A 72,089-nucleotide genomic window follows, 5' to 3' on the forward strand; every position below is an offset into this window, starting at 1 on the left:
TAATACATATGCACCAAACAAATATAATACCTAGAAATTTATGTAAAATAAAGAAAAATAATTAAAGCATAGCAGTAAAAGTCAACAAAACACCAAAGAAAACAGTGGAAAGATGAGACAACAAAGGAATAGAAGAATAACAGAAAACAACTAATAAAATGGCAATAGTGATTTATTTCCTATCAATAATTACTTTAAATATAAATAGATTAAACTCAATCAAAAGAAATAGATTGGCTGAGTGGATTGTTTTAGAAGAACAATTTATATGCTAACTACAAGAAACTCATTTTATATGAAGGACACAAATAGACTGAAAGTAAAGGACAGACGATAACCAAAAGAAAATATTAGCCAAAGGTGAACAAGTTTGGCTATGTTTATATCAGGCAAAGTAGACTTTAAATAAATGTATTTAAACAAGACACAAAGACAGACATTTTATAACGACCAAAAAAATCAATTTTTCATGAGAATATGTCTTATAAATATATATACACCTAGAATCAGAACACTCAAATATATAAAACAAACATTGTCAGTACTGGAGGGAGAAATAGCTTACATTAATAGTAGGAGTGGGGTGTGGTGGCACTTACCTGTAATCCCAGTATTTGGGAAGCTGAGGCAGGAGAAGCATTGTGAGTTTGAGGCTAGCCTGAGCTACACAGTGAGTTCAAGGCCAGCCTGAATTCTATAGCATGACACTTTCTCAAACAACAACAACAACAGCAGCAGCAGCAGCCACAAAATAGTACAAAACTTCAATACCCTGATTTCAGTAATTGACAGAACATCTGGACAGATCACTAGAGAAAGAAGACTTAAATAGTATTATACACCAAGTAGATCAACAGACAAATACAGAACATTCCACAACACAATAGCAGATGTGCATCCTTTTCGAATGCATATCGATTTTTTTCCAGGATAGATTGTGTTAGGTTATAAAACAGATCTTAACAAAATGAAAAGCTCCTTAAATCGTACAAAGTATCTTTTATCACTTAAAAGAATTAAGCTACATATTAATGGAAAGAAAAATGGAAAATTCACAAACATGTAGACATTAAACAATACACTCTTGAACAAACTTTAGATCAAAGAGGAAATCAAAACAAAAATTAGAGAACACTTTAAGATAAATGACAAAGAGAGTACAACATACCAAAACTTATGAGATACAGCAAAACCAGCACAATGAGGAAAGTTGATAGCATTAATGACATTATTAAGGAAAGATCTTAAATAAATGAACAAATTTTACACCTCAAGAAACTAAAAAGGAACAGCCTAAGCCCAAATTTAGCAGAAAGAATTAAATAACAAAAATTAGAGCAGAAACAAAATAGAAAATAAAAAAACCATGGGAAAAATTCTGCGAATGTAAGAATTGCTTTTGAAAATGAAACAAACTGAATAAAGACAAACTGAAGACTATGAAAAAGGAGAAATGGTTCAAATAAATAAAATCAATACAAAAGAAGAGATATTACAACTGATAACTGATAGCACAGAAATAAAAATGATTATCAGAGAATGTTATCAATAACAATAAGCAGACAAATTCGATAAACTGGAAAAATAGGTAAACATTTAAAACCCTGCAAACTAGCAAGACTTAATAATGAAAAAGTAGAAAATATTAAAAATGAATAAGGAGATTGAATCAGTAGTCAAAAAAATCTCTCAACAAAGAAAATCCCAGGTTTTAATAACTGTATAGAAGAATTCTACCAAATATTAAAAGAAGAATTAATGCCTATATTTCTCAGACTCCTTCAAAAATTAAAGAGCAGTCATGTCCAAATTCACTTTATGAGGTCAGAATTGCTCTCATACCAAAGCTAGACAAGTATCATCTTAATTCCCCCACAGTCTTTTATGTGGCAGAAGAAAAAACTTGTTTTCTGCAAAGATAGAAATTTAACTGCCATGCTATATATTTCTCCTATTTGATCTATGGAACCATTTAACTTGTTTTCCCTTTCAGCAGTCCAAATTACAGGATACTTAATACAAACTGGAGAATAAAGCCTCCACACCTACACATGTTCTATTTTCTGTGTTAGAAGACGGGGTAGGGGTACAAATTCCCAGTGGTGAATGTCATCATATTGTATGCCTAAAATGTACCAATAAACTTAATGAATTTAAAAAAAGATGAAATAAGTCTACCCTAGTATATATCTTTCTGATAAAATTTTTCTGTGAATGTCAAAGATAGTTAACCAAGGATACTAGTCTGAAATTTTCAAACAATCTTCCTTAGCTATGTAACTTCAGTCAGCTTGTGGTCGGCAGGCAGGAGTTTGACCAACTATATAGCCACTCCTTCAAATGAATTACAAGTTTTCCACATGTAATGTCTGTTTCATCACTTCCCTTAATAACAAATGCCATATTTTAGATGCTGTTATTACAAGTTAGCACTTCCAGATGTCAAGTATTCTGGTACTCTGGATCAGTTAGGAATACTAATGGTTTGGCTTAAGCAAAGTGAAAATTTATTTATTGGGTAAACAAAGTCATTGAAGACAGACAGTTATGGAAAGGCCAGTTAAGGTGGATCCGCAAAATCATTAGAGAAATAAACAACTAAAGTTCTTCAGGCTTATGGATTACTCATCTTTGAAGTTTAAGATCAAGACTAGAACATCAATTGTGGTGTGTGAGTACCAAGAAATGAATGCCATTCTAATGGGGAGATCACAAAGGCCAGTAATGAAACCCAGAGGCACCAGACCTAAATAGCACCTCGGTGCAAGTTCTTTGGCTATGGGTACACCTGAAATTGATATAAACAAGTATTCAAAACCTTACTGCATTTTTATGATAATGGCATGGCCAAAGAGTCCTGAATTGGCCTGCAAAAGCCTTTGACTGCTAATACACCCACAGTCCTATGCTTCTGAATTTTCATTACCAAAAAGTGATATGGATGGTCCCCAAGAAGGACATGTATATTCTAAAGCTAACTTGAGATATACCCTTGAAGGTTGTGTATAAGGACCAGCCAGGGTCTGGGTCCTTGAATAACACTGAACAATAGGGTGAACACATTCCTCTTACAGCCCAGCACCAAGAATATTCTCAAACCAAATAATATTCTCCACATCCAGATCAAGAAATACACATAATTTATAAACAACAGGGTTAGTTTGGTCATTCCTATGGACCAACGATTGCTGGGGTTTCTACTTCTCTGTTTTCAGAGAGGAAGGTTTCAGTGCCATCACCATGTTCTTTATTTCATAATGTGCTGAGACTATCTTTAAATACACAAGTTGCCAGATTACAAGAAGCAGCCAAGAGGACCAACTTCTTCAATTGTGAATCTTGGATTGAGACCTACAGGTGGTAAACAGTTGAAACTTTGTGCTTCTTTGGAGATTGGTGTGAATATATTTTTTGCATCAAAACTCTGCCCCCAAATATTTACAGAGTCATAGTAGTGAGTGATGGCAGAGAATTCTTTCTGTTCTCCCTTACTCTTTTAATAATAATGCCTCAGATTGCTGGCTGAACTTTCATTGCCCTTTATCAGTTGCTTTTAAATATAAATGCACATTTAAATTCTAGTCAATGCTGTGTGAGAGAAGCTATTTGTAAAAACTTTCAGAGATTGCTGACATGTAACCTTTGTTCCCCTAAAAAACATTCCTTCTACTTTTTGGTACTCAAGGCCCAAATTATGGTTGGAGTCCTGGCCTTTGTCTTTCATCTTGGAGAATAGGATCTTATTATTCTAAGAAAGATGGACTTATGAGTTAGAAAAACCAAGAGTGCCTATGGACTCTATGAATCTCCTTCAGTAGCCTGAGGGTGCCTACTTCATTTACACAAAAGAAACGTAGATCTCTAAATTGTTTCAGTCATTGTAATATTGAGTCATCTTTTTCCTTGCTGTCAATTTGATTCTAATTCACACAACTTTCAGGAAGCCCCTACATTTTACAGGAGGTGTTTGTTGGGAATGGAGGAAAGAGAAAAAGTTAGGCTATGTAATAATTCAATTTGTACCTGAGTCTCATATTTTAAAAAATTAAATCCAGAAACTTCAAAGCAGAAACATACAAAACATATCTTCTTTTATGCAACAAAATTGTCTGAAATGGACTCAGTGCTCTGGGGCATGGTAGGCCAGTTGCTTCACAGAAGAATGCCATGACATGGCAAGTTAGGAGAGCTTACTCGAGAGCAGTGTTCCTTCAGCCTGTGGGGCCTTGGGGTGGACTGGAAGTCATTTTCTCCAGATGGTGCCTTCTGTTTCAAAGGCACATTTTGAAGCCTCAGCAACTGATCAAAAGGACTACTGAATATTGTTCTCTGTGTGTGATAACTTCAGTGGGGTTTAGAGTTGCAGGAGGTGGCTCTGTTGACTTCTGAAGTTGGTCTTACAAGCAGTGTTCCTTCTGGGGCTTGCTCTGTCTCTCTTTTTAATTGCTACCTCCTTCCTCTCTCCTTCCTTACTGCCCCTCAACAAATACACACACACACACACACACACACACACACACACACACACACACACACAGGAGTTCTCTCCCAACTTGAATTTCTAGCCTTCTGGCTCCAGGTTGACAATAATACCTACCTTTGGCAATAAAAGATCAGAAATTCTCACAAACCCAGCTCCGCCTGATCCCTGGGAAAAGATGGAAAAGTATTAAAAATGAATGCTTGTTTGCTAAATATTTAAAGGTGGAAAACACCAAAAGCATGAAAACAGATAACATGAGTATTCCTAGGGAAGGTATCTAAATTATCTAGAATTTAACCAATTTCAGATTAATCTGAACCCTGGTGTTTTTGATGAGCCCTTCAAGACAGGGGGTGGTTAATTTTTGTATCACTGATCTACTATCTTTGGATTATTTTTAAAACTTTTCTGAGTTTTCTTTTCATCCCTACTCAAACTCCTGTTATTTAATTCCATTGTTCATGACTTTAATGGGAAAAGTAATCAGGATGGAATTCAACTGAGAAAATGCAGAATTTTCTATTTTTCACATATCTAGTGTAAAATCTGTCAAGAGATCTTTCCAAGACATTTTCAAGCATTACCTCCTTTGGTCAAACCTCCTCACTTTTGCCATGGTGATTTTAAAAAATCAAGACAACTTACTCGAAATCCCTCCACTGTTCCAAGGGGTAAATAAGCACCATCAAAGCCTAAACTACACCGACATTTGCATGCACACCTTTTCCAAGGAAATTTGAGATCCAAACACATTGAATGTCTTACTTCTCCAAAAATATTACAAGCTCTTTCACGTCTCCTTTCTGTAAAGTATATAGAATGATTAAAGCTTGGAAAAGGTAGAGTCCAGACTCAAATTCAAGAAAGGACTATAGATCATATGTACTTTTCTACTGGGTTATCTGTTATGTTAAATTAATATAGATTTATAGTTGTTTAAATACAGGTGTGTAGGCTGTCATTTTTGGGTTTGCGAACAATGCTTCAATGAACATCAATGCTAATTATTTAATACCTACATGATTATTTCCTTGGAATAAATACCTATTCTTGGGACTAACCAATCTAAAAGTGTTACCTTTAGAAGCAAACTTTCTGGTGGGTAATTTTGTATATTCTTCAATCATTTTAAATCTAACAGTAGAATATAGAATTGCATGATTTTGATTTGTATTTTTTGAATACTTGTAAATTAACTTTTTATTCCCATGTGATTTACCTATTTATATCTTTTACCCATTTTTCTCTAGTATTATAGCTGCCTCTTGACCACTGACTAGAAAATTCTTTACATATTAAGAATATTTATTTTATACCTCAAATAAACTTCACTGTTATGCAGGTACCAGCTCGTGGCATGTCTTTTAATTTTTTAAGGGTTTAATTCTAAATCTCACCCTTGAATAAACTAAGAACTATCCAGACTTAGTGACTGTCAACAGCCAGCATGCTTATAATCACCTTGCTTCTTATTTAATAGCTAAGCCCATCTCATGGTCTTTAGAAAGCTTATGTAGTAATCCCATTGGGAAATGATGTTGGCTGGGCTATAGTGCTTGGTGAAGGTGATAAAAGTGGTCAGAGCTCTGGATATATGTTAAGGAAGAGCCAACATTACCTCTTGTTGTATTGGATGTAGAGTGTGAGAGAAAGAACAAAACATTTTCCAAGATACCAGTTCTTATGCTCAGTCCTGTCAGTCCCCACTCTCATCCTTCTTTCCTTTTATTTTCTGGTAGCTACTCTCTGGATGAGAGCGAGGGTTCTCTCAGAGGCTAGTAGCATGGGCTCAAAACAAAGCGTCTTCCCCTTCTTGGTGGTGTATTCCCTGGATCTCTGAATCCAAACACCAGGAGGGAGGGAGAAGAAGTATACTCTTGCTTTTTCACAGTGGCTTTTGTTTCAAGCAAAAATATAAGAACAGAATAAGGCAAACTCCTCAATCCAATTCCAGCTGTCATGCAGTCTGATGGGTTGTCTTGAATTTTATTAAAGTTTCAGTGTTAGAAGTTCTCATCTGTGTGTGTGTTCAGGTGAGCATGTGAATTGCAATGGGAAGTTGACTGCTATAGGTCATTTTTTTTTAGATTTATCATATTTTCTTATGAAGTAGAACATTTAAGCTAATCCTGCTATGATAAACCATTTAGATTCAACTAAAATTCAAGAGTATTTAACAGATGATCTGAAAATTAGAGTTCACCTTTGTCATTTGCTCCACATTGAGCCTCTTTTCCTAGTTCCAAGTTAACACAGATACTAATTTATTGCAACAATGTCTTTATGAAAACAGATTTTTGATAGCAAGCCTATTTTTATATCTTTAACATTTTTCTTAAGGAATAATTTTAAATTTGCAGAAAAGTTCCAAATGTAATAATACTAAGAATTTCCATACATCCTTTACACAGTGCCTCCCTTTGTTGACATCTTATATTACCATAGTTTATTTATTGTGTTAGCCAGCTTTTTGTTACTCTAAAAAGAATAAGTTGAAATAACTTATAAAGAGGGAAGTTTCACTTTGACTCCTGGTTTGGGAGCCTTTGGTCCATGGCTGAGTGGTCACATTGCCTTGAGGCCACAGCTCACTGTAGCATTGTGGTGGGAGACCATGTGGCACAGACCTTTCACCACATTACAGGGATGGATGAGAGAGAGGGAGAGGAAGGAGTTCAAACCCAGTATTCTTTTCTGGGGCACCTCCTAATGACTGAAAGACCTCAGACTAGACTCCACTTCTTAGAGATGTCACTTATTGCCTCCCAGTAGTTCCATAGGCTGGGCACATGTAACCCATATGCCTTTGGGGTACACATATTCATTTAGTAACACTAGTCAAAACTAAGAATTGTGATGTTAGTTTGGCACATTTCTGTCTGTACAGTGCTATCAACTGCATACCAGACTTCATTTAGATTCCACTAGTTTTTACACTTGTGATCTTTTCTTTCCCAGTGTCTCATTCAGACTACCTCACTGCATTTAAATCTCATGTCTTCTCATTTTTCTGATCAGTGATGGTTTTTCAATCCTTTATTTTCCGTGAGGTTGACGTTTTGAGGGACAATAGGCATTTTGTAGCATGTTTCTCAATATAGGTTTACCCCAATGTTTTTCTCATGCTTAGGGTAGGGTTGGGAACTTTGTAAAAGCATATCACAGAGAAGTATCTTCTCATCAATGTCATATCACAGGTATCTGACATCAATATGCGTTTTTAATAGTCTGCTAACTAATTCTGATCATTTGGTGAAGGTCAAGTTTGCCAGGTTTCTCCATTTCCCATCAAGATGTCTCCCCTTCCTGGAGCCACAGCTCAGTGGCAGATCATTAGCTCAGCATGTGCAAGGCCCTAGGTTCTATCCCTGGCACTGTGAAAAAAAGTCTTCCTTGGTGATCACTAAGTTTATCCCACTCTCAAAACCAGTGGGTGGGAAAAGGAAAAGGAGATCATTTTTCTTTGTTTGTGTTTCCTTTTTTTAAAACTGGGAAACAGTTTTTTATTCTTGGTATAGTTTAGGACACTCAGAGGAGGAAATAGTGTCCATCGTCCCATGTTTTTGTTTTCATATTACAGCCACAGAGGGGACTCCCTTAACCTTCTCTTCCCTTTTTTCTTCCATCATGACTTAGCACAATTTAATCCTTATGAAGAATTTCTCAACTATCTCCACCCCCATTTTTTCCATGTGCCCCCAAGACACTGCTTAAGAAAGTTTGTATTGAAATAATTTCCACCTTTTTTACTTAACTATGTAAAAAGTACAGACTAAATCCTGGTTAAATGAATAAAGAGATGAATACTTTTCATGATTTCTCCTTTCCCTCCCCTCCTGGAGGGAAGGCAGCAGATTTAATTTCTCCCTTTCCTTCTCACAGTACCTGAGGTTGTAACTAACACTCAGTAAATGCTTTTTATAAAAATGAATCAGATCAGTGATGGAAGAGCTTCTAAATAATCCACAGTTTTCTCATCAAACTGTCAAACCCAATAAGTGCCAATAAAATTTGGAATAAGAATTCAATTCCATGGCTGAGTCCCAATGACATTTTCTCACAAAGATTCATAATAATAATCATCACTGGAAGCTTTAGCAATTCATTTCCCTATTGTTCTTTGTAGTAGGCTGTGAGCTTTGAATTTTGCTTTGTTTTGTTTTGTTTTTTTTCAAAAACAAAAAATAATACACAGTGGCTTTTGAGAAAAGCATGGAGTTAATGAAATAATACCAAGAGGGATAGAAGAGAGGAGCTACAAAAGACAAATTAAATTCTGTCCTTCTGTAGCTTTGAGGGTGCCAATCTTTAACAAGCATAAACCATCCTTTGTCATGTCTAGAGAGGGAGAAGCTCATTGAAGGGGGATAACAAAGTAAACCTTATGGTAAAACTGATTACCTCCCTTGCTCCACCCCCTTTCTCTCTTAAAAATAAATCTATGATCCTTGTGGAAATATCAGAACATGTATATAAGAAAAGAAAGGGAAATGTTTATACTTCTGGAAAAATGGGAAAATGTACACTGTCGTAGATTTGGGTGGTCTCTTTTGTGTTCATCTACAATGGGGAAGCAAATGGTCTTAACAGGAAGGAGGACTCTTCCAGGAGCCTGAGAAGGAAGGATGAAAGTTGTTCATGAAATTTACTACCAAACAGTGGCATTTAACTCAGGTGATATGCCTTCTTTGCTCTGCATGACACTCCACATCAGGAGTTAAGTGGAACCATGCCCTGCAAGGGAATTCAGGAGGTAGTAGACATTGGGGCTTAAGTGACCATTTCAGAGCAGAAGGGTCAGCATCCTTTCCTGTTTTCCTCCTTTCTCCTTTTCTTCAATTTACCTGTAGGGGTGTACACCTACTTCACATTTGCTAAAATAAAATCTAAGCATTGCTGGGCAAGTGAGATTCTCTTTGGAGATGAGTGATTTGGACAATGATGTTGCTTTATATTATTTTTGGTCTAACTGAGAAAAAAAGTCATGGTGTAGTGTAAAGGTCAGAAAATCATAGCTTGTGAGCCAAATCCAACATTTTTGTAATTAAATTTTATTGAAATACAGCATGGTGATTCCTTTGCATATTGCCTATGATTGCTTTTGCACCACAGTGGCAGATCTGAGTAGTTGCAACAATAGTTTGTAAAGACTAGAATGCCTGATCTTTCACATGCAGTTGTTTGTGGTCCTTGCTAAACTGAAATGGGAAAATGAACTTGGAGTTCACAGGCCCATTTTCTGGTCCAAGTTCTACTGCTATGACTTTTTGTGACTTCTTACGGATCTCCTCTCCTTTTGTGTCACTCTCTTCATTTGTGAAAAAAGGAGATTTCTGATTTCTCTTATAACTCATGCTCAAAAGTCCAAATGAGTAAAGACCAGCACGTAGGCCCTGTGAGATCCATGGGTGACAGTAACAATCAGCAAAAGATGGGAATGATGCAGAGGAATGTTTTTTCATTCTTTCCCTGTCATCTCCTTTTTGTGTTATATTCAACAGATGTGTTATAAATAACACCGGACTTAGAAATAACACTTAAATCTCATTTAACCAAAGTTAAGCCTATTTACATATGTTGTGAATTACGGTACATTTGTATTCACTTTTACCATCTTATTTTTCCTTCTTATCTATGCTTCCATTGGACATTTCTTGTACCAGGTTTATATAATATGAATCCACCACTTTATTTTAGTGTGTGGAAACTGCCCCATACAGATGAAACCCAATAGCAGCTTTTCTCACCTTTTCTACCTTCCTTTTCCCTTTTCCCTGGGGCATCTCCATTGTGACCATGTGGGATGCCTTTGAAAACATTGAAAGATTTTTAGTGCCAGGTCTGCACTGATATACTTTCTTAGATATTTGCTTATCAAAAAATGTCTTTGCTCAGTTCTTGGTTCTAAAAGGAAAAATGTCTGGAAACATAATTCTAGACTGACAATTCTTATCCATAACTTTAAAGGTATCACATCACTGACTTCTGGATGTTGCTATTCCCACTGAGAATTCAGATGTTTGTTTACTGGCTTTTCTTTGTAAATTGTGTGTGTGCTTTTCTCTGACTCTTAGAGTTGTCTTGTTTCACTTAGCATTCTATTATCTTACTATGAAACATGAGTGCAGGGTTTATTTTTCTTTTTCTGCGTAAAGTTATTTGACTTCTTGACTCTAAAAATTTCTGTCTTCAACAGTTCTGGAAAGTTCTCAACCATGAAACTTTGAATGTTACCTTCCCCCTAGTATTTCTATTAAGCTTCTTGAACTCTGATTCTTCCATGTCTTTCAGTACCTCTTTCATTTTTTTTTCTGACTTTTTTCTCTTTCTAAATAATTGCAATCAATACCTTCAATTCTACCTTCTATTCCATGATCTTTCTTTTCATTCAATGCAATCTTTGGTTTGTTTCCTCCACTGAGACTTAATTTTAAATATGCTTCTGTGTTATTCTATATATTTAGGGCCAGGGATGTAGATCAGTGGCACCATGCCTGCCTGGCAAGTGCAAGGTCCTGAGTTTAATCCCTGGTACCAGAAAAAAAAAAATGCATACTACATACCCTGCATCCAATAATTCTGCCGTGAAGATCTGAAGGGATATCTCTGTTGTTTGCTTTGTTAGTTGTCAATCATGATGCCTTTAGGCCCCTGTGTTTTGTTATTTTGATTTTAAACATGTGCTTGCTTAAAATCTATCAGAAGAAATTTCTTTAGGCCTGAATTCAGATTATTTATCATGAAGGAATAGCATTTGCTTCTGCCAGGTTCCTTGTGCTACTACCAAATATGATTCAAGTAAAATTCTCAGCCTATGGTTATAGAAACATGCAAATACTAAAAATTCAGTGCACAAACTCATGTGTATCATACCCATATCTATGCTCCCATATCTATGCATTGTTAGAGACAAGTCATCTCTAACACCTCTCATCCATAGCCAAGCATAAGACATTTTCAGAGTTTTCTTAGCTCATCATTTTCTGAAGGATGTATGCCATCATGTGCTCCTGACATATATGGGGTTCTCTGATTTATTTATTTTCCTTCAAAGACCTAAGGTTTTGTTTCCCATCTCTGAATTGCATGTAGCCATTAAAGTCAAATTCTAGGCATTTCAAATCAGTAGATGCTGCAGGGAAGAGGTGGATACAGGACTCCCATAGCTCCTTGGAAGTATGCACCTACATTTTTTTCAAAAAGTAACCTTCTTTTCTTACAACTTCACCTTTTCATTTAAAATAATTATACATTTTTAATTTTCTATAAATATTTTTCTAGAACTTTTGTTCTGAAATAAGAAAATTTCAGAGTGGCTATTTAACCTGTCATATTTGTAAAACTAGCAGATTTTCATGAGAACTAGAAATCACAGATTTGATGGTGAATGTGAATTTCTGTCTTCTTCCCTAATATTCCCTTGTCCAAACAAAGAAGAAAAATGTCTTTTTGAGTCCAGGATCCTGTGACATCACCATATAATTATTTTCCTCCTTATGCAAAATAAGTGCATTCATAGACATGAATATTTTATATTGTTCTTAAGCAATCAGGCAAACTATAAGTCCCTTTACAGAAAATGGGCTTCATATCTGTGACAAGGAAGAAGAATATGTGATATATGCAATTTCCTTAATTAAAATCCGTTTAGAAATTATGCCTGCATCACATCTATATCAGAAAGTGCCCTTAGGTGCTTCAAAATGTAATTGTCCATAATTATAATTTCTTCCCCAAGAAATGATATGAAAAAGACAAGAACGTCTTCCAATTAACAGAACAATTACCCAGTTGTCACACAAAATATTGGCTATGTAGTGATAGGAAAATTCTCTTTGTGCTCCCAGCTCCATCATGGAGAAAGCTGAACCAACTCCAAAGTTCAGTCTCCCTGACCATTAAATAATCCCTCTTTTGGTGGATCACTGAATATGTGGAGTTAATTGTAGTACTATACTAGACTTGGTAAAGGGAATTTTAATAAATAATAAAGGGAACCCTTTTGGCCAGAGACTGATCTAAGGTTATCCCTTAGAATTCTGAACTATCTCATCTTGGTATAGTGAAAAGAGTAAAAAAGAAGTTAGCTTAGAGATGAGAATTTTTCCTAATTTACCAGGCCTACATCCAACTCTGCTGCACCAAGAAAATATACACAGGAACACACAGAGCCTTGCTCATCCGTTGCATTTCTCACCCATCAAGCCATTATATGAAGCATTATCCCATGTCAATTGTGCTTCATGGATTTATCCATAGTTTATAACATGTCTCATGTGGAGTGTTTTTCCCAATATGAGGAGCTAAGTCAGGCTCTATCATCTCACTTGATCATAATGTGCCACCTGATAGGCCTGGATTCTAATTACTGCCGGAGAGGACAGAAGTGGTACAGTAGTAAGAATGTATCATCTTGCTTTTCTTTTACCAGCAGTCTTCTCATGTATCTCCTGAGTCCAGCAGTCTATCTGTCAAGTCAATATCCAAAGCAAGAAATGACATTTTTATAATGTCTTCCATTTTTATAGAATGTTTACCTATCCCTTTAACCATTCAGTATCTGAACATCTATCCATTCCTATATTTATACACCTCTGCCTTATGAGTTTTAGATGGAGAGAGCTTGCATCTGGAGTGCAGATGATGACCTGGGTTCTATGTCATAAAAATTTAACATTCTTAGAAAAATAAAGGATGACTCCTCTCTAGCACCACCTCAACACCTTGCACATGGTAGGAATCTTCATATCTCACTTATTCAATGAATGAACAAAATTTGAAAGATATCTAAAGGTATTTTCCTTATTGCCTAGAGGTGACATTCTGCAGTTGGCCCCTGATGTCCATTAGATCAAGCAGGCTGTGCACACATTCCCCTAAACTTCCTCCTATTCTAGCCTTCAATTCTGACAAACATTTTCTTTCTCTTCAGAGTCATTTTATCAAGCGATCCATAGAATGCTATGCTTAGGAGATATTACCAAAGAGATCATAGTCAAAGCAAATATTTTTTTAAATTTAAAGGAAGGAAGCTGTATAAAGGAAAAATAGAATTAAAAACTGGGAGGAGAGCCATTGCTGCCTATATCTACTGAACATAAGATCTGAGAGAAGTAGTGTTGAGAAATGGGAGGTGGCCAGAAAATCACTGTGTAAGTTGGTACAGATCTCTTAGACCTCAGTACTGTATTTACACATGGGTAATGGTTGAATATTAACATCTTTAGAGTCTCTATACAGCTCTGACACTGTTTTTTCTAGAAAGAGAGGAAATTTTAATCCACAATTTCTCCTTCACCCAGTGAAAAATTCCCTAACTGAAACCAAACAGTGAGCACAAGAAAGACTTGAGCCCTGTGATCATGGATAGAAGCTGGGTCAAAACCGGCTAAGGACTCAGCTGTTGGAAGCCTATTAGCAGCAGCTCAGATTTCCTGGTTCTAGTGGGTTGCAACACTCTCAGGATTAGCTTTAGCCACAGCCTGTGGCTAATAACTGTTTGTATGGTAACAATCTGCTGTTATGCCAACAGAATGCCTGTGAAGACTATGTTCAGATTTTTCAGAGGCCACATACTCCCCTCATGGATGGCGAAGTGGCTCAGAGAACAAAAAGACTCTGGTATATGTTACCTAACACCCCGTTCGACATCAGGCTTCAAGTATCCAACATTATGATGCTGGAGGCAGTTGGCATTCTGCACTGTGGAATGGAACATTAATATCCACCAATGACACCTGGTTTCATTCTCTCTTCCATTACTATTATCAGTTTATTTCCCTTAATGCTTCCTTTATAAGCTTTAAAAGGCCAAGAGTGGGCAAATCTTCATATTGTAATAAGATTCTATACTAAAAATGATTCTGACCATTTTTATATCAAGAAATATCATATTTTTTCAATTTCCATGGCTTCCTATTGCCAAAGAATAAAGTTCAAACTCCTTTACATCATAGAAGTCACATTTTCATTCCAACCTACATCTTCAGGCTTATCATTTATTACTCTACTCCGTTTTAATCTTGCTTTAACCAAATGTGATTTTTTAAACAATTTCAGATTATAGCTGTGATTTTTCAGCCTTAATCCCTTGGTGCACACTCTTGGTGCACCCGGAATATCTATACATCATTTCTGCTTGATGACATCATCTCTAGTTTTTAAATTGTGGCTTAAGTGCTACTTCCTTCACAAAGTGTCCAGTCTCCAGATACAAGTAATATTTTCTTCTGTTTATTCCTTTAACATTCAGCTTTGTAGATCTATGGTCTGAATATGTGCTTTTCCCTGCCTGGTAGACTCTAAACTTATTGAAAATAAAGACTATCTCATTCATTTTCCTGCTCCTTCCTCAGCTCAGTGATGGCTGAATCATTATGATTGCCTTCATTTTGGATTCAAAATTCAATTTTCTCCGAGAAACCCAAGGAATTAAATACAAATTCCATACTTCTCTTGGAAGACTTAGGGAGTCAAGGATGCTAAGAATATATGAAATTTACTTTGACTCTTACCCAATACGATGGAAAGAAACATGGGACAAATGCTTCTTGTCCCTATTTAGGATCAGTATATTCTAAGTATGCTTGAAAAGTAATTATGTTCTTTTGTAGGCTTGGTATTTAGTAAGTAACTTAAAGCAGGTTGAGTCAGGAGCAAGTTGCACATTTTACAGGGGAGCTTCAGGGCTTAGGTGTGAAGAAAATGACTCCTTTCTGATTGAGAATATAATTACAAAGATTTACACACAGATACAAAGAAAGACCATAATCTTCAGGCTTTTGGGGCTTCTGTCAAGTTGCATGAAAGAAAAAAGTTAAGTTCTAAAAGACAGGAGGAGATAAAAGCTTCTGAGGGAATGGAGAGGAAAGCACCTGACAGAGAAGGAGAGACAAGAAAGGTGACTTTCACAGGAGGTTGCCTGAGGGACACAGAGAGCCTATGAAAAGATCCAGGTCTGAAAGAATTTCCACACCAATGTAGGCAGGTTAAAGATCAAGGAGAAAGCTGTATTCTCATACCTTGCTATTCTCACTTCTTTAAGATTGACCTAGAAATACATCTATTTCAAGACAATGTCTTTTCAGATTTATTACTAGCCATTTTATGAATACTCTTTTTTCTTACCTATTGAAAAACAGTTCATAAACACCCTCTTCCAAGAAGATAAATATAAATGACTGGGCTATTTCCAAATTTAGATGAGTATAGGAATGTGATAAAGAAAAGACAATAATTTTTTCTTTTTGTATTAAATCCTTTTTTTAGTACATTGTAGGTATACAACACAATTACATTTCTCATTGGGAATTGTACCTTTACATAATGCATCTTGGTTCTTATTTTTTCCCCATTCCTAGCCCTCCCTTCACGCCCTCCACCCTTCCCTATTTACAAAGACTTTATTTCCATTTTTTCCATTTCTCATCATTTTTTTCCCCCCTTCTTTCTTTTTCCCTGTGCCTCCCACTACCCTGACCCCTCTGGACCTTTTCTTCCTATTTTACATTATCGATTATTCATTCTAATAATTGGTACATTTTAGGTATACAATATAATGACATTCATCACTGGAAATTTGCACCTTTACATAGTCTCTCTTGGTTCTTATTTTTCACCCTTGCCCAGCCCTCCCTTCAACCCCTCCAGTCCTCCCTATTTACAAAAATTTTGCTCCTATTTTTCCATTTTCTCATATTAATCCCATTCCCTTCCATCCTTTCCCTTAGCCCTCCCACTTCCTTCCCCTTTGCCCCTTTTCTTCCTATTTCATATGACCTATTATACATTTAGTCCTTATTTACACTTTCAGTTTCTCACACCCGAGAAACTATTCGGTATTTACACATGTGTGTCCTATTTATTTCACTTAAGAGTATTGCCTCAATGTGCATCCACTTAGCTATAAATGTCTCTAATTTCTCATTTTTTATGGCTGAGTAGCACTCCATTTTATTAAAAAAATACATTTTCTTTATCCAGTCTCCAGTTGATGGGCCTTTGGGCTGTTTCCAAGTTTTAGCTATTACAAACTGCGCTGCTATGAACATGGGCTCACATATATCACTGTGGTATGATTCTTTTAATTCTTTGGGGAAGATCCCCAGCAGTGGAATAGCGGGGTCAAATGGGATTTCCAGTCCTAGTTCTTTGAGGTATCTCCATACTGATTTCCACAATTTTAAGGTCTCATACTTAAGCTCCCCATACTATTACATGTTAAGTGCTTAACAGAAGTTAAATTACTGCTTCCTGTATTATACTAACACATACTTGGTATCTCACTATGAGTACATAGCCATGACCCTCTTTGACAAGAAGTATGCATTATGAGAAAAAAACAAATAAAAGAACAGCTACAAAACCATACAAAAAACCCCCACCAAAAAACAAACAAACAAAAAGTGGTAAAAATATTGATTCCAGAAGTAAAAATACAAAGGGATGTATATGTCACAAAATATAATTAATTAATTAATTAATATACACATACACTGGTAAAAGGCTCTTAAAATTCATATCAGTATTTTCCCTCCCTATTTAGGCAACAACAATAATTTGGTTGAAGAACAGTGATATTCCTTTAGGCTCAAGTTAGCTCCTTTTGCCTTTTTCAGATTTTCAGGACATAGATCTGTTTCACTTTCTGTGAAACCTCTAGATGTCAGTGATCTACAGACACTGTGGATGCATATGATTTCAAGTTATAGAAAGATAACCTCTAGGTGCTTATCATCTAACTTAGGGGAAAGTGATTTTCACAAAAATATTTTAAAATATTAATATGATCTAGCAAGTACTAATTTTGAAAAGGGAATAAGTGCTGGGCATCAAGGAACAAAGATTAAGCCAAGTTTGGTAGCTGATTTGGTAAGGGGAAGTGTAGGGCCAAGATTTCAAGTCCAGACAAATAGAACAAATGATGTTGGCACCATGGACAGACATTTAGAATTCTAAGAAGGACATTCATTTGAATAGAAAAAGAATGGCTATGAACAAGTCATCCAAGTCTACCTGTTCAAATTTCTTTCTTAGAGCTAATTACAGTACCTCACATTTATATTTGAGCTTTTTCTACGCCTCAAACACCATAGTTAAGTGTTTCACTTGTATTATTTCCTCTAATCTATGCAACACTAGTAAATCTACTAGTAAGAGCTACTATTCATATTTTCATTTTATAAATAGACAGCAGGGATAAAATAACTTGCCTAACATTATCAGATTAGGAAGTGGAAAAGCCAACATTCTGTGCCAGGGGTCAACTCTTACTCATTTGACCTTCTCGCACTGTTGGCCAGCAGTTAGAAATTTATGGTTCCTATTAGATATCAAGATTTTTAAGATCCTGGAATAGGGATTAATTTATTAAAGAGTGAGGAAGTTGGAGCTATGGAGATAACTGGATTTGTTTTAAGGGGAAGTTCAAAGGAAACAGAAGAGGGTAGGAAATAGTAGGAAGCATTTTAATTGCAGATCACAAGTTCAGAGTCAGGAAGCCTAAGTTAAATTCTCAGCTTCACTTCTTACTGGCAACTCTGAACTTTAATTTCCTCATCCATATGATAATAACATACCTATTTCTTCAAGCTTTGGAAATCAATGACAATACAGATAAATATGTTTGGTTAACCATAAATTAATTTACATACATTAGTGTTGTGGAGAATCTGGGAAAGAGAAGAGGAACCACTGAAGGGTACATAGAAAATCCAGGAGGCCCACTGCAGACAGTCTTAGTGCATGGTACCCTTGATCCTGAGGAAGAGTTTCATTAAGTAAGAGGCCAAGTAAAGCTTCAAAAGTGATGAGAATGTTGGTTTTTGGCAGATCATCGACAAACTTGGAGAGAATGATTTCCATTGTGAGAGGAGGACAGAGAGATTTTATGAGATCAAGGAGAATGTGGGTAGTAAGGAAATGAGGACTGTAGGTATATACATGAATTAAGAAAGCAAAAACTTTAAAAGATGGTACAGTAGCTTAAGGGAGCAAGCTTAAATTATTACCACTCTTAGGGATATAGATATTTTAGAAGAGATCAATACCCTAAACTAAAGATATTAAGTGCTGTTGGTGGAATTTCAGTCACCCAGAGAATACAGAAGAGTGCTCTTTTGTGATATTTGGATGCTTTCTAAAACTATTGAAGTCACACTATAAATAGGTATTTGCCTCTCTGCCCAAATATTAAGGTGACCTTGAGTAGCACTGCAGTTCCTGTCATCTACTCTCAGCATTTTATGCTTTCATACTACATTAATGATACTTTTAAATGCACAATGTTGGTGGGAATGCAAATCAATGTAGTTATTATGGAAAACAGTATGGTAGTTTCTCAAAAAATTAAAAAATAGAACTATCATATGATCTAGCAATACTACTACTGGGTACATATCCAAAGGGAGTAAAATGGATATGTCAAAGAGACTCATGTTTATTGCAACACTATTCACAATAGCCAATAATTGTAGACAACCTAAGTATACATTTGATGAATGGATAAAGAAGGTGTGATATATGCACACAACTGAATACTATTCAACCATAATAAAGAATGAAATCCTGTCATTTGTGATGACATGAATGGAACTGGAGATTACTATGTTAAGTGATATAAGCCAGGCACAGAAAGACAAATACCATATGCTCTTACTCATACATAGAATGTTTTAAAAAAGTTAATCTCATAGAAGTTGAGAGTAGAATGATGGTTACCAGAGGCTGGAGATAGCAAGGGATAGAGAAATGTTGACCAATGTGTACTAAATTATAGTTAAAAAGTTCTGGTGTGTTATTTCACAGTAGCAAGTCAATAGACAATAATCTAGTGTGTATTTCCAAAAGCTAAAAGAATGCTTTGATCATAAAAATGATAAATGTTTGAATAGTGTTTACCCTGATTTGAAAATTGCACAATATATACACAAATCAAAACATCACATTGCATAGTATAAATATGTATCATTTTTATGCTTTGGGACCTCAAGCAAGGATTTTGAACAATGAATGTGGCATCTCCTAAAAGTGTACCCTTTGGTGGCAATTTCTTGCATGCAGGGATTGGTATAGAGGTAGCAGAGAATAATGATGATGGCCAGGAACAGGAAGGATTGGCAGATAAGGTGGAAACATTATCATCTCTGAGTGCTAAGCTATCACGCAAGGAAGGCAAGAATTTCCAGCATTCATTCTCCTTTTATGCACTGTGTAGTTGTTTGCCATGCTGGAGATATTACATATTGATTTCCGGGGTGTAAAAATATTAAAGGGCTTGATTGTTTAGAGTATTTAATAGAATTGCTTTGTACCCTGCAGTCTGACTGACAGCCCACCATGTTCCCCTCTCTGTCTATCTTTTTCCTCAACTCTTCACAGCCCTAGAGAAAAGTAAAATTAAGATCAGGGCTCTTGTCATGTCTCATATTTCCCCATGTGTTTTACAAGGTTTAGTATTAGCTATTTCTGCAAACAGTCCCATTAAGAGGGGAGTGATACCATTAAATGCGTTCTACTTTATAGCTAGGAGAGCAGAGGTACTGAAAGGTTAAGTCAGTTGGCACAGTTGCCCAGCAATTTGAAGATGCAGATGCATTTTTAACTTCTAAATGCTCTGCCCACTATTTCACCTGCCTACTGTAATCCTACAGAGAATGTTCATACTCCAAAGATTTTCACTATCCGTACCCAGGGACATTTGGAATAACCCAAGCAGACAGAGTTATGTATTAGCATGCAGCTGGCAAAAAAAGGATAAATGATTATCATTTAAACCTTGAATATAAGAAGTGGATAAGAAGAAAGGAATCATAAGGAAAAAGCAGTTTTAATTCTAAATTTGACAGAAGGAAGGCTATGGATGTATCAGCACATGGCAGGCTCTCAAGAAGTGATGGAGAGTATTGCTACAGGAAGTTTAGAAGCTTCACTTTCCCTTATTCTCTAGCAGGAAGCCCTTGCCTGACTGGATGGGGCTCAATAATGCAATAGCCTCAGACATGTTAGTATTCTAACAGTGTCTCCTCCTTTATGGCTGCTCATGACTCTATCTGATGACAAAGCAGCTCTTTGCCATTTAAAGGTCTAGTGCCAGTAATAGAGATAGGGTATTTTATCATCAGATGAGTGCAAGCAGAAGAGAGATGAAAACTAGGTAAATTGCACCAAGTGCAATCATGTCCCTGGACTGAGATTCCCTGAAAATGTGTAATACGCCTTCAATTAACCTTTTACAAATACCTGGTCATGGGGGCCCATTTATTTGAAGGTGGGTAGCTGTGTTTGCAAACCATTTATTGCCTGCCAAGATGGAGGAAGGGTCAGCTGTTATTCTTGTCTAGTCCTCCAAGTGAGAGAGTCCCCTAAATTTCCCAGTGATTAAGAAAAGATGCCTCTGATAGCCTTGATCCCCAAACTCAGCTGTCAGGGCCACACAGGCTGGACCTTGTACCAGCAAAGAAAAGTTCTAGTCTGTTTTAGGAAGAAGCTTTTTAAGTATTAGTCTCCTTGAGGAATTTAAAGAAGAAATAAGTGTTGTAGAATAGAATGTGAGTAATTACACTAATGAAGATAGTACAGGTTTATGTTGAAGGCTACTTTATAATTTAAAACCTTTCAACATGTCTGGTAGCTTAAATTCCTTGAACCCCATGAAGCAGACATAGAGTTTTTATTTACGAGTGACCCAGAGAAGCCAATGAGTGGCTCAAGTTCACTCACATAGGTTTTGGCCGTGTTGGAATTTTGGGTCACAGGGTTTGTAATCCAGAGCTATTTCTGCCACTGTGGTTTCCTCCTAGAATTATAAACCAAGGGCGGGATTCGTGTCTGCAAAGAGAAGAGAGGCCTTGCTCCTGCTTAGAGGAAATCCCAAGCAATTCTACCCTAATCAAGGGGAGATGGATATATTTGTCTCTGACCCACTGTCTTTGCCCTCTCTCTTTCTCTCCCCTACACACACACACACACACACACACACACACACACACACACACACTGCAGCAGCAGCAGCAGCAGCAGCAGTAGCAGCAAGGATCCTACTCCTTCATTAAGATACAGACATAAGTCCCCTTAGGACCCACAACAAAGCAAACCAGGGGGCACTTGTTCTGTGCTGGGAGCTTAGCTCACTTACCCCTTCATTTCCTGCAGCATTTAATCCTTATAACAGTTACAGAAGTTAGGCATGATTTTCCCTAATTTAAAGATGAAGAATATGAAATTTGAAGTGGTAAATAATCCCTCCAAGATCACTAAGTTGGGGGATAGTGAAACTTGGATTTAAACACAAGTTGGCCAGTCTTGAGTCTCTACCTATGCTTCCTGTAGCCGGAATCCTGGGAAGGAAGGAACAGAGCCTGCATGGGCCACACAGGTGGAGGCGGGCAGAGGATGGACCAAGCTTTTGAAGCAGGTTAGCCACCTGGACAGTGGTCAGCCCAGCCCAGCTTGACCCTTGAGGCCACAGAGCCTTGTCTCTTCTGAGCCTGCAGAGCCTTTGTCAGGAGCAGCCTGGGATTCCTGCAGCAAGAAGAGGGAATTAATTCTTTCAATAATAATAGGAGGAGACACTTGTACAAAATTCAAGTCTAAAAAACTAATTAGTCATATGCAAGAACAGAAAATATTAGTTTTCTCACCTACTAAATATTCATAAGAATATCATTGCCCAATGTTATGGGATTAAAAACTGTCAATAATGAAAGGGCTTTGAAATTCTAATGCATTAACTAATAACAAAAATATTAATAATCCATATGTATTTTCTATTCTTTTACTGCTCATTTTGTAGTCAGTAAAAAGAGCAGGAAAATGATGTGCAGAGTCTAACAGTATTATTGGAAATGCTTACATTGTGTAGGAAACCCTAATGGTGACAGTAGTGAGTATTTCCTCTCTGCTGAGTTCTTTTAACTCCAAAGGCCTCAGTATCTTAGGAAGCTATGTTCTGGGCAAACTCTCAACACTGAAGTCATTAGGCCTGCAATTTACCCCGCACTAGAACATGAGAAAATGTAATCAAGTAAATATTATTGTTTTTGCTTCCTTCTTAGCAAATTGCCACCTTCCGTTCTGTTTTTCCCCCAAGCACTACTAGTTGGGCAAGTCTGGAACTGATCTCTTGGCAGAAAAAAAAATCTTTTAAATCAAAATGCTGCCATCTGTGAGAAGTTCTTCTATCCTTAAGCCCAGCAACCTCCTTCAGAAATCAGGAAATAAACTCCAATTTGGCTTTAACTGAAGATGTCCAATTGGGTTGTTAAATTCCACATAGTAATCTTCATGTGCGTTGTAAAATAGAAATTGCCAAACAAGATGTATTCTAATGCTGCTAGGGCAAAAATGTAATTCCTGCCTTTTCTTAAAGGAATTCTGCACAATGGGACCTTCAGAGAACAAGCAATGTATGAGATTTAGGAGAAAGATGAGGGAAGAAAGGAAGACAAAAAGAGAAGGAAGAAGGAAAAGATAAAAGGACAGAAGAACACAAATTGCTGAGGATTTGTCTTTTGATCATACAAGAGATACATTATAATGTGTATGTGTTTGTGTGTGTGTGCCCACATGCACACGTGTTGACCTTAAATATATGCCAGCAATGTGTCATTGCTGTAGGCAATTGTTCACATACATGCATTCTCTAAGCTACATCAATGGTTTCTTTAGTATCTAATGAGGACAGATTTAGTCAGAGCTCAAGTTTGGGAAATGAGTTAATGAGTGGGTCATGTGCTTCACTGTGATATTTGAGGGTCTGTTTGAGAACTCAGTGTTGTGGAGATGCCAAGACACTTAGCAGCCATCAGTAAGCTAGCTTGCTTCTTTCTTTCTTTCTTTCTTTCTTTCTTTCTTTCTTTCTTTCTTTCTTTCTTTCTTTCTTTCTTTCTTTCTTTCTTTCTTTCTTTCTTATTTCTCCTCCTCTTTTCTTTCTTTCTTTCTTTCTTTCTCTTTTCTTTCTTATTTCTCCTCCTCTTTTCTTTCTTTCTTTCTTTCTTTCTTTCTTTCTTTCTTTCTTTCTTTCTTTCTTATTTCTCCTCCTCTTTTCTTTCCCTCCCTCTCTCCCTCCTACTTTTTTCCTTCATGTTTTCTTCCAACTTCTTTCCTCCCTGTCTCTCTCCTTTCTTTCTTTCTTTCTTTCCTTCCTTCCTTCCTTCCTTCATTTTTAAATAATAAGATGAAAAATAAATGATTCTGATTCTTAAAATCAGGAACATAAAATTTTACATTTAACATGCATCTATTTCTACTATAAAATAGTAAGGATAGGGGCATTAATTTAAAATAGTTTCTCATCTCATAATTCTCTACATTTTCAGGGACTTGGAATGTAGCTAAGGAGTAGAATACTTGGTTAGCATATGTGAGGCCCTAAGTTTGATCCTCAGCACCGCAAAAAAACAAAAACAAAAACAAAAAACAAAAAACAAAACATGTCATAACTTTCCCTTCCTCTGCAATGTAAGGCAAAAGATAAATCCTCACCATAACTTTTCAGTACTCTGAGGAAAACTTCCAAAGGCAGCTTGTCTAGAATTTCACACTTACCCAAGATGATTTTGTCATGATTCCAATACTTCCATCTTAACCATCTGGATGTGCAGGATGTCAGATTCCCTTTGGTCTCTCAGGATGCATGCACTCTACTCTCCTAGAATGGTAGAATACAAGGCAAGATTCATGCAGGTAATTCATATAGAGAGATCAAAAGCTATCTACATACTCAAGCTACATAATTTTAATGTGACCCAATGCAATATTTTCACAGATTATCTCATTTACTTCTCCCTAGAGCTCTAAGAGGCAGATAGGGTAACTACGCTTACAAATGAGGAAACAAAGGTGTCACCATGCAAGGTGGTTTGCTGCTGCTGTTATGGCTAGTCACTGTACATGCTTGAAACATGATAGGTGCTGGCTGTTCCACCACTCTCAGGCCAGAGGAAAGGGCTTCTGGGCTGCTGGTCCACTGCTCCCAGCCCAGAGGAAGAGGCTTCCGGGCCACTGTCCTGCCACTCACAGCCCAGAGGACGGGGCTTCCAGGTGCCCATTCCACCACTCCCAGCCCAAAGGAAGGGGCTTTCAGACCTCTGTCCAACTGCTTCCAGGCCAGAGGAAGGGGCTTCCAAGCCCATGTTCCACCACTCCCAGCTCAGAGGTGAGCCATGTGGGCCCCCAAAGCACCCCCCCAACCCTGATCCAAATGAGTAGACACTTAAACAAGTCTCAAAACCAAACTTTCAGATCACCTACAGCAACCCCAAAGGGAAATGAGATGGAATACTCTGATACGCAACCACCTGGACCCACTGAACTGGCAACAAAAGAGGATCTGGAAAAAATGAAATCAGAAACAATTTCTCACATAATAGCAGAGATTGTGCCCATAGTGCAAGACATGATTAATAAATATAGAGAGGAGCTCAGGAACATGATGGAATCCCAATATAGGAAACAAATGTAATCCATAAAACAGATGCAAATAGATTTCCAGGAGATCAAAAACTAAACTGAAAGTCTACACAGCAGAATGAGGCAATGTGAGGACAGAATTTCAGATATAGAAGATAAGATTGCAATTAGTGTCCAGGAAAAGATAAATTGTTGCAAAATCATAAGGGACCATGAAAAATCAATCCAACAGCTGCTAGACTATACAAAGAAGAATAACACAAGACTGATTGGAGTCAATGAAGAAACAGGAGAGAGTGCAGATGACATAAAAAAAATCCTCTTCACAGAAGTAATGGGAGAAAATTTCCAAGCAGGGGAAAAGAACTTGACATACAGATAAGTGAGGCATATAGGACTCCAAATAGCCTTGATCAAAAAAATCTACACATAGGCATATAATTGTTAAGATTCCAGAAACACAATAGAAGAACAAAGTTCTCCAAGCAGTCAGAGAAAAGAAACAAATCACATATAAGGAAAGCCCATCAGAATCACAGCAGACTTCTCAACACAAACCATCAAGGCAAGAAGAGCTTGGAGTGACATATTCCAAGCCCTAAAACAAAACAGCCTCCAACCCAGATTGATGTACCCTGCAAAACTATCTTTCAAAATGGATGGAGAAATAAGATACTTTCATGACAAAGAGCACCTTAGGAACTTCGTGAACACCAAACCAGCACTCCAAAGAATTTGACACAATATCCTAGGAACAGACATTGAGGATCACAACCCCAGGAAGCAAAGCAGAATGAACCCATCTGGCATGACAAGAAATTAAATGGAAAGGGGGAGAACCCAACAAAAAGAAAATGTCATGGCAATGACAAGTCAATACGTTTCAGTTATAACCATCAACGTTAATGGTCTCAATTCACCAATCAAAAGAAATAGACTGGCAGAATGGGTCAAGAAGCAAAATCCAACAATATGCTGCATACAAGAAACACACTGAATTCAAAAGGAAACTCATAGACTGAAAGTTAAAGGGTGGAAAACAATACTGCATGTGACAGGAACCTGAAAAAAAGCAGGAGTAGCTATCCTCTTGGCAGATCAAGTAGATTTCAAACCAACACTGATGAAGAGAGGCAAGGAAGGACACTACATCCTTGTAAAGGGAAGAATCCAAGAGGAAGAGATGACAATCATAAATATCTATGCACCAAACACTAGTGCGCCCAACTATATAAAACAAATACTAATGGACATGAAAAGTCATATATGCACTAATACAATTGTAGTGGGGGACCTCAACACCCCACTGTCACAAATAGATAGATCAACTAGACTAAAAATAAGTAATGAAATACTAGAACTCAATCGAACTCTTGAACAAATGAACTTAACAGATGTTTACAGAGTCTTCCACCCCACAAAATCAGAATACACATTCTTCTCAGCTGCACATGAGTCATTCTCCAAAATAGACCACATACTCACACATAGAACATGTTTAAGTAAGTGCAAAGGAATTGAAGTTATCCCCTGTATATTATCAGACCATAGTGCAATGAAATTGGAGATCCACAGCAAAAGAAACTCAAAACATTTCATAAACACATGGAAATTGAACAACACACTTCTGAATAACCAATGGGTCACAGAGGAAATTAAAGAAAAAATCAGACAGTTCCTTCAATTAAATGACAATGACAATACAACATATCAGAATCTATGGGACACAATGAAAGTAGTCTTATGAGGGAAATTCATAGCAGTGAATGCACATATTATGAAAACAGAGTGAGCCCAATTAAACAACCTGATGCTGAAACTAAAGCTTCTAGAAAAAGAAGAGCAGGACAACCCCTAAACTCATACAAGGGAGGAAATTATAAAGATCAGAAGAGAAATCAATTCAATGGAGACTAAGAGAACAATACAAAAAATTAATGAAGCCAAGAGTTGGTTCTTTGAAAGAATAAACAAAATTGACAAACTCTTAGCCAACCTTATCAGAAAAAAGAAAGAAAAGGCCCAAATACATGCAATTATGAATGAAAAGGGTGAAATTACAATGGACCCAACAGAAATCCAGAGGATTATCAATACTTACTTCCAGAATCTATATGCCAATAAGATGGAAAACACAGAAGAAATGGACAGATTCCCAGATAAGTATGAAATACCAAAGTTGAACGAAGAAGAACTAAAAATTCCAAACAATTCAATATCAATCAATGAAATTGAAAACATAATTAAAAACTTACTAACTAAGAAAAGCCCGGGTTCTGATGACTTCACCACTGAATTCTACAAGATATTTAGAGAGGAACTACTGCCACTACTGTTTAAACTCTTCAATGAAATTGAAAGGGAAGCAATACTCCCAAATTCATTCCTGGGAGCAAACATCACCTTGATTCCCAAAGCAGAGAAAGACCCAACCAAAACAGAAAACTATAGGTCAATCTCATTAATGAACATAGATGCATAAATCCTTAATAAGGTACTGGCAAATAGAATGAAGAAGATCATCAAGAAGATCATACACCCTGAACAAGTGGGATTCATTCCAGGGATGCAGGTATGGTTCAACATATGCAAATCAATCAATGTAATACACTGTATCAATAGAGCCAAGGACAAAAACCATATGATTATCTCCATAGATGCACAAAAAGCAATTGAAAAAATCGAACACTCATTTATGATAAAAACCCTACAAAAAATTGGAATAGAACATCTCTACTTCAATCTGATAAAAGCCTTCTATGAAAAACCAATAGCCAGCATCATAATAATAGTCAAAAACTGAAATCCTTCACAGTAAAATCTGGAACAAGACAAGGATATCCACTATCACAACTCTTGTTCAATATAGTTTTGGAAACATTTGCCCCAGCAATTAGACAAGAGAAAGAAATAAAAGGAATAAAGATAGGAAATGAAGAAGTCAAATTGTCATTATTTGCAGATGACATGATACTCTACATATAAAGACCCCAAGAATGCCACCAAAAGTTTTCTAGACTTACTTAGCAAATTCAGTAGAGTAGCTGGATACAAGATCAACACACAAAAGTCAATAGCTTTCCTCTCCACGAACAACAGACTTACTAAGACAGAAATAGGGCAAACAATTCCTTTCACAATAGCGTCCAAAACACTGAAATACCTAGGAATCAACCTAACAAAAGAAATCAAAGACCTCTTCTCTGAAAACTATAGCACTCTGAAAAGAGAGATTGAATATGATATCAGAAAATGGAAAGATCCCCCGTGCCTGGGTAGGAAGGATCAATATAGTGAAAATGGCCATACTTCCAAAACTGCTATATAGATTCAATGCAATCCCAATTGAAATTCCAGCAGCATACTTCACAGAGCTTCAGAAAGCAATCCAAATATTTATTTGGAGCAAGAAGAGACCCAGAATAGCAAAAGCAATTCTAGGTAATGGAGACATGGCAGGGGGTATCACAATCCCCAAATTGAAACTATACTACAAAGCTACTGTGATAAAAAAGCATGGTACTGTCAAAGAAACAGACTTGAGGACCAGTGGAAGAGATCAGAAGATGCCAAAACAACTCCACACACACTCAGCCATCTCATCTTTGATAAAGGAGCCAAACACCCTCACTGGAGGAAAGATAGCATCTTTAGTAAATGGTGCTGGAAAATTTGGGTTTCAACTTGCCAAAACTTAAAACTAGACCTATATCTCTCACCATCCACTAAACTAAAATTGAAATGGATTAAAGATCTAAATATTAAAACAGAAATGTTGAATTGACTGGAATGGAGTTTAGGTAGAACTCTTGAAGACATTGGTATAGGAAAAGATTTTATGAACAAAACCTCAGTTGCCCATGAACTAGCACACACAATCAACAAGTGGGATCTCTTCTTATTAGAAAGCTTCTGCCCAGCAAGAGAAACCATGAGCAATGTGAAGAGACAACCCACAATGTGGGAAAAAATCCTTACCTGCTGTTCCTCAGACACAGGCCTACTATCTCAAATCTATAAAGAACCGAAAAAGATCACTCCTCCCAAATTTAAAGACCCAATCCAACAATGGGCATCTGAAATGAACAGAAATTTCTCAGACAAAGAAGTAGAAATAGCAAAGAAACATATGAAAATATGTTCAACATCACTGGTCATTCGATATATGCAAATAAAAACAATGCTGAGATTCCACCTCACTCCAGAAAGAATGGCTGCTATCATGAAATCAACCAATAACAAACAGTGGCAGGGCAGTGGGGAAACAGGAGCCCTCGTCCACTGCTGATGAGAGTGTAGACTGGTGCAACCACTGTGGAAATCAGTATGGAGATACCTCAAATAACTAGGACTGGAAGTCCTGTTTGACCCAGCTATTCCCCTGCTGGGTATCTTCCCCCCAAAATTAAAAGAATCATACCACAGTGATATATGTGCACCCATCTTCATAGCAGCACAATTTGTAATAGCTAAGACTTGGAAGCAGCCCAAATGCCCATCAACTGGAGACTGGATAAAGAAAATGTGTTTTTTTTTATAAGATGGAGTACTGCTCAACCATAAAGCATGAGAAATTACTGACATTTATAGCTAAATGGATGCACATTGAGGTGGCACTCTTAAGTGCAATAAATAGGACACATGTGTGTAAATACCAAATAGTTTCTCTAGTGTGAGAAACTGAAAGTGTAAACAAGGATGAAAAGGTATAATGGATCATGTGAAATGGGAAAAAAAGGGGCAAAGGTGAAAGGCAAGTTGGAAAGGGAAAGAAGGGAATGGAATTAATATGAGAAAATGAAAAATGGAAACAAAGTCTTTGTAAATAGGAAGGTTTGGAGTGGTTGAAAGGAGGGCAGGGTAAGGGGCAAAAGTAAGAACCAAGAGAGACTATGTAACGGTGCAAATTTCCAATGATGAAAGTCATTATATTGTATACCTAAAATGTACCAATGATTAGAATGAATAATCGATAATGTAAAATAGGAAGAAAAGGTCCAAAGGGGTAGGGGTAGTGGGAGGGGCAGGGGAAAGGAAAAATGATGAGAAATGGAAAAAATGGAAACAAATTCTTTGCAAATAGGGAAAGGTGGAGGGGTGAAGGGAGGGCAGGGAATGGGGAAAACATAAGAACCAAGATACATCATGTAAAGGTACAAGTTCCCAATGAGAAATGTAAATGTATTGTATACCTAAAATGTACCAATAAAAGAATTTAATGAAAACAAAGAAACATAATAGGTGCTCAAAAATATACCTGTCCTTCTGTATTCATGGGGATAGGTTCCAGGACTCTCATACATACCAAAATCAATAGATACTCAAGTCCTGTATGTAAAATGGTGCAATATTTGCATATGCCTTATGCACATCCTCCTGCATACTTTAAATCCTTTCTAGATGACTTATAATACCTAATACAATGTAAATACCAAGTAAATACTTATTATACTGTATTTTAAAGAATAATGACAACAAAAATACATATACATTTTCAACAGAGATGCATTTTTTTCCATCATTTTTGATCCAAAGTTGGTTGAATCCATGGATGTGGAACTCGTGGATACACAAGAATGTGTTTGCTACATGATCAAATAATCAAACATAAAAGCAGTTCTTTCTGACTCAGAAACTTATGTCATTGTCTTATGACCTTGTGATACCTTGGCAGAACTATTTTTGTAAATTGTGTTGTTCTGGTTATAACCATTGTAAGCACCTACAGTTATTTCAGGATTTGTTGAGTTCTCATGATTTTTAAAATTCATCTTTATTTTATGCTACATTCATTCTCATTAAATAACCATGTGTTAGGAGGTTAAAGTGCCGAAGTGCAAACCACTGGAACTTCAGAGATGACCACAACAACTAGAATTGCATGGTCCAATACATGTGTAATCGCAAACAAGTTTGATGAATCAAGTTAGGTGATGAGATCAAAGTACTGTTGAGTGGGACTAGGGTAGAGTGGAGATAAAATGTACATAGTGACCAGTCTCAACTTAAAGTCTGGGGAGCTATACAGAGGCAGTAACTCTAGGGCTGACATACAAGGGTGAGTCTTGTGGGTATAAAGGAGTTGCTGGCAGGAAGAGACCAAGACAAATATGATCAAGACCGCTGGTGTCTGGGCCATCAAAGGCCATTAAGCACGACATTTTTGAATGATTATTCTGATTTCTAAAGTGGGAAATGCTGCAGATCTGTGCTTCTGCACTGATCACCTGGATTTCTTGTAGATTCTGCTTCAGTAGGTTCTTTAGGGGAGCTAGGAATCTTAATTCCCAGAAAAGTGCTAGATGGTGTGTATGCTGCTGGGCATGGGCCACACTTTGAGCAGCAAGGCTACAATTGAAAAGAGGCAGAAAACTTTGCAGTCATGCCCTATCATTTTAGTTATGTGTTTGAGTTTATAATTCAGGTAAAAAGTATCAGATCAATCATCTCTGCTTTGTAACAGACATTTATCTTTGACTAATGCATAGTTTGCTTTCCTATATTCTTCATTCTCTCTTCTTTTCTTCTTTTTTTCATTTCTTACATAATTTATAGTAATGCAACAAGTATCCATGACCCCACTAGGCCTAACAAAAATGAGGACTTCGGTGATTACTTATGTTTAATACATGTTCTTCCTTTCCTTATTTCTTGCTTTCACTCACTTTTGTTGCTGTAATGAAATACCTGAAGTTGGATAAAACATAAAGAAAAGAGATTATAGTAAACAGTGCTGCTATGAACTGTCTTGAAAACTTGTTATATGTTCATTTCACTTGGGTGTACACTTAGGGGTATAATTGCTGAGTTACTGGGTATTTTAGTGTTCAACTTTGGGAACTAATATCTCAGAATGATTCCACCTTGGCTGCCTTGCAGGTGGTGGGCCGGGGATGGGCTCACTTTTCCCATCGGCCCTGTTGCACTCTCTGCACCCCTCCACAAGGCGCCTGCTCCTTGCAGACCAATCTTCCTCCCCTGCCCTACTTCTCGCACTCTGGAAAGCCAGGGCCTGAGAGGCCTTGGAAACCAAATCTTCTTTTACCCCCAAGGGGCAGATGTGGGGTATTCCCAGCCCCAACTATTCCTGGAAAATTGATTATTAAGTGGTTAGTAGATTGAAACTCAGTGAAGATGTGGATGTTCCTGTTGAGAGAACACAGCTAATGATTTCATTTTAAAGATGGTTTCTGTGCTTCAGTGGTCATTTGGAAGATTTGAAGATTCAGCCTATCTCAAGAGGATTTGGAGCTGGCCCTCTCCTGGAGGAAGTGGCTTATTTCAGGAAGCCACCTCTGATCTGAGAGTTCACTCAGAATGTCTAATCCAGGAGATGGCTGCATTTTTTTTCTATTCTACCTGTACTAAAGGTGACAGCTGCCCATTCTGTCACTGTCAAGCTGCACTAGGAAATGAACTGTTTGCACCTTATGGCAAGCAGGACATTGTTTTTGACAGGTGTTCAGGTTTCAGCACATGCAGATTGATAAAAAATGTAGTGAAATTCTGTGTTAATGTGAAAAATAAGAAAATAGGAAAATTAAACTGTGCTTTCCATCAGAACAGAGGATGCTACGATGATGGCTTGTTCCTACCTCCAAGGAAAACTGTATTGCCCAGTGCACTTGACTCACCAGAAGAAGTAAAGTCTGGCAGACTCCCAGTTCAGAGGAAATTATCCATCCAATCTAATCTATCCCCTCACCTGCAGAATGTTATGAAAGAAAAATTTCCAAAAATGTCCTAGACCCACATATCCACGAGTTGTAATCAATACTGCAGATAATGATAAAAATAATAATGACCAATTTTCTGAGGATGACAAAACCAAAAAACTTACTCTATGGCCAAATTCTGAAATCCGTAACGGATTATAAGTGGCTTCTGTGTGGAAACTTGGAGTCAATTTAAAGCAAAGTGAAAGTTTAAATTTTGAGATTAAAAACTGGAGTAGATTAGGTCAAAGAAAATGAAAAAAAGATCCAAGAAACAAGGTAATTGGTTTGTCAGGAGTTTCCAGTCTTCGCCAATCTCAGCCCATTCCAGATCCTGAAAAAGAGTGTGTTGGAACTGTGATAAGGACAGTAACTCTGTCAAAAAAGAAGGAAAGCCCTTGGTTAGACTGAGTCTTTCTGAGAGACAGAGGGTGGTAACAGTGACCCCCATTAAAGCAATGCCTGGCACAGAGGCTAAGGAAGAAAGTTGAAGCTCCAGAAACAAATATTGACAAAGAACGTTTCCCAAAGAAAGTTCCAGTTTCCAACTCTCTGGAGGAGTAATTAGGCATTTCAGCTGGGTCAAACAATGAGAGAGTTAATAAAGTTGGTGAGATATATGTGAAGACATTAGAAGAAACTCTTCTTGAAAGAGCTAGTCAAAAATGTGGAGAACTGCAAACTATACTTAAGACAGAAAGACCTTCAAATGCTGATGAGTCTACAACAGAAACAAGAAGCTCCTCCACCATCCAAATCAAAACTTTCTCTGAGGTCCTGGCTGAAAAAGAAAACAAAAACAAACAAACAAACAAAAAAACCCAGAAAGGGTGCAACTTGCATCAAACTAAAGACTGATAGTGAAAATTTTAAAAAAGGAAAAACCCCAGAGATTTTGCCACTCATCATTGCCAGCAAAGGACAATCAGAAGAGCCTGCAGGTAGAACAAAATCTATGCAGGAGGCGTGCTTTAAGACACTGGAGGAAATGAAACTGGAAAAGTAACTGAGAGTGGGTACAGCAGAACTCTCACTCATTACCACCCCCAACCCGAGGCCACCCTGAGAAAAAGGCAGCTGCTCCAAATGATCAAAAGAACATGTATGAAAAAAGAGCAGATGCTTCAGGAAAGAAGTGAAGTTGCTTCTCATAATAGTGTTACTAGAACAGAGGCTAATGAAGATTTAGAAGAGACTATAGGAGTTGATATCACAATTCCTGTGAAGAGATGTGAGACCATATGAAAGAATCATATGCAAAAACAGCAGAATAGAGCCTCACAGAAGGAAAAATCAGTCTTGACACCCTTTAAGGAGCTATACCCTCTTGCAATACCCACGTGGTGGTGTTCACTGCTATGTGAAGTGTCACATAACACCTTACTAAGTGGCTTCCTCCAAAGTCAGGCCAGAAGATGGAAGTAGAAACCTCAGGGACTGGGGACTCAATATTGAATGTGAAATGTGTGGCACAGTCTTTGGGGGAAAAAAAGGGTAAAGTTAAACCCAAAGTAAATGTGAAGCCATCTGTGGTTAAAGTTGTTCATTACTCAAACTGGCCCCAAGACACAAGGCCGTGGAGATACATCCTGCCACCATGACAGTTCTGAAGCCACTCAGTTCCACCAGTGTCCTGCAGGAAAGCCCAGCCAAAAAAGCAGTTGTGGCCATTGTCCCACTCCTTCCTGAGGACAAATCAGTCACTGTGCCTGAAACAGAAAGACCTAGCAACAGCTTTATGCTGCTTCCAACCAATCCTCTGCATACTCTTCACCCCCAGAAGCAGGTGGCCCTTTCTCAACTCAAATGGCCACAAAAACTTGCCAGCTCAGCTCTGTCTCAACAGGAAAGCCCACATTCTCCACGGAAGATGAGTTTGAGAAACTAATATGGGGGATTTCAGGAGGCAAATTAGAAGCTGAGATCGACCTGGATCCTGGGAAAGGTTAAGATGACCTTCTGCTTGAACTCTCAGAAATGATTAATAGCTGAAAGAAGTAGTGACAACACTTTTTAAAAAATCACCAAAAGAAGACTTAATTTCATCTATTATAACATGTACCTGAGGTGGTTATTTATTCTTGAATTTGCCTCAAATCAGGAGTGTATCTCTAAATTATATGTCCTATATTCCTTGCAGTTAGATTTTTCAAGTCCCTTGCTAACCATTTTGTCCATTTGATGCCATTGACAAGCATCTTTGAGGTAAATGTTCTGTAATACCTTCTCCCCACAAAAAAAAACAGACTAAGGGAGATCTGAGTTGAAAAGGTGTGAGATAACTTAGTGATTCCTTGAGATGTTTGCCATGTTTGACTGTTTTCCCCTTTGTTATATTCTTTCTTTTAGGCATTGTCTTAATGTACTTAATATTATCAGTGTTTGAAATGGATGAATAAACCTGGTGCCACTATAGATCAAATTTCATGCTACCATTAGCTCCCCTGCAAGAACTTATGGATTTACAGCTTCTCCAACACTACATATTTTCAGTCTTATAAAAGATTTATCAATGTATTTGACCACCTCTTGTATCTTTTATAGTATTTCCTGACACCCATCACCATTGTTGGAAAGAAATTTATTGAAAGTGCTTTTAATGTGGGTCTTCTGAATGGCAAAGTTTCTAAGTCCTGATATGCCTAAGAATATTTTATACCATGACGTTCTATTGAAGTGACACTTTGTCTGGCTACAAAATTAGAGTTCCAGCCATCAGCAAGATGATGAAATAGTTTGTCCTCAATGCATATCACCCCACCCCAACAATGATCTGACGGGACTCCACGGGAAAAGTGCCTGTATGGGAGCCTTGGGATCTAGGTGGGAAGCTGGGAAAATTTGGTGAAGCCCCAAAACAAGGATAGCTGCTTTGAGAAAGCAGACCCAAGCTCCAGCCACAGACCAACTAAAAATGGCCCAAACTACAATAAATACAACCCAAAATGAAAGAGGAAGGCACAACTGACAGTGCAGAACTATGGAGGATCATGAGACTATTATGAATATATACATACCTATAAATTCCATTGTATGTACAACGATGACATTGGCTGTTATGTGTATATATTAATATATCAGCCACTTTCCTGTTGCTGGGTGAAATTTTGCCTCGAGGTTTCAGTCCATGGTTGGCTCCAAGGCAGAAACAGAATGGCAGAGGGGTATGACAGAGCAAAAGGTGCTTAACCCATGGCAGCCAGGAAGTAGAGAGAGAAGGGAAGAGCCAGAGGCAAAAATAAGCCCTTCCAGGTCACACCCCCAGGGCACTGCCATTAAGCAGGTTCCACCTTCTAACAGCACATTCGGCTACTGAACTCATCAATGAATGAATAAACTGATGAGTATAGCACCCCTATGATCCAATTGCCTTCCTCACACATAAGAACTTGTGGGGACATTTTATATATATATATATATATATATATATATATATATATATATATATATATATCATATATATTTTACTGGTGAGGACATTAAAGCCTAGAGAAGCTAAGTGACTGGCACATAGCTCATCAGTAGTAGATGTCAGTGCTACATTCTGCCCCAATAGAATACACACACCCACACCCACACCCACCCACCCGACACAGAAATACTATGCACCCATGAAAAGGAAATCTTGCAATTGAAGACAACATGGACAAATCTGGAGGATCACATGATAAGTAAAATTATCTGTAGAAAGTAGTAAAAATATTGCATGATCTTACTATATGTGAAGTTGAAAAATAAATTTGAAGTTATAAAAGCAGAGAGTAAAATGGTGGTTGTCTGGGGCAGACAGTGGGAGAAATAGCAATACGTTAGTCAAAGGGAACAAATCTTCAGTTACAAGATAAGTAAATACAGAATGATATCCATAGTTAATAATGTATGTGATGTCTGACTTTGCTGAGAGCATTGATTTTAAATATACTTGCCATATACCCACACATACACACAGGCAACTATGGTATAGGTATATGGTATAGGTATATATAGATAAGATATATGTTGAATACATTAATTATAGCAATCATTCTACAATGTATATCAAAGAAACTACACTGTAAACTTTAAACATAAAAAATTTTTTGTGAAGCATACCGTGAATAACCTGGAAAAATAAAATTAGATGTTCTAGGTCTCTTTAAGTCTTTCTAAACAACCTTTCATGGTTTTTTTTAATCTACTGTTGCTGTTAAAAACTATGATGACAATCTGATTCCTTTATATTAATCAATTCTCTGTAAGATTTTAGTTTTATGCACAAGGGCTGATTAAATATTTTGTGTGATTAAACCAAAACAGAACTTATTACTGAGAGAGACATATTGCCACTAATTCTCCTTACAGTACTTCCCCTTGCTTTAAATACATTTATCCCATCATTCTTTGTTATTCATACATGTTTGCAGCGCATAATGTTTACATAGCTTATGGGGAGTTGGTATATGTACAGAACTCTTCTTAATCCCTTTTTTTGTCCCCTGCCCCTCCCCTCCCCCATCTCTTGATTTCCTTCTCCTTTGAGAAAGATCTATCTCCCTACTTCCTATTATCTTTTATTTAGATCTTTATTTATATTTTGGTTTCTCATATAAGAGAAATTGTATTATATTTAAACTTGTGTGTCTAATTTTTTAAATTTAATATTATGGTCTCAAAGTGCATCCATTTTCTTACAAATAACTCAAGTGTACATTTCTTTATAGCAGAGTAGTACTCCATTGTATGTAAATGCCACATTTCTTTTTCTATTCATGTTGATGAACATACAGGCTGCTTCAAAAATTTATCTATTATGAATTGTGCTGCTATATACCTAGGTATGCATGTATCACTGTAATATGCTGTCTTTAACTCTTTTGAGAAGATAACCTAGAAGGGGAATAGCTGGATCAAGTAGTTCTAGTTTCAGTTTTTTGAGGAATCTCCATACTGATTTCCATAGTAGTTGTACTAGTTTACATTCCCACCAACAATGTAGAAGGGCTCCTTTTTCCTTGCATTATCTCCAGCATTTTTTATTATTTGATTTCTTGACGATGGCCATTCTTGCCACTTTCTGAAGCAGTTGTTGAAGCCTTTTTCATGAATGTCTTTATGACCTATGATAAAAATAAGGTGAATGCTGATGTCAGTGCCACCCAGTGGAAAAGCAGGCTTGTAAGAATATCACAGTGTGTCCTCACCTACCTTATTCACTGAAACTGGCCCCATGCAACTACTTGCTCTTCTCTAAAGTCAAAATGATCTGAAAGGTAAATGTTTTGAGTCAATTAAGGACATTGAGGTAGCCTCTACAGGGCAACTTAAGGCACTCATGAAAAAGAACTTCCAGAACTGTTTCAGAGAGTGGCAAGAAATTGGTAAGCGTGTTGAAAGCAAGAGGCAAGAGGGAGTACTATGAGGGGGATTAATAGCAATGTGTCTTTTACTGTAGTACATTTTAAAAATTTGGGGGGGCTGGGAATTTAGCTCAGTGGTGCCGTGCCTGCCTCACGAGCACAAGATCCTGAGTTCAATCCCTGGTAACAAAAGAAAAAACAAACAAACAAATTCTTAAATAGTCACTATATTTTCTGATCACACATGTACTGATATTCTTAAAGGATTCCTTAATGTATATAGGCGTGAAAATTTTCTTATCTATCTTCATTGGTTCTTTTCCCTTTTTAATTCAGGAAATATTTATCTTTCATTTCTAAAAAAATTTTATTTTTTAAATTTTTTACTGGTACATTTTTAGGTATACAATATAATGACATTCATCACTGGAGATGTGTACCTTTACGTAATATATCTTTTTTTTTTTTGGTATTGAAGATCAAACTTGGGACCTTGTGCTTGTGAGGCAGGCTGTGGAACCACTCAGCTAAATCCCCGGCCCTACTTAATATATCTTGATTCTTATTTTTTTCCCATTTCCCTGCCCGCCCTTCAACCCCTCCACCTATTTTTTATTTTTAAAAGTTTCTACCATGGTATTTTTATTATCTGGATTTCAACACTTCATCTTTCCCAAATGCCTGTCTCTTTTTGATATTCTGTATGTTCTTCTATGTCTCTTCCACCCTAGAAATTTCCTCATTTTATATCTAACTTTATTCCCTGGTTTTATTCTGTTTTCTTACTTCTTTTCACTTGCTAGCCTGTATCTGGGAAAGGTTGCCTGTCAATTTTCTCTTTTTGCTGAATTACTGCAGTATTAACTTCCCTCATCTGTTCTTCTTGGGCTTTCACAAGCACAAGTACAGGACTTTGGTGCTCCTCTAATTCCACTCCTGAGGGGTCCTAAATCAGAGATCAAGACACAAGTGTGAGGACAGGTACTTGTTTATCCCTAGGCAATGGCAATGAAAAAGCAGAACAATTTTAAATCTTCTCTGTTTCATCCTTTCCCAGCCAACTTCCTACACACACACACACACACACACACACACACACACACACACACACACACACAGATTCCTTCACCCACAGTTTATTACAGTTTCCTTCTATTTCTTGCATTTTCCTTCATGGTCTTTCCAAGTTTACTCTTGGTACAGGGATCCAGCATTTTTTACAGTCTATTATTTTGGCTAGATCCAGATCTGGACCTCAGAACTACTACTTCTAACTTCATTTTATTGATGAGGCTAGTAGTGCCCAGAGAAGCTAAGGGGCCAGCACACAGCTTGCTAGTGGTAGATTTCAGTCCTGCCTTCTGCCTCAGCAGTTCACTGAAGACCAAAATAACCTACATTTATAGTGATAATTAGAATTTACTTAATGTTCAATCAGTTATTACAGCAATAGCTGACAACCTATTGTGTAAGTGTTAATAACTTAATATTATATAGCAAAAAGTATTAACAGGCCCAACTATAATTCACTTAGTCCATTTGAAAGATGGAAAAAAGGAAGCAGAACACACTACTAATTAACAAAACAACATAAATTACTACAAAAAAAGGAAATTTACAGAACTGAGAGACCAAGCACCCACATTGGCGGAGGGAAAAACATACTGGATGTTTCCATCTACATAAGGTCCTACAAAAGGCAGAACACACCTAAAATGACAGGAAACAGATAAGCAGCTGTCTGGGTTAGCATGGGAGAAGGTAGGACATTGATTGGGATGGGTCTGATGGAAACTCTCTAGAATGATGAAAATGATATATATCTTGACTGGAGTGATGGTTACATGAGTATAAACATTTGTCAATGAAATAGGAAAAGGTTCAAAGGGGTAGGGGTGGTGGGAGGGGAAGGGGAAAGGAAAGAGTGGAAAGGAAAAATTATGAGAAAAGAAAAAAATGGAAACAAAGTATGTAAATAGGGAAGGGTGGAGGGGTGAAGGGCCCACAGGTAGTGGGGAAAAAATGAGAACCAAGATACATCATGTACAGGTACAAGCACCCAAAGATAAATCTAAATGTATTGTATACCTAAAATGTACCAATAAAAGAATTAAAGAAATAAAAAAAATTTTTTTAAAAACTCAATGAACTATATCCTCAAAACATGCATTTTATTTTATGAAAAACATACATTAAAATTTGATTATAAAAGCAATAGTGAAATATGTGCTAAGTAAGCACTTAGTTTTATAGATATTCCTGAGTTTCATACTATCTTTATATATGGAAAACGAATGGAAACAAGGGAATTTCAGGTTCTTCTATAGAATCATATGTTTGATATGTTCTATTCCCACCTTCCCAAGTGATGTGAACCTGAAGCACAGAGAGATAAATGAACTTGTACCGAGTCATAAGCAATGATTCAGGGAAGGAGCTTCCCTGAGTGTTCCAGGTCACTTGGCACCTATTGGCCGCAGGTCCTCAGATGAAGAACTTGAGCTCTTCTGATTAATGCAGCTCTCATTAACATAGATTCTATTGAAAGCAGCAAAATTAAAATTCATGCAGTAAATTCCCGCAACACAACATGAGAAAACTAGATGACCTACATAGAAAGATTGTTTAAATAGTCATATCATCATCATGGTCATCATCATGATCATCATTAGTTCTTCAACACATACCAAAAAATTTAACGCAATATGAACTAAGATTTTCAGCAATACAGAGAGGAAGTAAACAAAAATATATAATTCATTAAATTAAAATTCCCTTTTAAATGTCATTAAAGAAATTATGAAAGTAAATGTTTCCATGCTGAAATAGACTTGAAGCTTCAAACATGAGGATATGTTTTCAGAATATACCAAATACATTTATAAAACAATGTCCACACATAGACCCTGTAGTAAAATTTCTTATTTCAAGAATGATGCTGAAGTCAGCAAGATGGCAGAACAGGAAGTTCCTGACTTTCCCTCCTCTACTAGAGGGTGAATAAAAGGTTGTCATCAGACTTCTCCTCCACTAAACTAAATTCCAGAAAATGATATTAAGATAGACAATAATAAAAGAATTCTGTGTCCAAACTATCTAACATCTGTGTGGAAAGAAACAAGTAGAAATTTAGAGTAATGTGAGCACTATACATGCCCTTCACTCTGCCCCACCCTACTCAATAATAACTTAATGATGAGCAAAAACAAAGCAATCAACTTAGCATAGAATAATTCATTGAGAGAAATCAAACCTGAAAAACAGAAGCAGTGAAGAAATAAAAGAATTAGTTATTATTTAATACTAACATGACAAAACAAGTTATAAGAGGAATTATTGAGAGAATATCTACAAACATCATTATCTAGTTTAAAAATCATTCAAACAAATGATGTGTAGTTTGTAAAAGGAGAAGAGGATTACTAAGGCTCTTATTCCTTACTAGTTAATTTAACAGCCACAATATTATTCTTGATGCTATTAAAGGAGAATTTATTTTTTATATAAAGAGTAGTTACTGTTAGAAATAAAATGGAATGTGTAATTTCCAGAGCACTAGAGGGTAAATGCATATGTGGATACTCTGATGTGCCAGTCTCCATTTTAAGTGCACTGTGTATGTCAGCTGAATGATAAAAGTAGTCCTATGAGGTGGGAGCTCTCTTTACCATCTCTATTTTACAGAAAAGAAAACTGAGGGCAGTTGGCTTCTCAAGAGTCTACAACTAGTAGGTAGTAAAACTGGAGTTCAAATCAAGTAGTTTGGCTTCAAAATGCATGCCCTTAACCAGCACATTCCAGGTATTTAAAAAACACAGTAAAAGCCTCGAAAAGGAAAAAAGAGTCTTTGGGTACAATGGCACATGCCAGTAATCCTAGCAATCTGGGGGCTAAAACAGGAAGATCAAAAATTCCTGTCAGCCTAGACAACTTTGTGAGCCACTGTCTCAAGATAAAACTTAAAAAGAACTAGGGATGTAGGTCAACACTAGAGAGTTTGCCTAAGATGTGCATCAAACTGGTTCAAGTCCCAGCACTGCAAAAAACAAAAAATACAAAAACAAAAATAGACAGAGAGGGAAGAGAGGAAAGGAAAAAATTCTGTGAAAGGGCACTTTTAAATGAACAAAACATACTAGTCATTGCAAAATTGAAAGAAAGATAAAAATAGAAGAAGAAAAGGAAGATGAGGGTATAAATTCCTCTGGTAAGAGGTAAAAACTCTGAGGCTGAGTTTAAAAACACTCTATCTTGGGGTGGGGATTTACCTCAGTGGATCTGCCACCTGCCTTGCGGGCACATGGTCCCGAGTTCGATCCCTGGTACCAAGAAAAAAAACCCTCCCCGAAACCCCACTCTATCTTAATATTTATGTAATTCCTACGTACTACAGAAATGCTGCAATATTTTTTAATTTTTATTTTTTTATTTTATTTTTTGTAATTAAGTTCTTTTATTGGTACATTTCAGGTATACAACACAATTACATTTCTCATTGGGAATTGTACCTTTACATAATGCATCTTGGGAGAGTTTCTAGCCCTCCCTTCACGCCCTCCACCCTTCCCTATTTACAAAGACTTTATTTCCATTTTTCCCATTTCTCATCATTTTTCCTTTCCCTTCTTTCCTTTCCCCTGCCCCTCCCACTACCGCTACCCCTTTGGACTTTTTCTTCCTATTTTACATTATCGATTATTCATTCTAATCATTGGTACATTTTAGGTATACAATATAATGATATTCATCATTGGAAATTTGCACCTTTACATAGTCTCTCTTGGGTCTTATTTTTCACCCTTGCCCAGCCCTCCCTTCAACCCCTCCATTCCTCCCTATTTACAAAGATTTTGTTCCTATTTTTCCATTTTCTCATATTAATCCCTTTCCCTTCTATCCTTTCCTCTAGCCCTCCCACTTCCTTCCCCTTTGCCCCTTTTCTTCCTATTTCACATTACCTATTGTACATTTAGTCCTTATTTACACTTTCAGTTTCTCACACCAGAGAAACTATTCAGTATTACACATGTGTGTCCTATTTATTTCACTTAAGAGTATTGCCTCAATGTGCATCCACTTAGCTATAAATGTCTCTAATTTTTCATTTCTTATGGCTGAGTAGTACACCATTTTATAAAAAAAAAAACAACACATTTTCTTTATCTAGTCTCCAGTTGATGGGCATTTGGGCTGTTTCCAAGTTTTAGCTATTACAAACTGTGCTGCTATGAACACGGGCACACATATATCATTGTGGTATGATTCTTTTAATTCTTTGGGGAAGATCCCCAGCAGTGGAATAGCGGGGTCAAATGAGACTTCCAGTCCTAGTTCTTTGAGGTATCTCCATACTGATTTCCACAGTGCTTGCACCAGTCTACACTCCCACCAGCAGTGGAGCAGGGTTCCTCTTTCCCCACAGCCCTGCCAGCATTTGTTATTGGTTGATTTCATGATAGCAGCCATTCTTTCTGGAGTGAAGTGGAATCTCAGTGTTGTTTTCATTTGCATCTCTCAAATGACCAGTGATGTTGAACATTTTTTCATATATTTATTTGCTATTTCTACTTCTTTGTCTGAGAAATGTCTGTTCATGTCAGAGGCCCAGTTTTCCATTGGGTCTTTAAATTTGGGAGGTCTGATCTTTTAAAGTTCTTTATAGATTCGAGATAGTAGGCTTGTGTCTGAGGAAGAGCAGGTGAAGATTTTTTCCCACATTGTGGGTTGTCTCTTCACACTGCTGGTGGTTTCTCTTGCTGTGCAGAAGCCTTTTAATAAGAAGAGATCCCACTTGTTGATTGTTTGTGCTAGTTCACAGGCAACTGAGGTTTTGTTCATAAAATCTTTTCCTACACTGATGTCTTCAAGGGTTCTACCTAACCTCTATTCCAATTGGTTCAGAGTTTCTATTTTAATATTTAGATCTTTAATCCATTTTGATTTGTTTACTGCATGGTGAGAGATATAGGTCTAGTTTTAATCTTTGGCAAGTTGAAGCCCAATTTTTCCAGCACCATTTATTAAAGAGGCTATCTTTCCTCCAATGAGGGTGTTTGGCTCCTTTATCAAAGATGAGATGGCTGAGTGTGTCTGGCGTTGTTTCTGCATCTTCTAATCTGTTCCACTGGTCCTCAAGTCTGTTTCTTTGCAAGTACCATGCTGTTTTTATCACAGTAGCTTTGTAGTAGAGTTGCAGGTTGGGGATTATGATACCCCCTGCCATGTCTCTGTTACCTAGAATTGCTTTTGATATTCTAGGTCTCTTCTTGTTCCAAATGAATTTTTGGATTGTTTTCTCGAGGTCCATGAAGTATGCTGCTGGGATCTCAATTGGAATTGCATTAAATCTATATAGCAGTTTTGGAAGGATGGCCATTTTCACTATATTAATCCTTCCTACCCAGGAGCAGGGGATGTCTGTCCATTTTCTGATATCATCTTCAATCTCTCTTTTCAGAGTGCCATAGTTTTCAGAGAAGAGGTCTTTGATTTCTTTCGTTAGGATGATTCCTAGGGATTTCAGTTTTTTGGATGCTATTGTGAAAGGAATTATTTGCCCTATTTCTCTCTCAGTGAGTCTGTCATTTGTGTAGAGGAAAGCTATTGATTTTTGTGTGTTGAGCTTGTAACCAGCTACTTGACTGAATTTGGTTATGAAGTCTAGAAGACTTTTGGTGGAGTTCTTTGGGTCTTCTATATAGAGTATCATGTCATCTGCAAATAATGACAATTTGACTTCTTCATTACCTATCTTTATTCTTTTTATTTCTTTCTCTTGTCTAATTGCTGTGGCTAATGTTTCCAGAACTATATTGAACAAGAGTGGTGATAGTGGACATCCTTGTCTTGTTCCTGATTTTAGTGTGAAGGATTTCAGTTTTTGACCATTTAGTATGATATTGGCTGTTGGTTTTTCATAGATGGCTTGTATCAGTTTGAGGTAGAGACCATCTATAACAATTTTTTGTAGGATTTTTTTATCATAAGTGCATGTTGAATTTTGTCAAATGTTTTTTCTGTGTCTATGGAGATAATCATATGGTTTTTCTCCTTGGCTCTATTGATATACTGTATTACATTGATCGATTTGCATATGTTGAACCATCCTTGCATCCCTGGGATGAATCTCACTTGATCAGGGTGTAGGATCTTCTTGATGATCTTCTGTATTCTGTTTGTCATTATCTTATTAAGGATTTTTGCATATATGTTCATTAGTGAGATTGGCCTATAGTTCTCTTTTTCGGTTGGGTCTCTCTCTGCTTTGGGGATCAAGGTGATGCTTGCTTCCAGGAATGAATTTGGGAGTATTGCTTCCCTTTCTATTTCATTGAAGAGTTTAAACAGTAGTGGCAGCAGTTCCTCTCTAAATGTCTTGTAGAATTCAGCAGTGAAGCCATCAGGGCTCAGGGTTTCCTTAGTTGATAAGCTTTTAATTACATTTTCAATTTCATTGGTTGATATTGGGTTGTTCAGAATTTTTCGGTCTTCTTCGTTCAACTTTGGTAATTCATATGTATCTATGAATCTGTCCATTTCTTCTGTGTTGTCCATCTTATTGAGGTATAGGTTCTGGAAGTAGGTATTGATGATCCTCTGGATTTCTGCTGGGTCTGTTGTAATTTCACCCTTTTCATTCCTAATTGCATGGATTTGGGCCTTTTCTTTCCTTTTTCTGACAAGGTTGGCTAAAGGTTTGTCAATTTTGTTGATTCTTTCGAAGAACCAACTCTTGGCTTCATTGATTTTTTTGTATCGTTCTCTTAGTCTCCATTGCATTGATTTCTCCTCTGATCTTTATAATTTCCTCCCTTGTCTGAGCTTTGGGGTTGTCCTGCTCTTCTTTTTCTAGAAGCTTGAAGTTCAGCATCAGGTTGTTTAATTGGGCTCATTCTGTTTTCCTAATATGTGTATTCACTGCTATGAATTTCCCTCATAAGACTGCTTTCATTGTGTCCCATAGATTCTGATATGTTGTATTGTCATTGTCATTTAATTGAAGGAACTGTCTGATTTCTTCTTTAATTTCCTCTGTGACCATTGGTTATTCAGAAGTGTGTTGTTCAATTTCTACGTGTTTATGAAATGTTTTGAGTTTCTTTTGCTATGGCTCTCCAATTTCATTGCACTATGGTCTGATAATATACAGGGGATAACTTCAATTCCTTTGCACTTACTTAAACATGTTCTATGTGTGAGTATGTGGTCTATTTTTGAGAATGACCCATGTGCAGCTGAGAAGAATGTGTGTTCTGATCTTGTGTGGTGGAAGACTCTGTAAACATCTGTTAAGTTCATTTGTTCAAGAGTTCGATTGAGTTGTAGTATTTCATTACTTATTTTTTGTCTAGTTGATCTATCCATTTGTGACAGTGGGGTGTTGAGGTCCCCCACTACAATTGTATTAGTGCATATATGACTTTTCATGTCCGTTAGTATTTGTTTAATATGGTTCGGTGCACTAGTGCTTGGTGCATATTTATGATTGTCATCTCTTCCTCTTGGATTGTTCCCTTTACAAGGATGTAGTGTCCTTCTTCATCTCTCTTAATCAGTGTTGGTTTGAAATCTACTTGATCTGCCAAGAGGATAGCTACTTCTGCTTTTTTTCGGGTTCCTGTCACATGCAGTATTGTTTTCCACCCTTTAACTTTCAGTCTATGAGTTTCCTTTTGAATTAAGTGTGTTTCTTGGATGCAGCATATTGTTGGGTTTTGCTTCTTGACTCTTTCTGCCAGTCTATTTCTTTTGATTGGTAAATTGAGACCATTAACATTGATGGTTATAACTGAAACGTATTGACTTATCATTGCCATGACTTTTTGTTTTTGTTGGGTTCTCCCCCTTTGCGTTTAATTTCTTGTCATGCTAGATGGGTTCATTCTGCTTTGCTTCCTGAGGTTGTGATCCTCAATGTCTGTTCCTAGGATATTGTGTAAAATTCTTTGGAGTGATGGTTTGGTATTCATGAAGTTCCTAAGGTGCTCTTTGTCATGAAAGTATCTTATTTCTCCATCCATTTTGAAAGATAGTTTTGCAGGGTACATCAACCTGGGTTGGAGGCTGTTTTGTTTTAGGGCTTGGAATATGTCACTCCAAGCTCTTCTTGCCTTGATGGTTTGTATTGAGAAGTGTGCTGTGATTCTGATGGGCTTTCCTTTGTATGTGATTTGTTTCTTTTCTCTAAATGCTTGTAGAACTTTGTTCTTCTGTTGAGTTTCTGGAATCTTAACAATTATATGCCTATGTGTAGATTTTTTTTGATCAAGGCTATTTTTAGTCCTATATGCCTCACTTATCTGTATGTCTAGTTCTTTTCACCTGCTTGGGAAATTTTCTCCCATTACTTCTGTGAAGAGGATTTTTTTTATGTCATCTGCGCTCTCTCCTGTTTCTTCATTGACTCCAATCAGTCTTATGTTATTCTTCTTTGCATCATCTAGCAGCTGCTGGATTGATTTCTCATGTTCCTTCATAATTTTGAAGCAATTTTTCTTTTCCTGGTCACTAATTGCAATCTTATCTTCTATATCTGAAATTCTGTCCACACATTGGCTCATTCTGCTGTGTAGACTTTCAATGGAGTTTTTCATGTCCTAGAAATCTATTTGCATGTGTTTTATGGATTCCATTTGTTTCTTATGTTGGGATTCCATCATGCTCCTGAGCTCCTCTCTAGATTTATTAATCATGTCTTGCACTAGGGGCACAATTTCTCCTGTTATCTGAGAAATTATTTCTGATTTCATTTTTTCCAGATCCACTTTTGTTGCCAGTTCAGTGGGTCCAGGTGGTTGAGTATCAGAGTGTTCCATCTCATTCCCCTTTGGGGTTGCTGTAGGTGATCTGGAAGTCTGGTTTTGAGACTTATTTATGTGTTTTCTCATTTTGACTGGGGCAGCAGGCTTTTAGTGCCTACTCAGATTACCTCCTCTTAGCTGGGAGAGGTGGGACAGGGGCCGGGCGTGGCGGTAGGGGTGGTGACCCAAAAGCCCTTTCCTGTGGGCTGGGAGCAACAGGAGGGATGGTGACCGTGAAGCCCCTTCCTCTGGACCAGGAGCAGTGGGACGGTGGCTCAGCAGCCCCTACCTCTGGGCCAGGAGCAGCGGGACTCAGTACCTTGGTCTGGTGGTCTGGTGCCCTCTGCATCTCTGTAGTGTGTAACTAGGTGGCTGCCTGTCTGCAGCAGGGTGTTTCAACATCTTCTGCGTGACTTGGGACCTCGGTAGGGCATGCACAGACCTGCCTGTCTGCAGTGGGCTGACTGGGCATCTTCCACACGACTGAGGACCTTGGTAGGGCATTAACAGACCTGCCTGTCTGCAGCAGGGTGATTCAGCGTCTTCCGCATGACTCAGGTCCTCCAATGCTGCAATATTAATTCTAAATAAACTATGTAAGGTTAAGGGTTTATATTTTAATTTCATAAAAATTCACGAAAAATATAATGAAAAAGAATTTATCTCAACAGCCAATAAGTAAGTTAAAATGGAACATTGAAGATATATTCAAATAACTCAAAAGAAGGCAAGAAGAATTAAAAGATGATCAACAACAAAAATAAAACCAGCAACTCAATAACAAAAAAGACCAAAGGGGATGAACCAAAAACAGTTTATTACAATAGTCAAAATGGTAAGACCCAACTAAATAGTATTTTCAAAATGTCCACTAAGCCATGGCTAGGTTAAAAATAATGGATGAAAGTTGATACACAATGCCAATAGTATGCATAAGAAAACTGATTGCCTACATTAAATGTGAAATTAATCTTCAAGACATATATTAATAGTAGAAGAATAAATTCCTTGGGAAGATATAGCATTCATTAATGAATATGCACCTAATGTCAGAACTTGAAACTTTGTAAAGCAAACAATGGCAAAATCTAATTAAAGGAAGAAATATATATGTCAGTAAATTACACCTATAAAGTTTTAATACTCTGTCTAAACAATTGAAAGAATATCTGGCTAAAAAAAAATTCATGTAAGTCTTGGGAAATCTTAACAACTACCTCTCAGGTCAATGTGTCATTTGTTGGTTGGTATCTGCTGCACTAGGTTGTGAGGGATGGAGACTGTGAAATCAGGATTAAGAAGAAAGGCAGTTTTGATTGATGATGTCTGCCAAAGATGTTGGGTATCAGAAAAGGAGGCTGACCGTAGACCTGTGACTTTCTTCACCCTGGCTGAACATTAGAATCAACTTGGAGAGCCTTTTCAACAGAGTGATGCCTGGGCCTCTCACCTAGAGATTTTGTTCTTGTCTTCTGTGGTGGAGTCCAGGTATTGGTATTGTTCTAAACTCTTTCCAGGCAATTTAATGGATATTTGAAAGCCTAAACTGTGAGGAAGTGGATACTTTTACAGTGATGAAGCAAATGTAAAATATGATACATATTTATATCTAGATATATGTGTAATAGATATCTATTTCTCTAGATATAGATAGATCTCTAGATAGATATAGATAGATCTATAGATAGATCTCTATGTAAATATATATCTTAAATACATCATTTGATTCAGAAACCCCAATTACAGGGAAATAATAAGGATGTAAAAATAATTTTAGTCCAAGAGTATTTTTTCAACTTAAAGTAGTGATACAAATGTATATATGTACATACATAGCTGATAGATACACACATATGTAGATCAATATAGAACAGTAATAGAAAGGTAGGAGTGAGGCAGGAGATTAGGGTGTGGCCAGTTGGCCAGGCAAGTGGGTGTGACCTGTCCATCCAGTAACAGGAGGGAGAGAGGAAGGAAATGGGGAAGGAAACCTAATTGTTCAACAAAATGGAATTGGTTAAGTAAATAAAATGAAGACAAAATGGATTGTATCTCAAGACCATACTGATAAGTATTTCACATAAAATATGAACATTAGTGAGGAGAATTATATTGTAAGGTAGACTGTAAAATATTCTATTGTTAAAAAAACCATGTAAGTCATGCTTGAAAATAACCACGTGTATCTCCAAATGGTGAAGATAATATTTTCATAATGGATATTTTCATGAATTTTACTGATGTGTTCTTTGTTTATAATTTGTATAAAATGAATACACTTTCTTCTGTGATGGAATAAAAGCTTAAGAAAAAGACTGTTCCAGATGAAGGTAGTCAGTGACATGGGGCAGACTTTTGTCTATAAACTCTAATTCTTGAGGAAGCGTCACTTGCATTATTACTCAAACTGGTGAAGGAATTAGAAAGGGTGTGGGAACTGCTCCATTACCTTAGGTGAAACACTAACAGGGAGCGGCCTTTGTGGGTGCCTCTTTCTTTCAGTCTTGCCTGGGTGGTTCTGGATAGTGACCATTAGAGAGGGTGAAGCCAGCTTGTCCTACCTGTTGCCCCTTCCAAGGTGTGGCTGGGAATATGGGAGCTGTCTAGGTCTACCTTCAATTATCCGTCTACTCCAAAAAATGTCCCATTTTTTTGAATGATCGGCTTCCAAAGGGAAGGAATCTGGGCAGGCCTAGCTGGAAGACATGGAAAAGAAGCCAAGTTTATTTGGAATATACCCTGCTCTCTTGCCCCTACACCATCCCTTTTCTTCCTTTTGGTTTACTGCCTTCTAGTCCTCAGATATTTGCTCTCCTCCTGCAAGTAAGGTAAACTAAAAGCCACATTCTTGTGAACTCATCAGTAGCTGTATTTTGAAGGAAGAACAGAGAAATTACATTCACCAAAACATGATTCTCTGATAAAAGAATTTCAAGCATCAACTAGAAGGTGGGGGGCAGAGCCACCACAGGTCAAAGAAACCTAAAGCACCTATGATTCCGGACTAGCAATCACAGCAGGAAAGAAGCAGTGAATGCCATACTCTTGGAGCAGCTGCCCTTGGAACATTACTCTTGGGGACAATGCTTATCTATTGGGAGTATCTTCTTAGATCTTGAAAAACTCATTGAAGAGAGTTTTCTAAGTAGACTCTGAAAGTGCAGCCCAGAACCCCTGTGTAGCCAAATGATCTCTGCTTATTTCTAATATATTTAGTAACTCCATATAATTCTGCTAGCAGCTTTGCATAAACAGCCTAGGAGCCATTCCTTGATGCCACATCACCCAGAAAAGGTTCAAAGGTGGTAACACAATGCTGCTGCTTCCTCCTCCTCCATCACTAGGTAATGGCTGTATCTTAAAAAGAGCTGTAAAGCATAGATTCATTTGGCCCTTTCTCTGCCTCCCTGCTGCCAAGGTGATGGGTGCTTGTCAATATCATCCTCCAGTGACTGATTACTTTAGTCCTGATCCTTGTACAGTAATCATTTATCACAGGGCAATCTCGCATGACACAAAATATAGTGCCCCAGTGACTCTTCACTCTCCAGCACTCACTGATAGCAAATGAAAATGACAGTCCCTGTCAGGACCAGTCATAACTCAACCTCATTTTCCAGAAAACCTCCTGCAAAATAATGAGATGTGCACTGCCTAGAGGTTACAGCAAAGACCAGCCATGCTACATTCAGATAAATCAGCCCACAAATGATCAATCCACCTAGAAGTAAAAACCACTCTGCTGCCCTACATATTTTCCTATATACTTTAAGCGAATGAGTTTAGTGTGATATTCCTCTTCAATTACAACTGAAAAGGTGACAAATATTACCGTACCTGGTATTGGTTTTGAGTAATAAGGAAAAATTATTTTGTGTCTTAATCTTATTATTTGCCATTCCTCATGCACAAGTGAAAAAAGTTTGCAACTAAAATAATTCTTAGACGAATGATGGCACAATGATGATATTGTAGCTTATAGAATTATAGAATGCCAGGCCCCCCAAAGTCAAAGACCCAGTTAAAAAATGGGCATCTGAACAGACATTTCTCAGACAAAGAAGTAAAAGCAGCAAATAAAGAAATCAACCAATAACAAATGCTGGCGGGGATGTAGGGAGAAAGGAACTCTTCTCCATTGTTGGTGGGAGTGCAGATTGGTGCAACCACTGTGGAAATCAGTATGGAGATGCCTCAAAGAACTAGGACTAGAGGTCCCATTTGACCCAGCTATCCCCCTGTTGGGTATCTTCCCAAAAGAATTAAAAGAATCATACCACAGTGACATATGTGCACCCATGTTTATAGCGGCACAGTTTGTAATAGCTAAAGCTTGGAAACAGCCCAAGTGCCCATCAACTGGAAACTGGATGAAGAAGATGTGGTTTTGTTTTTTTTTTATAAAATGGAGTACTACTCAGCCATAAAGAATGAGAAACTAGAGATATTTATAGCTAAATGGATGCATATTGAGGCCATACTCTTAAGTGAAATAAATAGGACACACGTGTGTAAATACTGAATAGTTTCTCTAGTGTGAGAAACTGAAAGTATAAATAAGGGTTAAAATTATTCAAATGAATGATTGATAATTTGAAATAAGGAGAAAAGGTCCAAGGGTTTGGGGGTTGTGGGAGGGGAAGGGGAAAGGAAAGAAGGGAAAGGAAAAATTATAAGAAAAGAAAAAAAATGGAAATGAAATCTATGTAAATAGGGAAGGGTGGAGGGGGTGAAGGGCACACAAGTAATGGGGAAAAAATAAGAACCAAGATACATCATATACAGGTACAAGCACCCAATGATAAATGTAAACTTGTTGTATACCTAAAATGTACCAATAAAAGAATTTAAGGAAAAAAGAATTACAGAATGCATTCTGCTTTGGAAAATATCACATTTGTTACTTAATCTCTACTATGTATTCTATTAAATAGATTGTGCAGGCAAATTATATATTTTCAGGTGAGATAATGGAATCCAGAGGTTGTAACTTGCATAGTATTATGGAGCTTCTTAAAGAACTAAGGGAATGAAGATGGTCAGGTGTCTAAACCAGGTCTCCTGATCATCTGTCCCACAGTCTCCTTCTCCAGCATGTGGCTGAGCCACTTGAGACCTAAATCCTTACTATTTTACAGACCACAGAAAAAATTCAACATCATTACCATAGAGGCAGGATTTACAAACAACAGATCTTTAAAAACTAAAGCAAAATAAAATAGACAATTTGGCCAAAATTATTTTACACTTAATTGAAAAAGCATGTTAAGAGATGGGTGAATTGCTGTACTTATTTCTTGAGTAAATTTTAAAACATAATTTTGGACCAGTTAGTCAAAATCAATCACTGGTATAGATGGGGGCCACTAAGATGCTCTCAAGGCATTCACTCTAGGGGAGGGACAGGTTTAATATGTAATTGTAGCCAGGCATAGTAGCATACACCTGCAATCCCAGGACTTGGGAGAGAGGACGATCTCAACTGCAAACTCAACTATGAGTGCAAGGCCAGTCTGAGCTACATAGTGAGTTCAAGGCCAGCCTGGACTACATAGTGAGACCCTGTCTCAGAAGAGAACAAAAAATATCTCATTGTAAATGTTAATAAAGTGGGGCACAGAAATGAAGCTATCCATATATAATATATAGCCCACAAAGAAATGGAATTTGATTGGATCAAGAGAGACAAACTGCAAAGTCTGACTTCCTAAAGGAGAGAAAGAACCCACATCACAGAGACCATAGACAACCCATAGAGGACATCCCCATCTCTAACTCTTCTGCCGCACACTGGTCTGCAAAGTTGTTTGGCTTTCAAAAGATTGTCAAAGCCTTATCACATGTACATCCTCCATGCACTTAGGTGCTCCTCTTCTCCAGGATCTGTAAGCTCCATCTCATGGATTTAGGATTCTCCAGAATAGCCTAATTCTTAGTGCATAAAAGGTTTTTAAAATTTATGTATAATTCACTAACCACAAAATTCATGTCTAAAGTGTAAAATTTGGTTAACTAGCTATAGGGCTGTGCAACCATCACCACTACCCAATCCCAGAACATTTTCATCCTCCCATAAAGAAACCCCATCACCCTTATTCCCCTTCTCTCAGCCCCTAGAAACTATTAATTTACTTTTTGCTTCTAGGAATCTTCCTAGTCCATAGATTTAATGCAAAGTGGATGATACATGCAATCTTTTGTGACTGAATGATTTCTTTAACTTAACATAATGTTTTTAAGTGTCATCCACTGTGGAGAAAAAGGAACTCTTACATATACTGTTGGTGGTAATATAATTAGTACATACATTATGGAGAACAGTATGGAAGTCCTCAAAAAACTGAAATATGATCCAAGTAACGCAATTCTGAGTATATATCCAAAGGAAATGAAATTATCATGTCAAAGGGAAAACTGCATGCTCAGGAATATTGCTATATTATTCACAATGGCTAAGATAGAATCAACATAGGTGACCATCAACAAATGAATGAATAAAGAAAATATGGTATATGTACACAATTAAATAGTATTTAGCCATGAAGAAGAATGGAGTCCTGTCATTTATAGCAAAAGGGATAAAAGTGGTGGACATTGTGTTGAGTGAAATAAGCTAAACACAGAAAAGCAAGTACCACATGTTCTCTTTCATATGTAGAAACAAAAATTCTACCTGAATATAGAATGGTGAATACTAAAGGTTAGGAAGGGTGTATATAGAAGAGTAGATTAACAGGAAACAAAGTTTGACTAGTGCACACTGTATGTATTCTTGGAGTATCACACAGAACCCCATTAATATGTACAATTAATATGTATTGATTAATGTTAATATAAATAAAATATTTTTAACTAAAATCTTTAAATCCCTGGGAAGGTGTTCATCCACACTGTAAAATGGATCAGTGTTTTGTTTCTTTTTAAAGCTGAATAATTTTCTCCTATCAAAATACTTCACATTTTGTCATCCATTCATTCATCAATGGACACTTGAGTGGTTTCCACTTAATTAACATAATAGGATTTTGATACACACTTATTGAAAAAATGAGTGCTCTTCTAAATGTTAATGTTATACATTAAGTTGCTAATAAATGTATTAAAGTATTCAAAATCATTAGTAATCAGAAAACTAGAAGTAGACACAAAGCAAGATCATTTTCCAATTATCATATTAGCCAAGATTTTCAATGAGCTGTTGCCTGCAAGTGTACAATTACTATCATGTACTGTCATCTATGGATGTTCCTTTTGGTGCAGGCATTTTAGGGCAAGTTTGTAGTCTGCTCATACACTTTAACTACCCTATGTCTATCTAAGAGAGAAGAATAAGGCTCTAATATAAAATATAGAACAGTTTAAAGATAGTCATTTACATTGATGAAATAAAGAAAACAACACTAAATACCCAGCAATCATAGATGTTTAAAGATAATGTGATGGATACATGTGATTAAATTGAATATGTCCATTAAAAATTCTATTTTGAAAGAGTTTTAATTACTTCAAAAGTATTATTGAAGTTCAGTGAAAACAGGCACAGTACAGGTGATCTCAGATATGTGAAATATTCACAGAAAATTTGAGGAATTATATAAAAATGTTGATATAAAAGTTTCTGAAAAGTTAGATTTGTGACTCATCTTTTAGGGCCATGTGTATGAATTAGAAAAAGGAATAACTCTAAATGTAAATGTGCCTTTTTCTCTCAAGTGTAGCTTTTACATACCCGTGAGTTAGCTCCTTGTTTTAATGTTAAGTTCTGAGAGGACAAAGAATGCTCTTAAATAATATCATTCCTATCTTAAACATAGAGCAAATTCTTTTATTTAATATAAGAGAAGTATTTTCACTTTAATAGACTTCATTTAGCCCATGCAGCCATGTATACCTAGAATAGCTTTCTGGTAATTATAACTGTGGAAAACAAGGTAACAGAGGCATAGGAAATCAACTGAGACAAGTTCTGTAATTCTTTCCAACAGAATCATCCCAAAAGTGATTAAAAGATTGGTTGCCTCCATTCCCTACTTGTCTGCTTGTCTCAGAGAACCTACTGGAATAAAGGGCACATGGGAAATGTTAGACTTTCAGCAAGAATGTAAATGAATGCAGTGACAGAAGGAAATGGCCAATAAGTCACCTACGGCATGAGATACATCATGGTCAGTTCTCTTGCCAGTACCAAAGGTGTGTTTTCATCATGTGTCCACGAGCAAAGCGGCAGGTAGGAGAGAGCATCCTAGCCCTTGAGGGTAAATTGAGCAGTAATGATCTTCATGTTATGCAACTGTTGCAAGTTATGGGTCTTTGGGAGCTTTAAACACATTTGCCCATCTTTTTTCCATTATGTTTAAACATTCAGACTCCTTTCATGGAAAATACACTCCCACATGGTCCTAATTCACTTCTATTCAACTTATCAAAACATTATCCCTAAGATTCATTTTAAGTCCAGCAAAGTATCTGAGCTTCTTGTATGAGACTGGTATTAGTCCTTCTTATAAACAAGTTCTTCAAATAACTGGTTTTGCATGCCCTTCAGTTTTGCATGTGTATGCGTGACTTGAGTTTAATTCACAATTGAATGCCTTTGAATTTAGTTGCAGACATTATCTAAGTGATTCAAATGTAAGTATCTGTGTAGTTCAAATAAAGTCAAGTAAAGAATGGTTTGAAATGATGTTTTAATTTTTATTTGTAGGCAAGTGAAAGAACATCTTAATTCTGCCTATGTACATAGCAAAGTTAAATCTTAGTTACTCTTGTAAATCAATAATAGACAAAGTTAATTGAGAGAATATGTTATGTGTTTGGGCTTGTGTTATTGTTTTACCTGCAAGTTTTCACTTAATCCTCAGGAGAAGGCAAGGAATTATTCTGGTCCTATTCAGCAGGTGAAAAAATTAAGGGAAAATTATCTACTAAAAACTGACTTGCATAAATATTCATAGAAGTTTTACTGATTGTAACCCAAAACTGGAAATAATTCAAATGTCCACAGCAAATGAATGAATAAAAAGATTGTGGTATATTTATAAGATGAAATACTACAAAATGATAAAAAGAGCAAATATTGATAAGGATTGAAATATGGATAAGTCACAAAAACATCATGCTGAGCAAGTAAACCAGCCAAAATAAATAAAATACATACAATATGATTCTAAATATAGATGGCACTAGAACAGATAAGATTAAGTTATAGTGCTAGAAGTTGAAAGATGGTAGATATTAATTGGAAAGTGACATGAAAGAATTCAGGAGTGGTAGAAATGTTCTTTATCCTGATTGAAGTGCTGGTTACATTGGTGCATGTATTTGCTAAATGTTTGTTAAAATTCACTGAGCTATGCATTTCATTTATAAAAATAATATCTAAAAAGGGCAGCTATACATAACAGATGAATAGATAGACAGATAGCTAATAGATAAATAGAAGTGAGATCTTAGTATTTCTTGGAGTTTGAAAAAAGTAATTTCATTAAAATTATTGAGGAAATAGAACCTGAACACAGTCTGACTTCTTGCCAAATAGTTCATGAAATAATCCAAAAGTACTTTTGCCAACAACTATGTGCAATACATTTTCCTAGCTGCTGAGGGGATAAGGAAGTTCAATTAAATGTGTTAATACTTGCAAAATGTTTATAACAGAGCCTGGAATACAGTAAAAGATCAAAAGTATTAACTACCATTATTATGGTAAGGTATAAGCCTTGCTCTCAAGACAATTATAGGGTATCCGGGGAAACAGTAATTCACAAATCATTAATCAACAATATAAGAATCATAATTTAGTATAAGAAATGGCACAAGGAACATTTAGGTCCAAGTCCAGAAACTGTCCGCATGTGACAAGTAGCTTAAAATGCAAAAGTATAGTAGGGATGTGAGGCAGTGGGGCACAAAATTCTTTCTCAATGGGACAAGCACTTGGCACCAACCTGTTGAAATAAGAAATCTCCCAGCTTTTAGAACTACATAAACTTTACATTATGAATTAAGAAATATGTCCTATGGACTTTCAGAGGCCACTTAATTATCTGTCTCCATGTTCCTCTTCCCACTCACTCCCAATCTTAATGAACCTAGGGGGGTTAAGTGACTTACACAAGGTCACCCCAATAGTTAGAGGCACAGAGTTCAGTTTTAAGTCAATGGCAAAGCTGGCCACATTTCTGTGGATTCTTTTCTCTTAGGCTGGAAAACAACAGAGAAACTTCAGGAAGTGATAAGATTGGCATGAGATTTGGATTTCAACATTACAAGAGAGGGGAACTATATGAAAAAAGAATATGGAGGTTAAAGTTCAAAATGTGCTCAATGGATGTGAAGATCATTCCAGTTTGAGGTGGAAAAAGTCTTGAAATGGCTTAATGAGAGCCTCAGGAATCAAGAAAGTTTTGTAATTTACCCTATCCTCCCTGGGGGCCAGAAGAGTGTGCAGAGAGTAGAACAGTATTAAGAAAGGTAAAAAATGGAGTTTGAAAAGGGTAGGCCTATGCAATGCACTGGATAGATTTTGATGTTTTAGAAGAACCTATGACATCATGGAGGGCATTTTCTATTTCTTGAGCTGAGTCACATAGGATATGGAAAAAACGTAAGAAACTTCAATTACACAAATCTGCCCTCATGGCTGCACTTCCAAAAGGTAAGGAAGACCCATGCATACTTAATCAATTCCTGTTCCTTCCTCTTTTGCATCTTCTTGTATATTAATTTCTTCAAAGAAATTTGTTACCTGCTAGGGGAATGAGGTAGGGATGTAAGCATTTATAGCAAGAATGAAAAGATGTACTATACCATTTCTGATATTCAAAATGAGATTTTTAGCTAAAGATCATCTTGAAATTCAGCTCTTTTGAGATGAAAGATTTTTGTAAATTTTCTTCTGTTTCCCATTTTCCACACAAAGACCTTGTCCTGATGGGTTTCATCATGGTGTCCTGTGGAAAGGAAATTTCTGACAGACAGTAAGAAGGAGGGTAGAAATGTTTGCACTTCCGACTGTGAGAAGAATGAAGTAAGAGATGGAGGTTATTTCATGTGGCTCCAGATTTCTTCTCTCCAGACTCAAGTCCCCAACTCAGAGTAACCTCAATTCCTCAGTAGTCTGCATACTTCTTCTGGGTTCCCACAATGCAAAGAAGAGACTCTAAAATTTCATCACATTGCCTCATCAGCTAGAAGCATGGCTGGGCATTTGCCAGAACTGATTACTGCAGCAGGCTTTAATGATCCTCTGGCCAAAAGCCAAAGGGCAAACAATTTTAGCAAGAAACATATGAGCTCAATTGTGGTCAGACTTTGAAGTATCTGTAACTCAAGTAAGATTAAATGCTGAAAAAAGAGCAGCAAGAAGGGCTAGTGGCAGTGACCAAAACCAGTAAAGGCATTGGACCGTGCATAGCACCAGCAGATGTTGGTACACTCCATGGTTTACACCTAATCACACTTTGACAGTCTGGAGACAAGACTTTGCTGCATACCCAAGGATCCTGACTTGCCTCTACTGTCTTGAGGACATGTAAGCTACACTCCTTCCTCCTTGAACCCAGGTTATCCATCTAGGGGAGAAAGATAGGAGAGAGAAAGTGAAAGAACTACATTTTATGCCAATAAGTAATTATCTAAAGTTATCTTACGAATCAAACTCAAGGAATCAGATTCAACCTAACTTTGCTTTTCCTCCTTGCACTGAACCTACTTGGGTTCTTGAGGTACAGTCTATGAATTTTGAGTTTAGATTTGTAAGACAGCACATTTGAGTGTATTTGTAAGAAAACTACTGACCCTGCTCTGAACATTTCCATTCCACATGTATGTAGATAACTAAGATATTCTCTATTCCCAGAATCCTTTTAAACCATTAATTGAACAAATATTTATTAAATGTTTACTATATGCCAGATACTGTTCTGAGCCCTGAATTACATGTTGACTGGAAGCAGATATGTTCTTCTTAGTCTTGAAGCTAAAAAATTGATTAATAGAGACAAACATTAATCAAATCTGTCAAATAAATATAAAAGTACCATGTGCTAAGTGTCAAAAGAGGCCTTATATGAGATCTCAGAACATTTGGGAGGAGGATTTAACTTTATTGGATAAATGAAGGAAGGCTTTCTTAAGGAAGTAATGATTTATCTGAACTCCTAAAATTAAAGAAGCTTTTGAAAAGCAACAAGAACGGAGAATCCAGGCAAAGGAAATAGTTGCAGTAGTGTGCAAAAATCCAGTTCATACAGACTCACAAGAGTAGAATGTTGAGTTTTTAGGAGTTTCACAAGCCAATTGATTTTATGTTGAGAATGCTTACAATATAGAAAATAAAAATTAGCAAATGCTTCAAAAGCAGGGCTTTTTATGGAGGATGAAATTTTGTTTGTTTTTTGAGAGCCAGTTTTTAGACAATTGCCAGCACACCATCACAAAGCATTATGGTCAAAGGGAGGAAATCAGATGTACTGGGAAGAAAAGAAAATGAAGTATCTACAGGACAAATAATGAAGAGAATGAGGAAAGATGAAACAGAGAGTTAAGTAGGGACTGGACCATGCATGACAATGAGGTCTTGTTAAGCATTTTAGTCTTCTTAAGAGCAATAAGAAGCTGTTGACATATATATATATAAGCAGGATGAATAATGTGAACAGATACTGACATTGATAAGATCTGTCTGGCTGAACTTTTGAGACTGGATTGGAAGAAAGCAAGAGAAGATGTCAGTGACCATTTAAAAGGCAGTGAGCAGCCTAAGAGATAATAGTACCTTGACAATTGAGGTAAAGACGTATAACAAAATAAATGTATTATGGAGATGAAAGCCAATAGAATTTGATGAGGACTTGATATGGAAGTAAGTTGATACAGATTTTATAAATGGTTATATAGTTATGGCTCTTCATAAAAACAGAAAATATTGACGGGATCAAAACATTTAGTGGCAAGAAGAAATATAATGAGTTGTTTTAGAACATGTCTGGCTTGTGTTTCAGACACTCAAAAGGACAAGAGGAATGAAGGATCTGGGATGGAAGTATAAATCTAAGTCATATCTAAGAGATGGTGGAAAATGTGGCATCCACAAAAAGAGTGGGATCCACAGGAAGAGATACCAGAACCCGTGGTGCTGAGCAGACAGAAATGAGATGGGCACTGGTGGGTCAAGGTAATATGATTCGTGTTAGAAAACTACAGGACTTCCTGTCTGATGCTTTCTGTTGCATTTGTAAGGTGTAGAGAGTGGATTGCTATACTCTTCAATGATGGGGAAAAATGGACTAAATGCACTTATAATTTCTCCCTGAAAAATAATTGTACCATAATTTAAACTCACTGTATGTGCTGAATTTCTCTGGTATGGAGAATCTCAAAAACTAGATGTAGAAATTAGTGACAAATGCATTCCCTGAATATACACTGGAGATCCACACTGCTAGGCATTCTACTAGGCACTGGGAAGTCTAGTATAAACATGACAACTGTGAACTAGAAGAGGTAATAAAATACAAATATTTATACAACAAACTACACTGTAACTGTGCTCACCGTAAGATGAGCAAAACTCAAAGTTCTTAAAGGAAGGAGTTATTTGGTTTCAGGGCCAGAAAAGTCATCCAGGACTCTAGATGCCAAGTACAATGACTTTCTCACTGTCACATATAACATTACTCTTATTATTCCCCCAAAAGATATTTTGTGTAAATCTATTTGTATAACCCACAGAGATGAGATAATCTTTCAGCTATCTTGTTAATATGCTACCATCCCTAATCCAAGATCAACACTCACAGGCACTATTGGCTGAGAACTATATGATTTGGATTCTGGTATAAACCACTCATTTCCCTTTAAACATTAGTTTGGAAGCCATTAAGTATTGAATGGCCTTCATTATTCACTAGAACAATTCTACTAAGCTGTGTCTACACAAGGCCACAGAATCAACCACATTTTTGTTAGTTTATTATTTTTTGTTACTGCCTCTGTCATAATTCTAACCAACTAGTTAGAAGTAGCCAATATACTACCCCATTTTTCAATTCCCTGGCTTTTATCTTCTAGGTTAAATTTATACAAATGGTTAAAAAGTAAAAACTTCAGTCCTTGATGTTTTGGCATTAGATGGAGTAAAATATGCATTAAAATGAATATGAATCTTACAGAAGACCCACAATTGCTTGGGATGCGGCCAAGTGCATCCGGGAACAAAAATGAAAGAGACAGTTTGGGTTCTTTGGAAGCTTGTAATGCAAATCCAGAGACTGAATTTTGAACCTGATTTTAAAGCAGATATTAGTTCTTCTGGTGGGAAAAATAAAAAAATAAAATCATTCTAAGAACAAAGACTTCTAGAAATGACGTTTATTCCTCTTCAGCCAATTTAATGCAATTTTTTGTAAAGCATCAAATACTTATTTCATTTACTCTCTTTAGAGTCTTGTCCTGCTCTGGGGACTTTTCCACAGCTTGCTTCACTCTGATTGGGAGAAGAATGTGGTTAGGGAAGGAGTTATGATTGATTCGTTAATCTGTTCACTCCACAAACAACCCACCACCTGCCAATTAGCAGGCATTATAACCAAATGCCATGAGAGGGCTATAAAGATGAAGATGCTATTGAGAAATGTGCAATGCTATGAAGCACACAACGAGGTACAGAGGAATGCATAATGACATTTATGCTAAAGAGGCCTATGAGCAACATGCTGTGGAAATTCTGACAGAGATTAGGTAGCCTCTGACGGGGGGCAGGGTGTTGAGAAAAGCTTTTTGCAGTGTTTAAGGATGAACAGAATTTACACATTTAGAAAAAAATAGGGAAGACTTTTCAGACTACAGTATCTGTCTTTGCATAAGTTATAAAACCTGAAAATTTGTGGCAAATACCACTGTATAAATTTAGAGAAAAATTCTGGGTTTTTTTACCCTCCACCCTGATTTGGGAACCACTAAAATATGCCTGTGCTGATGACTGGATTTAAGAATAATTTGTTGTAGTCAATCAGAACCACAGACTCCCTCTATGTTTTCCCCTCCTGGGTGTTATTATAGGGGCCTCTCTCAGTATCCAATCATAGAGGAGGGAAAATCTTGCAAGCCACAGCTCCAGCCCATGGCAGCTTGCTCCACACCTCACTTGGAACAAAGACAGAGTCATCAGACAGGGAGGGGAAGCTAATTATTGGGACACTAGAGGAACAACCTTTTTTCTAAGTGCAAAATACACAGCCTTCACCTAAATTAAAGTATCCAATGGGTCTCCACACCAGCAAATCTTATCTCCCAGAGGCCTAGTTCCTGAAACTAAAGGTGGGAAAGCAGACAAAACCATGCATCTTACTTGAGGGGAAAGGCAACAAACCAAAGAAAGAGATTAATTTTTAAAAAAACAAAACAAAACTAAGTGCTAATCCGACAGTGGTTTTTCAAGAGTGCCTCAAGCATCAGTAGGTCATTAAATCTTTATTAACAGGCCAGGAAAAAATCGAAGAGGAGGGAAAAAGTAGGTCATAATTCTGTTTAAATTTATACAGCATGGAAATTTCATCAAATCACAGCACTGCCCTGAAGAAAACCACAGGTGTTTCAGTCAAGCTTCTACCGTATGCTCCTCAGCAGCATCCCAGGATGAAGTCCTCTTACCCTATCCCTAAGGAATGCAATTCACCTGGAATTGTCTGATTCATATCTGAAGGGTGAAGAGTGCTCCTGTGTTTCATGCAGAAAGTTGCCTCACTATGATCACTTTTTTGATCAAGTGTAGTCTGTCTTTCACTCCCTCCAGAAACTTAAAAACTGACTTTGTAATTGTTCTAAATTTATTTTCTTTATGCTATTTCTTGTATAACACAGGTTAATTATCATTTATCTGAAATCCTTGGGTCTAAAAGAGTTTCAAATTTTGTATTTCCAGGGCATTTTGAAATATTTACATTAGCATGATGAGATATTTAGGTTTGTGTGAGGGAGTCAAATCTAAACATGAAATTCATATATATTTCATAGATACTTTATGTACATAGCCATAAATCAACTGTACAAAATACTTTAAAAATTTTGTTCATGGAACAATGTTTGTGTGTAGTGAACCATCAGACTTGTAATGATATTTTGGTGTTCATACGTAAGTTTTGGATTTGGGACCATTTCAGACTTTGAACTTTCAGCCTTTCATCAGTGTAACCAAGTTCCTGAGAAAAAACAACTTAGAAGGGAGAAAATTTATTTTGGTGCATGGTTTTAAAGGTTTCAGTTCACAGTTGGCTTGTTCCATTGCTGTAGGCCTGAGGCAAGGCAGAGGCAAGGCAGAACAGCATGGCAGAATGGTGGAGCAAAGCAGCTCACCTCATGGGGATCAGGAAGCAGAGGAAGACAGAGAGCCGGAGAAGAAGGGACTGGGGACCAGACCTAGTCTGATCATAGTCAAAGTCATCCCACCGTGATTCACTTACTTTGATTAGACTCCACCTCTTGCTTCCATCACATCCCAGTGATGATGTCATCAAATTGTGATCTCACCAATAGTTCAGTTCACTGATGAAGTTAGAACCCTGATAATCCAATCACTTCACAAGCCCATCAATTGGCAAGCAAGCCTTCCACAGAGTGAATCTTTTGGGGAGACATTTTGGACCTCAACCCTAACAGGATGCTCAACCTGTGTGGCTTTCTCAACATTTTCTCCTATTGCATGATCTTAAACCACACATAATCTTGACCAGCTTCAGTCTTCTCTCCTGAAAGATGCTAGCCATCCTATGGCCCCTTTGCCCTATGGCCTGAGAGATGAATGAAATCTCTGAAGTCTGACAACATGGACTAAAAAGCTACTACTATCTCCATTTAAAAAAAACTATTTTTTCAGTATGCAGAAGTGTTATTTAGGAAGTGAATCTTATTTTGTCAGCACCTTTAAATACCTCTTTAAATTATTAATTAACTTTAATGATTTTTGTCAAGTGACGTGAGAAAAGATGATAGAAAATTTAGCTATATGTAAAATATGTTTGACATGGAATTTAAAACATCATAATGAACACACATATGTTTGAATACTACACTTTTTACATGAGTACACACTCCCTGCATAAACACATACATACACATTATACACATGCATGTGCACACTACATGCATACACATACCACCCATGCATATGTGCACATCACATAAATGTGCACACATGCACACACAGCACAGCACATACACATATAAGTTTGGGGTTTCTATCCCCAAAGATCTCTTCATGACTTAGTTATTTAGAGACCCAGGTTTCAGTTGGCTCAAAGGAACAGTAAGAAGGTGAATTCACTTGTCAGTTTCACACTGTTAAAAGAAAAACTTTAGACAATTTGAACTTAGCAGTACTTGAGCAAAGAAATCCTTCATGAATTCAAACAGAAAATGGTTCGGAATACTCTGCCTAATCATATGGTTATATTCTTAACCTGTGTACAGGAAATGACACACAAAAACAACTTGATTGGTTACAGTTGGTATTTGCCTAATTGGGTATGTTTTAGCCTCTGATTGGTTGTAGGTTCAGCTGCTATGATTGGCTGAGACTCTCATTGTTCCAAGGATACATTTCCAGGTTAGGTTATACTCTACAAATCAAGTTACATTATAGTTCAGTATGAACATATAAACATTTAGGCCAACTTAAAATATGCACAAATGCAGCTTTGGGTTAAAGTTAATTCAGTTTAATGATGGATAGTGATCGATAGCCATGTGTAGAGGGTCTGAATGCTATAATCATAAACTTGGCAGAAAAAAAATAATCTCTTTGTGAGTATAACAAAGTTATTAAACTCCAGTTCTGAGAATGGTAGAAAAACCAAAGCTGTCTAATTCAAGATAAACTCAATTGCTTATAAATTATATGTAGTCTCTTTTGGATAAACATCCAGACTTGCCAAGGTCTTTCTTCCAACTGCCCCCTTTTCTCCCTTCCTCTCTGCTGGTAATCTAGTGCAGTGTTAGTGTGAGAAGCAGTCCCATGCTGGCCCTGTCTCAGTCCTGCTCATCCCAGAATCCCATGCTGTGACTCGTCCCACCTGCCACACCTAGTGTTAAAGTGCCTTACCCTTTCCCAGTAGTGAGGGCTCTTTGTGTCTCCCAACTTGTGCTCAAACCATGCCACATTGGCCTAAATGTACAAGGAACTCACACCTTGTCTTTCTCCACTGTGATGTCATGAAAGACTGAAAAGAGAAAGGGACCTGGGGAACCCTTTTCCTATATAAGCCATGCCACATATCATTTGTGTTCTATGAGACTCTACCTCATTAGCCTGAGAAGGGAGCCCTAAAAGGTTCCTTGCTTTCTTTAGCTTTATCTGAAATAGAAGAGGCAGACTGCTCATGACTTCCTAAAATTTCTGAAGATTCTCTGAGGTTAGACTCAGTAGATAGGTTTGTATGTGGTTGCTATGTGGCAGGTACCTGATATCCCTAACTGCAAACCATATCCTCTCCAGTGTTTCTCCTTCTGCCAGCCACCACCCTTTATCTGCTTTGGGCTTGGAAAATTCTTCTTACATCATTGTGCATTGTGGTTTATGGAAGTAACTCTAACCTCCAAGTCTACCAGATCCTGAGTCTTTTGGGGATCAAGAAGCACGCTCTTAAAAGAAACTCTGGTTTGCTGCAGAAAACCCCAGCTTCCAAGACCATGTCTCTAGTACTAAGTTTTATAAACATTCAGAAACTGCACTGCCTTATTTGCCCTTGGCTGAGTCTGCTCTCACTCCAAGGGGACAATGTCTCTGAATCAGCGGATAGGGGTTCTTGAGAAAAATGACAATTGTAGAAAGAAATCCTCAGGTATTATGGAGGTATTTCATTCCTTAATATTTGTCATCGAAAACTCATGGATTAATTCAGGAACATGGCTTTCATACTGCTTCAGCAAAATGATGGGTTTTAAAAATAATATAAAATAAGACAAAGTGCTTTTCCTACTCTGCTTTCACACACGAGTTATCTTGGTCACCACAGTGTGTGAGGGTTTATCCCCAATGAATAAATGCTTATCTAGTGAACACCAGCTGAGAGTCCTCTTACTGAATTCAATTCTGATAATGTCTACCTGGAGATAACATTAGATACCATAGGTAAATGGCTCTGTCTCATAACACTGGCCTTCTTTCTGATGCCAATCAGAAGTAGTAGATGGTGACCTGCACCTCTAACCAACTAAGTGGCTATAAATAAAGATTGGTATAAATAGTTTAAGTACAAAGGGTATGAATATTCACCTTTAAGCCTCCTTTTAGATTAAGTCTTACAGGGGATTCTTAACTTTTCTGGTGGTTTACTATCACCTGGAGAATTTTTTTTAAAAAGATATTTGGCCTAGTTATGAGAAAAATGTACTTGCCACATCAATATATACCATGTCAAAAAGTTCATTCATGGAAGCCCCAGGGCCCTGAGAATCCATAACTGGATGAATAAATTTCCCTGGTTCCTTAGAAAGACTTCAAGTTAGACAAAGAAGACTGATGCTGAAAAGGAAGAGAAGGGTATTTTAAAAGGAGAGGGAGGAGAGCAAATGAAAACTTCAGTTCATCAAGCAGTCATGAAGTGCCTTCCATGCCCAAGGCATTACACTGAGAGCTGTAGAAACCAAGGTCACATTTTAGTAATGAACTGACCAAAAAAAAAAAAAAAAAAGGAAGAAAGAAGAAAAAAATAGAAAGAAGCAAGGAGAAGAGGAGAAGAGAAGATGAAGCCATTCTGACCCATTCTTGAGCACTGTAACTAGTGGGATCCTTGTAACTTTTATTAAGGAAGAATTTAAGTCCAGTACCCTGATTAACAGTTTGGGATTGGATTTTTGGATTTTAACAGGTGTAAGAATAAACACTTAGATTAGTATCACCACTTACTATGTTTCTTTTTTGCTTTAGTTACCTCTTTTCATCTTTGTGCACATCTTTTTAGGTATAAACTCACTGGAGACTAATTCTTTGGACTCAACTCTCAAGACTTTCCACAGTCCATTGACCTTCACTTTCCCAAAGTCTGCTCTTGCCATGTGTTCACTTAGTCACTTCCTGGGAACAAATCTGATTCTTTCTCAGTTCTCTGGAATGCTTCTTGTCACCACCTTAGCCACCCAACCTGACTCCTCTCTACACACACTTCGCACACATCATTATGAACTATCCACCTCACAGCTACCTCTATATGATGACCTTGGCTTCAATTACAGAGAAAGAGAGAGAGAGAGAGAGAGAGAGAGAGAGAGAGAGAGAGAGAGAGAGAGAGATCTTGACACTCTACCATCAATTCAACTACCACCACTCCCAAATGACTGGTTTACTCTGGTCTTTCCACTTCCCTTTTCCATATTTAAATTTCAGTTATACCTGGCTTAATCCTGACCAATGAAAAATGATGAAAAGTGGTTAAAAAATGTGCCTGGAAAATTCTTTGTCATTCTCAAGGAGACATGACAAGATAAGATGACAACTATTTGGGCATTATGCCTAGAACTTTCACAAGAATCTTACTCTTAGTTCAAGGAGGAAGCCATCAGCTAGGATGCCACATTCGTTACTTCTTTGGTTATTGTGAACTTGATATCAACCAATCCCAGTGTTCACTCACCCTCTGTCTGGACTTATTGACCTGTGAGAAGCTAATTAACTGTATGCCTTAAGCAGTTTTGATCAAGTTTTCTGCTGTTTACAGCAAAAAGCTTTTTAACTACACTTAGCTTCAATTTTTTTTATGATGTCAAGCAAAACAGATAGTGAATAATATATGAAGCATAAAAAAAAGTGACTCAGGGGCCAGGGATTACATCAGTGGTTCCGCTGCCTGCCTTGCAAGCTGAAGGTCCTGAGTTCGATCCCTGGTACCAAAAAAAATAAATAAATAAAAATAACTCAAATCAAAAAGTATTACCTGAAGTCCCATAGCCTGCAAATGAGTCCCTGTTCCATCTCTACCTGGCTCTATAAACTTGGGCAAATCACAGAATGTTGGTGATTCTCAGGTTTTTGTTTATATAACAGGAGTAGAACCAGGCATTGTTAGTATTAAAGCACATAAGGTATGTAAATGATCTAGCAGAATTCTTGACTGTTAAAAAGTGCATTGCTCTATATAGCCACTTATTATTAGCACTTAAAAAGAATTTGGTGAAAAGTGAGAATTTGTCACCTAGGTTGACTGCCTGCTCAGTAAGGGAAATAAGTACTTTGGCCATTAGAGAGAGAAAAGGAAAAATGTCAGCCCAAGCAAAGATAGATGTTAGGAGGGAGACAGCAAAGTTCACTACAACAGAAGAATGAGTTAAAATGATACCATATCAGTGGAGACCATTAAAAAGTCAATGCCTTAAATTTATGCAAAATGTAGACAGAGTAATCAAGTCAAAGAGAGTAAGACAGAAAAATGCCTCATTTGTCTGTATAAGCTGCATTTTAGAATATTTGCTGGCTTCACGATGAAAGTTCTCAGTCTGGAAAATTAAACATGGCCTGCAACTTGTAACTTCATTCTAAGAACTCTTTGTCCTATGTTTTCCTCCAATGTTCCTACTTCCTAGAATGTTGGGTTATAAGAGATTCAAAAGGAGCATCCCTGAATGTCAAATGACCTTGAAATTTCTCAAGTCTTTCAAACCAGGGCTCACTGTAAATGGCAGCAAACTCCTACAGCAGAAAAGGTTGTTGCAGCCCTATCCAAAACTCTCCATGGCTTCAGATATCACTTATTAACAGAAAGAGAAAGAACTGGTGTGTTTAAAATATGATATATCCATATAATGGGCTATTATATACCCTTAAAAAGGAAAAAATTCTGACATTGGCTACAAAATAGAATAACCTTTAGGACATCATACCTAGTAAAATAAATTAGAAAGAAAAAGACATACTCTATCCCATGCATCATGCATAATTCCACTTATATGAAGTACCTGGAATACTCAAATTCATAGACAGAGAAAGTTGAATGGTGGCTGCCAGGGCCTGGAGGGAGGGAGAAATGGGGAGCTTTTGTTTCAAGGGCCACAGTTTCAGTTTTGCAAGATGAAAAGAGTTTGAGGATGGAAAATGGTGATGGTTGTGCAAATCTGTAAATGTACCTACTAGTACTAATGAACTGTACCACTAAAACTAGTTATGATGGTACATTTTGTGTATATTTTGCTAAAACTATGAAAACATTTTAAAAGAAAGAATGAAACAAAACATTATTTTACAAAAACAGGACATAAAAAGAAAAGAAAGGGAAAAAACAAATAGAAAATTAGAACATGGCAGATTTTTAATGATAATCTTATGTCAGAAAATCCAGCTCAGACCAAATGAATGCTATGCTTCTGTGGATGTGGCATTTCCAATGTGACTTTGGTTTGCACCCCCCAAGCAGAGTAGCTAGTCTGTGTCTAATTGTGTTTGTTTTTCCCCCTGCAGGGATGTTTAACAGTCCCCTAACCACTGAGATGGTCCCATAAAATTTTATGACAACAGTTTCTTAAGTGAAATTTCCATTCAGCCTGTTTGTGGGCCCTTCAGAAAGGCCAGAGAAAGCCAAATAGATATAACTTGGGACATTTTCCTAAGGTCTAACTTAATTATAAATCATGACTTTATGAGCCTACCTTTCCAAATTCATTTAAGCCCTCTGCAGCACAAAATAATTTACTGCTCTCCAGGACAGTGAGCTCATACTGGGAACCAAAGGGCACCCTGAACCACATTCCTCAGGGAAACTTTACAAGGTATGCTCTGAAAATGTGACTTCTGAAATTGGAAGTAGAAAGATCAGTCCATGCCCTGCCCCCAGGCCTAAGACATTGTGCACAGAGACATTGCCCAGAGGCCTTTCTCCCTTAGCAAAGGAGGAGAGGAAAATCAAGCCAGTAACTGCATTCATTCCCATGCATAGAAAATCTGCTATCTATGTTTCCAATGTTCACACCCGTGGCACTTAGGAAATGTCTGTGCTGAACAACCATATTCTCTAATTTAAGGCTGAGGTTTTAGAAAGCAAGTCTGAAATTATTGGGTGTGAAATGCAAATGGATGTAGCAGCTTCACCACTTATTTATGTGTCCTTCAACTCTACTTGTTCAAGTGGGGCTTTCTTCTTTACTATCTGAACATCTGAGCATTTGTTAAAGATGCTTGGCTCAGAGAAAGTTGGCCTCATGGTACTCACAGCTCATGCCTCTTCTTGAATGGGCCAGAATCACCCTGACAGGGAAGGAGTGGAGTTTATCATTGAGATTATTTCACAGTGAAGAAAGCAAGCTAGAGATTTGGAATCTGTGTAATTCTCTAAAGCTTGGAGGCAGATGTACTGCTTAAGCAAAAACAAAGCATATATGCAACAGAGGGTGGTTCTCTACACTGCAATTGCATGGAACTGTACTGGGAAATGAATTGTTGCAAGATTCCAACTGCATGCATTTCCTTACATGATATTAAGCATTTGACAAGAGCTTCGGAATAAATTGCAGTTGGGGGCTAATTAGAAAGGACTGGTCAACACTTGTAAATTTACAAAGTAAGTCATCTCTGCAACTCTAATACAACAAGCCATGGAAAAGATCTCACAAAATGTTGACATTTCACTTTTTCTCCACTGTTACATGAATTGTCTGAAAGGAGTGACCTGAGGCTCCAGCCCAGCTCTTCTACCTGGTATTTATAGTAGCAGAAGCAAGCTGCCTGAATCAAGTTTTCTCTTTATGAAAAAAGAAAAAGAAGCTGACATGGTGGCTCACACCTATAATCCCAGCACTGGGGAGGTGGAGGCAGGAGTATTGCTGTGAGATCAAGGCCAGCCTAAACTACATAGTGAAAGCTTGTCTCAAAAAAAAAAAAAGAAGAAGAAGACATGTGATTTTAATAATACCCACATATAACACAGAACTGCTGCGATTTGGGTTAACAAAAGGCACATACTTTCAGAGTGGCAATATACTTCTTAAATCTAAAATAACACAAATACTTACATATCTCTGTCCAACACATTATGAAAATAATGAATTTATTTAATCTTCCTAGGAACCCTATGAGATAGTCCTGTTATAATCCTCAATATATAGATAGAGAAATGGAGGCCCAGAGAAGTTTCTTCCCTAAGATCAAAGTACTTACGAAGCACATACTTTGTCAGAGTATGGTGTAATTTTTAAATTAAGAGCAAACTTCCAACAAGTATGAAGTCTATGTTTTGGCAGTCTTAGAACTATGTTTTAAATTTAAGGATTATTGCATAATTCTGAGTTCTGAAGTAAATGATGCTATTGCTGGTGACTAGCTTTAAATTTCCACTTTTTTTTTAAACCAAGGCTTGGGTCTATT

General features: G+C 37.1%; 1 pseudogene; it reads left to right on the forward strand.

The window, feature by feature from the left end:
* The first annotated feature begins 32,209 nt into the window (after window positions 1-32,209).
* LOC101697122 (zinc finger CCCH domain-containing protein 11A pseudogene) lies at window positions 32,210-34,599 on the forward strand (annotated as a pseudogene).
* Window positions 34,600-72,089: the final 37,490 nt, after the last annotated feature.

Source organism: Heterocephalus glaber, unplaced genomic scaffold (assembly GCF_053883595.1).
Source record: "Heterocephalus glaber isolate CG9 unplaced genomic scaffold, H.glaber_assembly_v1.0 deba00000474, whole genome shotgun sequence".
In the NCBI taxonomy this organism is placed as follows: Eukaryota; Metazoa; Chordata; class Mammalia; order Rodentia; family Bathyergidae; genus Heterocephalus; species Heterocephalus glaber.